The sequence below is a fragment of the Malaclemys terrapin genome, chromosome 10 (genome assembly GCF_027887155.1).
Source record: "Malaclemys terrapin pileata isolate rMalTer1 chromosome 10, rMalTer1.hap1, whole genome shotgun sequence".
In the NCBI taxonomy this organism is placed as follows: domain Eukaryota; kingdom Metazoa; phylum Chordata; order Testudines; family Emydidae; genus Malaclemys; species Malaclemys terrapin.
The window spans coordinates 7,200,146-7,267,070 of NC_071514.1; the positions used below are offsets into that span (position 1 = coordinate 7,200,146).

General features: G+C 46.6%; 2 protein-coding genes across 3 annotated transcripts; one reads left to right on the forward strand and one right to left on the reverse strand.

Moving 5' to 3' along the window:
• Window positions 1-694: 694 nt before the first annotated feature.
• Window positions 695-16,596, forward strand: SPG21 (SPG21 abhydrolase domain containing, maspardin). Its single transcript, XM_054042292.1, has 10 exons — window positions 695-825; window positions 4,474-4,673; window positions 4,787-4,880; window positions 9,471-9,632; window positions 11,785-11,865; window positions 12,634-12,779; window positions 13,395-13,503; window positions 14,635-14,742; window positions 15,380-15,520; window positions 15,930-16,596. Exons 3-10 carry the CDS (start codon window positions 4,818-4,820, stop codon window positions 16,050-16,052), a joined length of 933 nt encoding a protein of 310 aa, XP_053898267.1. The 5' UTR covers window positions 695-825; window positions 4,474-4,673; window positions 4,787-4,817; the 3' UTR covers window positions 16,053-16,596.
• Window positions 16,597-16,893: 297 nt separating this feature from the next.
• On the reverse strand, window positions 16,894-51,472 carry ANKDD1A (ankyrin repeat and death domain containing 1A). 2 transcript variants are annotated; one of them, XM_054042291.1, is made up of 15 exons: window positions 51,225-51,472; window positions 39,883-39,986; window positions 37,792-37,890; window positions 37,088-37,186; window positions 35,460-35,564; window positions 33,907-34,005; window positions 32,592-32,690; window positions 30,294-30,392; window positions 28,553-28,651; window positions 27,194-27,292; window positions 25,723-25,821; window positions 23,074-23,169; window positions 20,771-20,972; window positions 18,577-18,708; window positions 16,894-18,098 (listed from the first exon to the last, which is right to left on the reverse strand). In XM_054042291.1, the coding sequence occupies exons 1-15, from the start codon at window positions 51,256-51,258 to the stop codon at window positions 18,037-18,039; spliced, it is 1,527 nt and encodes a 508-aa protein (XP_053898266.1). In that variant the 5' UTR covers window positions 51,259-51,472; the 3' UTR covers window positions 16,894-18,036. The 2 variants fall into 2 exon arrangements, with proteins under 2 accessions (XP_053898266.1, XP_053898265.1); XM_054042290.1 differs by lacking the exon at window positions 51,225-51,472 and having other exon boundaries at window positions 39,883-40,083.
• Between the last annotated feature and the right edge of the window lie 15,453 nt (window positions 51,473-66,925).

The following is a 66,925-nucleotide window of genomic DNA, read 5'->3' on the forward strand; positions in this document are numbered from 1 at the left end:
CCCCAGCTCTTGGAGTCATGTTTATTATGTAAGAATCTCAACATTAAACAAGTTTCTAGCCCTTGTAAATGTGGAGAAAAACTTGAAAACTTGTCCTAAGTGCACCCTAAACAACTCCAAAACCAGAAAGGCAAAGTTCCCGCCCCCCCAATGTTCTCTTTTTATAAAACCTGGTGTTTTTTAAGCCAATCTCATAATTTGTGGGGAGGTCCTGATTTGTGATTTTTGAACTCTTGGGGTTGGCCGTACTGGTCCAGAGTAACCATGGAGGACACTCCCCAGTGTCACTGGAGCCGCAGCCCAGAACTCAGGCCCAGGTAGTACTTTGGGGTGAGAGAGGCCCAAATGGGAAGCAGGGGAGTCCCTACTTACCATAGACTATCAGGGTTGGAAGGGACCTCAGGAGGTCATCTAGTCCAACCCCCTGCTCAAAGCAGGACCAATCCCCACTTCTTTGAGTGTCTGGGTGGAGGCGTCTCCCTCACTATCAGGGTTGCCTGCCAAGCGTCAGGTTACCCGCCATACCAGTCATATGACCCCCTTGCTTATTATAGGTCACATGACCCCTGCCCCGCGGTAGTTGCCAAGAGCTCTGGTCACGTGGCGCCACTGTTCCGCCTCGGTAGCGATGGACGCCGTCAGCTGCGAACGCTCACCTGTGTGATCACGTGGTCAGCGTGTACGCTCCCTCCTCCCCCACCGGACGCAGGCGGAGCACCCGGAAACGGGCTCTTGGTCCGCGTCTCGCTGGCAGGACGCGGGAGCGAGGCTCGGCGACAGACGCCCCCTCCCCCAGCCCGCTTCAGCGTCGCGCGGGAGGAGCCGGTAAGGAGCGGGAGGGGTGCGTCCGCGCGGAGACCCCCTCTGCACAGAGCCCCCCCCCCGTCCCGCAGAGCTTTCCCCTCCCCCCCCCCGCCCGTTCTCTTTGGGGCAGAGAGCGGAGAAGCCAAGGTACTGGGATGTGCTACAGGGCTCTGACCCCCCCACCCCCTCGTGCTGGGGGAGTGAAGGGAGGGGGCTCTTGGCCCCCCTGTGCTGGGGGAGGGGAGTGAAGGGAGGGGGCTCTTGGCCCCCCTGTGCTGGGGGAGGGGAGTGAAGGGAGGGGGCTCTTGGCCCCCCTGTGCTGAGGGAGGGGAGTGAAGGGAGGGGGCCAAGAGCCCCCCCTGTGCTGGGGGAGGGGAGTGAAGGGAGGGGGCCAAGAGCCCCCCCTGTGCTGGGGGAGGGGAGTGAAGGGAGGGGGCTCTTGGCCCCCCTGTGCTGGGGGAGGGGAGTGAAGGGAGGGGGCCAAGAGCCCCCCCTGTGCTGGGGGAGGGGAGTGAAGGGAGGGGGCCAAGAGCCCCCCCTGTGCTGGGGGAGGGGAGTGAAGGGAGGGGGCCAAGAGCCCCCCCTGTGCTGGGGGAGGGGAGTGAAGGGAGGGGGCCAAGAGCCCCCCCTGTGCTGGGGGAGGGGAGTGAAGGGAGGGGGCTCTTGGGCCCCCTGTGCTGGGGGAGGGGAGTGAAGGGAGGGGAGAGGGATGGGACCTGTAATCTCATGTCCTAAAAGGTGCTGTTTTAACTCCCTGTGGTGGCACTTTTCATTTATTAGTAAGTTAAAGCGCCTGTAGCTGTTGTAACTAAACTGCCTTTATGAGCACAGTTTGTTTCAGACACACAATTTTACTGATTTGGATTTTGTGTCCATGGGAGCAGGAATAACCTGGCCGATGCAGCGAGAAACCTCAGGAGAGCAAACGTTTTGATGGGTGGGCTGAGTAACGGTTCTTACTGGTCTGTTTCTTACAGATCAAATGCAGCTTGGGGGTATAGACATCCAAACAATTGTTAACAGAATATATGCAGCTTTCCCTCTCCTGTGACAGGCTCAAAAGCAGTTCAGACCATCAGTGACTGAAAGTTACTAGAGCCGTGTTGTGAATGAGTCACAAAAAACTTATCAGACACATTTAATCTCTATTCCTGCTTATGGGATATACATCAACAGGCAACATTTTCCTACATGTATTAGTGTATTTGAATTAAAAAAAAACAAAAACTACACTTGCTTGATCCTTAACCAGTCTGAGAGTTGTTGATATTCACTACATATGAGTTGTATTGGATAGTTGATTTCCCAGCTATGTTTCATGGCATTGTTTCTGTTCTGTGACTTCAAAGAGCATGCAAGCAAGCATTAGTGGCACAAATATTTACGGGTGTGAACTTAGTATTCTGTTTCTGTGCATACTTGCATATATGTTGCTTTGAGTGTTCACAGAAAGTGAATTTCATACCATTGAAATTCATTTGCACAAACACTCTTGAGAGACAAACACAAGGGGTACAGGCATGGTCAGAACAAACTTTAAAAACAGCAAATTTAAGGGGAAATGTTTTGCGGTGGTGGTTGATTCTAGTTATCATTTGATGGATGGCTTGCATGAGTTTGAGGATCTCAGTCCAGTTACTAGTAGATAGCTGTCCACTGCACAAAACCTTCTACAAATGGCATTGATTGGGGTCTTTATTAGCAGTCTCAGGAGTGATCCCAAGGTTTGAATGGGCATGGAGACTGATATGTTTTATCAGCCCACTGAGGGGGCCCCTTCAGATCATTGTTGAGGTACATTCTCACGACAGTGAGAGTAAGGAGGAAAAGTTTGAACAGATGCTGCCTGTACCCAGGATATGGATTGAGGACCCCTGTGTCCAAAGTTGTAACTGGCACCTATCACCGTCACCTAATAATGGTACTAAAACAATAGGCAGAAGAAGAGGAAAGATGAGAACTGATTATAGCTAGAATTGATTTCTAATCCTTTTGTAGTGAACAAAATTATTCTTTAACATACCATTCCTTTTAGCAGACTACACAAATGCTTCCTGTTTAGCACTTCCTTACATGTGTTCGTTCATACAAGACCTTGCTCAGTGGGACGCTGATCCTGACTTGGGCTTCTGACTGCTACTATAATATAAATAATAAATATAGTATAAAAGGATCAAGTTCACTGTACTTTTTTGTTTGCTGTTACTATTTTTGCTGTACTTCATTGCACCATCGCATCCCATCTCTGTTTTGTATGTGAACAGGGTAAGCCATACTTCTGGCAGGTGCAGGGGATTAATAGAATGAACTATTCTTATTTTTCTAATGCACAGCTGTCCTTCCCATTCCAGTAATGTTTCACTTTGCAGTCTGTTGGGTGGAAGAGGCATTTGGCCTCTGTTATACCTTTTTGGTGCATCCAGAGTAGCATAAGTGGTAAAATATGTCGTAAACAGTAATTTAGCCAAAATTGAAATGAGACCCAACCCAGTTGGATGGGAAATCTCTGAATCTGGAAACATTTGTTGTAGAAAAAAATCTTTCATTTTCATTATACAGTACTGAAAACTGTAGGTAAGAGGCGCACATTTTTCTTTCATGTTGGGTGGGGTGGAGGGGAAATACGCCCTTCCTTCAGAGTTCACATTTCATTAAACAGCAGAAGAATGGGCATCTGAGTTCTAGAGACATGAAAGTGAATTGTAACTAATTCTTTAGTCCAGTTGCAAAATGAATTAGTTTTTAATGGATTTTATACACTGTCTAGACTAGCCCTCAGGGAAACTGACCAGAATTGGCAATTGCCTTTATTCTACTAAGAAAAATGAACAAGTGGCCATTAATTATAATTGGGTAATGATAATTAATAAAAGGAAACTTATTATGCATTCCTTATCCACTATATTCTTGTGAGCACATGAAAAGAATCACAGTAGCAGGATTTCCCTTGCAAACTAAAGTTAACAAGCAGTCAGCATATAGCTGTGAACTTAAAACATTATCTGGCATCATTTGCTGTACAAATGGAAGTTCTTAATCTACTAGTGCTATAAATGTTCCAATGAAATGTAGATCCCATGTCAGTTATGTAAGTTTCCTTACTACAAATAATTAGGATCCCATATAGACTATATAACATTCAGAATGTGCAGGCAATCTTAAGACTTACCTACATGGGGAAACTGACTGGAATAGCTCCATGTAGATACTCTGTTCTGGAATAAAAGTGATTTTATTCCAGAATAATATTCCCATATTAGAAGCACACTAATTATTCCAGAATAAAGTGATTTTTATTCTGGAATACTATCCACACTGGAAGCTATTTTGCAATAGTTACTCTGGTCAATTTCCCTGTGTGGACAGGCCCTGAAGTTTTGACTGTTCTTTACAATAGGTATCACGTAATCTGAAGAGAAGATTTTTACACGTTTTAAGATGGTTTTAAGTTAATTATACTTAAATGAGAGGTGCCGTCTGAATAGTTGACTAAATGGACTGTAGACCCATGAAACATAAGTACTTATACAGTCCATTGTCTGAACTGTGAGCGAAGTACCAGTGAATTCAAATAGAGGCCACAGTTAATAAACCGTCTTAAAAGGAATGTTAAAATATAACTTACTGTTTAAAAACATCTTAAACCCTGCAATACTATCTTCCTTTCAGGAGCTGCTACAGTGGAATGCTTTGTTATGAAAAGTTCTTATTGCACAAGACACCATCGATTCCTAATTAGAGGGTTAGTAATATTCAATCAAGAGACTGCATTTTCTGAATATCCCAAAGTGGTTATAATTAAAACTAAGGATACGTAAACACGGCACAAGTTAGAAGACTGACGAGGGAGGACGGTCAACTGAGAAGAGGTAAAAACAAACTTATCCTGAAAGAATCCTTTGTATACACAATGAGGCTTTTATGCACTGGATTAGTGTAAACCTACATTCTTAATCTGAAACATCACATGTCTGTGTTTCAGGTTTACACAACCTCAGTTTCATCTAAACATCATGGGAGAGATTAAAGTCTCTCCTGACTATAACTGGTTCAGAAGTACAGTTCCTCTTAAGAAGGTATGTATGTTTTTATCTTCTGTTTATGAAGTGGTATCTTATTTCTGAAGGGTCATGGTGTGCAGGGGTGGAAATTGCCTAAGCAATTTGTAGGTAATGGAAAATAGTCACTGGAGGTGGCAGATCTAGGTATCGACGTGGCCCCCATCACCGTGGTATTTGAGTACTCGGCAAGTACTTTTACATTCACGTAACTTTCATTGGAGGTGGTCTGTTACCTCTAGTGGGATTCATGGTGCCACCTGAGCTTTGGGAGCCTTCTGGGAAATGGTGTTTGTTGGGGGCCACAATTGCCCTCTCGTGGCAACAAACGTTTGAAGCTGAGATTAGAAAAAGGTGGTGGAGCTGAGAGGGCTGCCGTGTACCATCCTTGCTGGGGCTGCCGCTGGCTTTGCCCACTGTGCCCACCAATTCACATGCTTACACAGCAATGCTGCCTTGACTCATGAAAATACTTTTGCTGTCAGCTTCACAAATTCATCCTGGGTTCTGACCGTCAAGCTATGGGTTCTTTCCATCTCACACATTATTACAAGTAATAATGGTGCTGCAGGCCAAACTACCTCTTTGCAGTCCCATTGCCTCCAGATTATGCCCAAAATGGGTCTGCACAGATGTAATTGCACTTAATTTGTAGCCCGAGAGATAGCATAGGTGTACTGATGTCATAATTTAGCCTGCGTATTGTCATACTGGGGATTTAACGAGATGGAAAGAACGCCCGTGAGACTGTGCCACTTTCTACAGGAACTGCATTGCATGTAAGCTCTTGAGCAAGTATAACTCTCCATTTGCTGATGATTTATGCATATTTTCATTTAATCAGTCAATTTCAGGGTAATCAACGAAGGTTTTATCTGAGCCTCAAAGTACGGGCATAACTTTCTTTACTGATTGCTTACTTCAAAATAAAAAACGACAGAGTCAAAGATACCACAGTGACGAATGCGGGAAGTGGGTGAGACCTAAACAAGCCAGTCTTTGTCTCTGAAAGGGGAAAAGCTCAATTTTAATTATAGTTCATTGTGGGGGTTGTTTCTAGGAATAGGACGCTTCCCTCTTCGGCTGTGATTGTTAGCAATATGGTCAGCATGGAGGAGGCAAGGTTCCCTGATGCAGAAGGAGGGAAAACGGGGCTTGCCATCCCACTTCTTCCCTCCTCGTTGCTGCTTTGTGCTGCCACCAAATCAACGTAGTGAGCTCCCACAGTTTGTTCTTTGTGGGGTAGCAGGGGTGAGAGGCTTGGAGATACTAGGCTGCTTTTCTTGCACCCGCCACGTGTTATCACTGCCACTTCTCCCCCTTCCTGCTGAGGTCATAGATAGATGGAAGCCTGTTCCTTCTAGGAGGAGGCTTAGAGGGATGCTGAAAATTAAATCAGTTTTTAAAGATTGTCTTTCATTCTGCCTCTGATCCTAGTTTGAGTGATGCTATCTGTTTATAGCCATACTCCTTAGTACTTGTGATCAGTAAAGACCAAAGAGTGCAATGGAATAAGTACTTAGTGTGGCGTCCTGGCTAAATTCCACTGCAGATAACTATTCTGCTTACGTAAAATTCACCCTGCAGTTGCAACTGGAGAAATGGCTTTTCACTTCCTCTCCTGAAAACTACTAGTACTTCTGGTGCAGAATGGCGTCTGCCTTCCACCCCACTGGTGATTGCATTTCCAAAATGTGATAAGTCGTTCCCATAGTTAATCTGCAGTGTTACAAAGAAAAGTGCTTTATAGATAGACGTTATGACTTGCAGATGTGTGTGGTGGGGAAGAAGGTTGGTTTTGTGGGTAGAGGACAGGGCTTGGAGCCAGGAGCCCTTGTGCTATGTTTGTCATTCAGGAAGCCCTTGCAAAACTTTGTGCAAGTCATTTAAACTGCATACAGCCCAGTTTCCTGAGTGTAAAATGGGGTGGGAGTGGGGAGAATGCGGAGGATAAACTAACTCCCTACCTGAGGCTCTCAAAGCACTTTATGAAAGTAAGTGCTGTATGAGTGGAATGTTCCGTCTCTTTAAAATGTCACACCGACTATCTGTAAAACAGTATGTCTTACTATCTAAAATATTATCCTGCTCTGAGACAGTCATAGGGTGAAATTCTGGCTCTATTGACGCCAATGGGAGTTTTGCCATTTATTTCACTGGAGCCAGATTTCACCCAGAATGTAAATTCAATAATCAATCAAGTATGGTGTAACAGAACAGAAGGTGGTCCATAACCTATCTGAATCAGCTGTTAATCAGTGTGACTCAGCTGTGCAACATTTATTGCAGATCCAAACACATCACACTAAATCTACATATTATGTGGCTCTTTCTCAAATGGAACAAGTGTTTGCCATACTCTGGGTGCCGTTAATTTTCTGGCTTTGGGGAAAGTAATCTCTCTGGACCTCAGTTCCCCATCGCATGTATTGAGTCTTAATCATTTCTTTAACACTTGCTAATATCCTCAAGTGAAGTACTCAGTGTAAGGCATGTTTCATTTTCAAAATCATGAAGATATGCGCTTGTTACACAGACACACAGGGCCACGATGAGCAGATTCAATTAATAATCTTACATAGCAGAGGAGAACTTTCTTTCACGTAATGTAAAAGTAGAAATGCGAGTTCCTTAGCAGTTCCAGGGCTCTGAGAAGTCCTGGCACTAAATCCGTTCTAATTTCTTGGAAACTTTACAAAAACTACTGATGATATGATAATCACATGCTCCCTGAACCTCAAGTACAGACTTCCTTGTAAATCACAGATTTGTTGTCAGCCAGGCAGATCTTAGGATTTGTGATATGGCATTTCCGGAGTATCCATAGAGGTTGTACTGCTCTGACAATGAGAAAAAGCTTTTGGGTGCTACCAGTTCAATAAGTTGTAAATTTAAAATGGATCACAGATGCATAAACAGAGAGGTCCTGCATCTGTTGTACTGCATGGGCTTTATTTGGGGGTTTTATGGTCACTTGAGTTTATTTGGCCTGTAGTCCTGTACTACTGGTGAGTTTTGTACCTTTAAAAAAAATCCTAAATATATACAATATGCCTGAAAAGCAAACTCTGAAACTGTGAGATTGAGACTTCTCAAACTCTTATTCTTTAAAGATGCCATTTGTGCAAGATTTTCATTCTTGGGTCTTGAATTCCTAGTATAAGACAGGGAGAACACAAAGATTTGAAGGGCAGCAGTAGTGGCTGGGGTCTAAGCTAGCCACTTCCTCAGCTGGTCATGTGCCGCTCTGCTTCTCCAACGTCTCTCTCCCTTGAACATTCTAGTGAACTCCTCTTTGACAGTAAATCAGCTCTCTGTCCCATTCCAGCTTGTACTACTTTGGGTATCCTCTGAACGGTGTCCCTATCTTACAGTCAGACCTCCATTGTTTCAGATTAGTGGTCCCAATTTTCTGGGTCTGTTTAAGACAGTAGTGTTGAATAGTCACCAGACCTGCAAGTTCTTGGCCCACCTCCATCTACCTCCATATATCAAGGCCTAGGAAAACTGAGTCAGTTGCAGGGTGCGGTCCTTCCAACCCAGAACTTTGATGATGTTTCTCAGTTGGAGGAGGATGTTCTTGGTGGTGTAGATTCAGACCTTTAGCAGCCAGGGGGCTAGTCAAACCATAGAAGGAATTTTCCTCCTGGCCAAGCATGTGCCACTACTTATGGTATAGTACAGGGATTGGCAACCTTTGGCACGCAGCCCATCAGGAAAAGCCCCCGGTGGGCCAGGACGGTTTGTTTACCTGCCGCGTCCGCAGGTTTGGCCGATCGCAGCTCTCGCTGTCTGCGGTTCACCGTCCCAGGCCAATGGGGGCAGCGGGAGCGACGGCCAGCACACCCCTAGGTGCGCGCCGCTTCCCACAGCCCCCATTGGCCTGGAGCAGCAAACTGTAGCCAGTGGGAGCTGTGATCAGCCGAACCTGCGGACGCGGCAGGTAAACAAACCGGCCCGACCCGCCAGCGGCTTTCCCTGACAGGCAGCGTGCCAAAGGTTGCAGATTCCCTGGTATAGTATCTTCTACGAGTTGGTCCCGTTTGTAAACAGACTATTGGGATGCTCCCAGGATAAATTCCTACACCAATTTTCATATCTAAAATTACTCTATCCGATACAAGGGACCAGAGTGCCTGATTCAGGAAGATGCTAAGCTCAAACCGAACATTAGTTCAGCTGGGGTTATGTAACTTGTATATTGGTAAGGAAAAGCTCCCTACATAAAACAATCTCTGCAAGCTGCCATAATTCACTTCTTTCTTCTGGCACTTGCACTGGACTTCAGTTGTTCAGAACATCACAAACGTCCATAAGACAGTGACTGGTCTATTAACTAAAACCATAATGCTTAGAGGGAAAGTCTGATCAGCTTCTTTTCTATTTCACAACCTCCGTTCTGCCTCCAGATGTGTGTAGGCGGACAGCGTAAACATCACATTTATTAAACAGGCAATGGGTGAAAAGTTATTCTGAAGGGTAGCAAAGGGTGAACTTGTTTGAAAGAAAAATCTTGTCATGTTTTTCACAAACTGTGCTACTAGAAACTGAATGGGAGATATCTGGTATCAGGCTTACACAAAGTTTCACTAAATTCTCTTCTTCCAGATCATAGTAGACGATGATGACAGTAAAGTGTGGTCCCTATATGATGCAGGATCCAAGAACATCAGGTGCCCACTCATATTTCTTCCACCTGTAAGTGGAACTGCAGATGTGTTTTTCCAGCAGATTTTGGCACTGACTGGATGGGGTTACAGAGTTATTGCTGTGAGTATTCTCGATGCAACATCAAAATTCAGTGTTTGCTCTTATGTTACAGTAAATAAAACCAGAGTTTTAGGTGCATCTGGTAAAGGTCAGCTTCTAAGTTTGTTTAGCTCGTAATTTTTGGAGGAATCAAAGCAGAGAACTCCAGGGAAGGCTATACTAAGGTATATTCTGGGGTATGTAACATGCAAAACTGGGCCTAGACCAAACCTGTGTTCACTATGTGAGTATGTGAAACATACAAAAATGTATATTAGATTTATACCGAGTGGATTCGTTCTGTGATATTTTTTTCTTTACTCCATGAACACCAGGAGTTGGAGTTTGCTGATGTCTCATTCATAGGGTTTTACCAAATTCACAGTCCATTTTGGTCCTAGGACTTTAGAAATCGTTAATTTCATGATTTCAGCTATCTAAATCTGAAACTTCAAGTTGTTGTAATTGTAGGGGCCCTGTGCCAAAAAGGAGTTGGGGGGGGGGTGGCAAGGTTATTTTAGGGGGGTTGCGGTACAGCTGCCCTTACTTTTGTGCTGCTGCTGACAGCAATGCTGCCTTCAGAGCTGGGCAGCTGGAGTGTGGCGGCTGCTGGCTGGGAGCCCAGTTCTGAAGGTAGAGCCGGCAGCAGCAGTGCAGAAGTAAGGATGGCATGGTATGGTATTGCCACCCTTCTGTGCTTCTGCTGGTGGGGTGCTGCCTTCAGAGCTGGGTGCTCAGCCAATAGCCACCCAGCTCTGAAGGCAGTGCAGAAGTAAGGGTGGCAATACTGCAATCCCCCTAAAATAACCTTACAACTCCCCATAACCCCCTTTTGGGTCAGGACCCCCAATTTGAGAAACGCTGGTCTCCGTGAAATCTGTATTGTATAAGGTAAAAGCGCAAACAAAAGACCAGATTTCACCGGGGGTAGGGTGGGGGGGTGGGGAGGGAGAGCATATTTCACAGTCTGTGATGTGTTTTTCATGGCCGTGAATTTGGTAGAGCCCGACCCGTTCATTTCTCTTGGGGTTCTGTACAAGAGGAATTCTAAGTTTGCAGTTGACACTCTTTCCAGTGCAACAACTTCCCATGGCCTTGATTTGTCTTCAGAGAGGAGCTAACAGAGATCCAACTGATTCAGCTTGATATTGGTCAGGAATATAACCATGGTAGTTGGCTTCTCTGAAAGGCCAACGTGATGTGATGTAACTTTGGTCAAGGTACAGCCAGACTACCCCACTTATCCACATCATTTTAAGAAGCATTACCTGGTGTCTAAAAATTTAACTGAATGGGTAATTTAACCTAAAGGCTCCAGTATGAGTGAGCTGTCCTCATGTAGTTATGGGTCACTGCCCAACTTCAGGCCTTTACTGCCTTTGTTTTTCCTTGGCCACTTCTGGCCCTGTTCCCCTTTCTATGTCTGCTTCCATCAGAGTTTGCTCCTTTCACCTTCCATCCTTCCAGTGGAACAAAGCTGATAGTGTTTTATAAATTCTACCCATTTAAAAAAAAAAAGTCTTCCTATTGGATCAGACATTGATCAATCTGGTTTCCCTCCAGCAGTGACCAGTATCTGTTGTTTCAGAAGGAAACCTTTCAGCTCTGCTTCCTGTTCCTAAGCCAGTTGATCAGTGGATGAGGGGTTGCCATCCTTTATCTTCAGAAGTTGAGTTTACTGAAAAGGCATACAACTTGATTACCCCCTTGCCTAGCTAGCCTGGCTGAAAATATTAAGTCACAAGGTTTTTTTTTTTTTTTTTTTTTTTTTAGAAGGACTTAGTTGTAGTGTTTGTCTTGATGCCTCTCTACTGCTGGGAATTCCACGGGGAGGATCTAAATTTTTTAGCAGAAGCCTTATTTATGCAAATAGTAGTGTAGCTTTAAGTAGTGTACATCTTTACTAGATAATGATTTTATTTCTGATGATTTTTATGGTATGGGATCCCTAGAAACAACATTAGTCTATTGTACAACACAATGAGAATTTTGCACATCATCCAATGTTGAATGTCTTAGCTGCATCTGTTTGGCCAGGTTTTAATATACAAGGCTTTAAATATTTTTTAAGCAGAAAGCCCAAAGGTGCTTCTGGAGATACGAAAGAGCAGCTGCTTAAAGAACAGCTTCATTTAATTACTCATTACACTTTCATTTTACTTTATTACTCTAGTTGCAGTATCCAGTGTATTGGGACCACCTTGAGTTCTGCGACGGATTCCGAAAACTACTAGACCACCTACAACTGGATAAAGTTAGTGCCCTGAGATTGACAAATAACGTGGTGTTACTATAAAAATGTTAGGTAAAAAAGCCTAGAGTTTATTAAGAACTAACATGCAGAAAATGTCCATGCTATGATGCAGGCTTATTAAAAACAAGAAATTCAAAATTGAAGCAAACACTATCCAAAAACTGTCCTGCTTTGATTTCATTAGTCACTGCTTTCAGGAATTGTTTAAAAAAAAAAAAAATTGCATGTGTGTTTTTATTAATTTCAGTTTTGTAGTTAATTAATGACTTAGGTCTTTGGGGCAAAGACAGTCTTTTTATTCTGTTTGTACAGTACATGGCACAATGGGTGCTAGGATAATACAGATAAACAATACTAATAGTAAGTAATGGTAGCAAAAGACATATCACAACATCTTCAATCTTGAATTAAAATAGCTATTGAAGAGAGGTTAAAATAATTGTTCATACTATATTGATTTTGGCATGATAAATATACTAAAGTCCTGATTTGAATTTTTGAGACACCTACATTGCCCGTGTCTTTTTATTTTCAGTCTTTAAAGTATCTTTCTTTTTAAAATTACAACATCTGAGAGGTGTTTTAGTATTTTTATTATTTTTTTTGTTGAAAATAAATTTTGAACTTCAGTTATTTCTAAATAAACTTTCATCTTATGTCAATACACGGAAAGGAATAACATTGTAATGTTATGTTTTTATAATATGTTATGCATGGATATTCAGGATAGATTTAAGTTGTTACATAACTTGTTTGGTTTTAAATTAGGTTCACCTTTTTGGCGCTTCTTTGGGAGGCTTTTTGGCTCAAAAATTTGCTGAGTATACACACAAATCCCCCAGAGTTCAGTCTCTGATCCTGTGTAATGCTTTCAGTGACACTTCCATCTTTAACCAGACATGGACTGCGAACAGGTGAGAAATATTGATAAAATGTAATGTCCGTCTTTGAGCGTTATTACATTTTATAGTAAAATGTCAGTTTTAGACAAATGTAGTTTCAAAAACAGATTACTTGCTGGTAATCTGAGCAAGCAATGGAAAAACAGGTGGCAAAATACTTTAAAAAGCCATGTTACAAGGAAGGTGCACACTTTCACAATCAGGATTTTGAAACCTGGAATTTTAACATTGGAGAGAAGTTTTTGTTTTTTGTCTTAAACTTTTATGACTGATATAATCAGACTTGGGAAAGACTGAGTCAAGACTAGATCTTTGTTTTGCCTAGCGGATATATTAAGCTCAAATGAAACCAGTGTGGTGAAGAATACTTTTAAAATACACTCTCGCAGGATAGAGTCAGTAACTTTCAGTGTATTATATTCCTATACACACAGTTCTCTAGCTGTTATTTTAAAAGCTTATGTAATGATTGCCCTAGTGAAGTCCTGCACAAACCACTTGATTTGAAATTAAACTCAAATGTTTTTTGGGGGGGGGAAGAGAGGAGAAACCAGAAGACACAACCTTTTAATTTTTGGAGGTCTTCAAACTTGAAGAGATTCATGTGATCTCATGTTTATATTTCAGCTTTTGGCTAATGCCTGCATTTATGCTGAAGAAAATTGTTCTTGGAAACTTTGCTTCTGGTCCTGTAGATCCTGTAATGGCAGATGGAATTGATTTCATGGTTGATAGGGTAAGTGAGTCTTGGATGTCTAATTCTGGTAACTTTGAGCATGTTTAACCTTGCTTCTAAAGATAGCATACTGTATATGCCGTAGGTACATTGCTGCCATCTTTACTTACCTAATATAAAAGATAAACAATAAGTGGCAGACCCTGAGCTAGTGTTACTTTGCATAGCTCTATTGACTTCAATGGAGCTATGACAGTTTACAGCAGCTAAGGATCTGCCTCGTTTGTCTCTGTTCCTTAAGGAACACTTAATATTTTCAGGTTTCAGAGTAGCAGCCGTGTTAGTCTGTATCTGCAAAAAGAACAGGAGTACTTGTGGCACCTTAGAGACTAACACATTTATTTGAGCATAAGCTTTTGTGGGCTACAGCATCCGATGAGATGGGCTGTAGCCCACGAGAGCTTATGCTCAAATAAATGTTAGTCTCTAAGATGCCACAAGTACTCCTGTTGTTTTTGATATTTTCAAGATGCCGTGCAAACAGTGTTACTAGCCTAGCTAGCTGTGGTTAAGTTCAAGCTCCATTAAAGAGAAAAAGGCTAATGTATATGGAGTGTATTGACTCCCTGGCGTCCTCTAGAGAAGCAGTACCTGGGACACTGGAGGTCCTACAGGACGTCTGTCATTATGTAGTGGAGGATGCGATGAAGTCTGCCTCTCATGCCTGGAAGGGGATACTGTAGAGATGTAAAACTGCAATTTAAGCCCTTCTTAGGGAAGTAGTGGTCAGGGCTCTTTTAAAAAAACGACCAGTAGCCACCGTATTTCTTTGCAGGGGTGTGATGATGGGGGAGGAGAGGTGGCCACCCACCCCCAGACCAGATGATGGAGGGGCAGCCAGAACAAATGAGTGGCATTGTGACCCCCATACACCAGGGGGCAAAGTCATTTGTTCAAATTTGGCCTGGCCACCCTCCTCCATGTCCCCCATCACGATGGACCAAATCTGAGTGAGTGTTGTGGCAACCTTGTGCATGGGGTTGCAGTGCCACTCAAATTTGGGGCAACTGGACACTAACCTAAGTCCTGCTCCTTAGCAAAATTTGGGTTGTGCCCATTTCTTCAGCTATGTTACCATAAACCTCCCCAAGTGAAACTGAATTCATAGCCTTTATTTCCATGTATTGACAGCTGGAAAGCCTGGGCCAGAGTGAGTTAGCATCGAGACTTACCCTCAACTGCCAGAACTCCTATGTGGAACCTCATAAAATTCGAGACATTCCTGTAACTATTATGGACGTAAGTGTTTTTTCTTTCTTCCTTTTAGCCTATTGCTTCACCTGGCTGGATTGAGTAGGGTTTGGCTATTCCATGAGCAACTGTAATACTTGATCACCTTTGTAGAACAAAACGTGGAAGATCTAATTTCATGTTAGGTATTGCTTTCTACTCATTATGCAACACTATGAATTAACTGTAAACTGTCACTGGGGTATCGTGCACAGTACAGTCTGAGCTCATGGCCCTATAAACTAGGACAGCATAACTTCCATTTTCTGGATTATGATATGCCTATAAAATGTTAGGTGCTCTTAAAGATACAATTGTTCTCTGTCCCTATTAACTTCAGTGTCACGTTGAGGTCAAACTGTAATAACTGAGGCAGATGAGAACAATATAGGAAATCACTCCTAAGCTTATTACTGGAGGGCAAAGCCTCGCACCTGTCAAATAAGCATAAAAAAATGTGTAATTTATTTTATACAGTAAGACCGTGGGCTTTATTCTTGGAGGTGGATTTCACTGTTGGGCAAATCTCACATCACAAAGAAGCTAGAAAGCAGTGAGGTGATTGTTAGAATCATTCTAGTATGCTATGGTAAATAGCTACAAAAAACGTGATTGGCTTTAGCGTTACTCTGTGATTGTTTTCAAGGTGTTTGACCAGAGTGCACTTTCAACTGAAGCGAAAGAAGAAATGTACAAACTGTACCCCAATGCCAGAAGAGCTCACCTTAAAACAGGAGGCAATTTCCCTTATCTCTGCAGAAGCGCTGAAGTCAATGTCTATATCCAAGTAAGCCTCTGAAATTCAAACCTTTCCTAGCCACGGGTTTAGAAATGTCCCAGCAGAGTCCCGTCTTTCTCATACCCTCATCTGCTGCTGTTCCCTAACCTTTGGGAGCTGCAGACACTGAACCCAATTGGTGCAGGAGGGTCGGGGCTACACAGCAGCCACACTTGTTGGTCCTGGGTTTGAGGTTGGCTTTCATGTGCCTGATATCGCTGCACTCCCCCCGAGCTCTTGTGTTCCGTGTAGGTGGAGCAAATGTTAGTGTATGAACTAATGCTATGTTTTGACTGAACTATAATGGGGACTGGTTCCTGGATTTCACTGGTAGGGGAGGCGTGCTGCTTTCCTCTTACCTGGTACCTTACCCATCATTCTGTATTGCTGCTAAAGAGTTCCTTTTCATGTCCAACAGATACACTTACTGCAGTTCCATGGTACACGATATGCAGCCATTGATCCTTCTATGGTTAGTGCAGAAGAACTAGAAGTCCAGAAAATCAAGCTTCACAGCAGCAGTGAACAAGAGCAGCAGTAGCTTTCTCTCAATCAGTTAAAGCAGTGAACCAATCTGGTTGTCTTCCTGTATATAATCCGCTGTTTCCAATCTGCCTTTTTTTACGTTAGCCGGTTATCACTGTGCAACTCCAACAGGGTTGATATTATTCAGCGTAATGCAACCAAGAACGGTAATCTACAGCAGTGTAACAGGATACTTTGGTTTAAGTTTGTCTTTGAATGTAAGGAAGTACCTTTGAGAAGACTCCAGTTTTAAAGAATTGAGATACATTTTGCTACCAAAGTCTTCACCACTACGTTCTTAAAACAGAACCCCATTTCTTTTTTATATTTTTATTTAGCTGTATATATTGCACATGCAGGTTGTGTACTTAAAAGCTCATTTATAATTTTGTTGAATATTTGGATTAAAAAATGCTGAAGTGCCAATGTTGACATCACTTATTTGCTTCATAAGTTGTGTTGCAAGTTAGTTACTTTATTTCTACCTGAAATATAAAGCATTACAGTTTTTAACTTGCTAGCTGTAACAATGGTTTTCAATAAAACTTCAATTTCAACAAGTGGCTTTTTTCTAATTGACTACATAGAATTACTGTAGCTTAACGTGATCTTTCAGAGCTGCATGTGGATGTAAATAGCATCAAAGTGCAGTGCTACCATCAGAAAAGGTGTGTTGAAGGATGTTAAATTCTGCTTAGATTTGTTTTAAGGGTGTTTATTGAACAGTAAAACCGCTTGAATCATAGTGAATTCCAATTTAATTGGGTTGGATAAGAGTGTTTTCAGCATGTGGATGTGAATTTTAAAAAGCATTTTATAAAACACAGATTGAACTAAGAAAGAAATCACCCATCACCTTACAGGAAAAATATTCTAGTTTATTGGAGAACAGATTTGATTTCCCCCTTAAACACTGTAAAAAATACAAAACTTCACATGACAAATTTCTGAGTGTTTAAGAAAAGTGTGCTCTTTGTGAGGGTTGGTATAAATAACAGGTGACTACCTCTTCCGTACTGAAATCGAGTAAACCACGTATTGGCACTCAAGGCTAGGCTACCTGTGTGGCGATAACATGTTAGCCTGTATGCTGACATTTTCCCCTTTAGGGAATATACAGATGTTTATGCGCCAAGGAGGAGAACTGACTCTTCAAATCCCTCTTGCTTTTGAGTTGTGCACTTTTAGAGCACAAAAAGGTAGAGGTGGTTCATCTATATAAGGTAAAATGAATTGGAAAAGTATTGATGCTAACAAAACTGTATTGTGTATTTGTGTGAAGATGGCTCAAATCTATAGTATGACTTTAACCTTGGAAAGCGCAAATAACAGCCATTCAATTGCACAGGACTATGGAATTTGTAGCCTTTCAAATGCCAGCTAATGGGAAACTGTCGAGGCTTTGGGATCCAAAATCTGATCCCTTCTTTAATACAGTCCAGGTAACACCCCCTGCCCCACCCCCCAACAAATGTAACGACACCAGCAGCTAAACAATTGAGCATTCCTCCCACAATAAACCACAGGTGCCATGGACAAAAACTGAAGATGTTTGGGTAAAGAACACATCTGACTACATCTTAAATAGAAAGGTTCTCCACTCTGTAACTTATAAGACAATTTAAAAAAATTATACATACAAAAAATGAGATGTAAACAAATTACAGTAAGAAAATATCAGAGTCCTGATTGAAATGTAGTCACAGTATCACAAATGAGACTTTTCACTTAGCTTGTATTATACTCACCAGCATCTCTGCAACAGCAAATAAACCCCACACTTGGATAAAGATGTTTTACCATTATTAGCATGTGCTGACGTGTCTCGTAGTTTACCTGATCTCAAGTGGAAGCAGCAGAAGTTGCCACTTGTCATGACAAGAAGCCCTTAAGTTTTATGGCCACTTTTTGGTGAATAGTTCAATGCTTCAGGTTCAATCACTGTAGTTCTAGGAAAAAGTCAGCGGAGGCAACATCGTACAGTCATTTCCCCTTCGTTGTTACATTGCTGTACACTTCCTTGCAGAAGTGGATTCTTCATTTGCCTTTTTCCTAATGCTTTCTGTAAAACAAACATCATAGGTGTGTTTCCTCTCACCCATTAGGGGAAGCGGAATGAAAAATATCACTTGAACCTTTGTGCTGAGTGGCAGCTTGACCTCAGCGCTGATTTTTGTTTTACTCTGAGGGGTGTCTACTCAGTCTGGTTTTTTAATCCTAGTTACTTAACAAAGGAGGCTCTACATGCCTGGCTGTGGGTATTTTTGCTCTAGTAAAGGATTCTGATGAATGGGAGGTACAAAGTGGCAGGAGAAATGGCCCAGCACTATATGGAAATATGTGTACTCCATAAAACAAGGGGGAAAAGACAACCTCCTAGGTGCTAGAGGAGTTGGAGGCTAATAGTTTAAGACTCTGTATTTAGAAAAAGGACTGGCTATACTTACGCTATGCAACAGCTACAGAAATTAAATAAAGTATTAAAAGGTTAATTCAAATGGTGCTAAGTTTGTATTAAGAGGAAAGTGATGGATTGTTACCTGCTAAGTCTCTTCTACAAATCCCCACCAGGCCTTCGTATAGTCCTTTGATTGGATTTTCTCCTGCCATGATCATACCATGAAGCCAAATAAGCAACATTCTGTGGCCATGCTCCCTGTAGCTTTTAGTACCTGGTAAGAATGATACATGGATGAAACTCGATTTCAATCTGTAGACTGCATCAGATTCTGACTTGATACACCTGGAACTCCCTTCAACTGTGGTGGGAATTGAGCGAATGGATGTGAGGGTAAATTTGGCCCTATTTGCTGCCCAACCACACTTTTTTTTTTTTTTAATTGAAGCAATCTGATCTGGAAATTAAACCTGCTCTTTAAACAGCAACTCCAACTTCTTAAACCATTTGGACTCACAGCTGCCTGCACTCACACCAGGTAGGATATCTCCATATATTACATCTCCTAGAACTGGAAGGGACCCTGAAAGGTCATTGAGTCCAGCCCCCTGCCTTCACTAGCAGGACCAAGTACTGATTTTGCTCCAGATCCTTAAGTGGCCCCCTCAAGGATTGAACTCACAACCCTGGGTTTAGCAGGCCAATGCTCAAACCTCTGAGCTATCCCTCCCGCAAGTAGCACACTGGTTCTGCTTTTGGCAGGGACAGAATGGGTTGGTGCTACAGTAGCTTTGAATCAGTTTGCATTTTGTAGGTGTAAGTATTTCATGTTCTGCTGTTTTGCTGAATAACTTTCTCAGGTCCTTAAAAACAGAGCCCCATCTCCCCCTTTCTGCACTGTTCTATGTCTGGCTCTACAGGAGGACAAACATCTTCCTAACTGCTTCCCTGGTGGTATTCCCTGCTCTCCTGGAAGGACAGAGCTCAAAAGCTGCACCGGTATTTAGAAGGTTTCTAAGAGAGAACAAAGTTGCAGGAAAGATAATGGTCTCTATTCCAATCTATTGGTCTAATGAGCTATCTAGGCACACTAAGGGTTATTAAGGGTTACTAAGTCCTCCAAATGCTCTTACTGTTGGGACAAATGTATGTCTATTTTGATGGGACATGCTTACATCTCATCTGAAAATATCTCAGCAGTGACATTCCCGTAACCTTCATAGTGTGAATTTCAAAGCACCTCTGTCTTAATCCACAACTGCAGCTCCCTGACAAAACAGGAGTAGGGAACAAGCCATAGACATCAGGGGAAAGTGAATGAAATCATGGTTAGCTGAAAGGATTGGGTCAAAATAGGTTGACTTCAACAAGAAATCTGGCCTCTTAAAAGCCTTGGTACCACATCCAAAGTAATATCAAAGATTTAATGGAATAGGCTGCCCAAAAAAAAGGTGTGTGTGGGGGGGGGGGGCTTCATGTAACTTAGTTATGGCAACCCAGGTCCTTGAACTGGAAGTTTTCTGAAAGCCACCTGCAAGTAAATGACTGAATTTGGCAGAGGATGTTTCATGCAAACTTATGACTCTTTGGGCTCTTCCATGCTTCCACTTCGAGCTGTGATTTGCAAACAGGGATCTTTCCAAGCTCAGAATGCAGGCTGTCCTGACGTACCCTTCTAACTGCCCCCATGGTGCTCTGTGTGCTGAGCCAAAAGGGGAAAGCACTGCCCGTTCCCCAGGAGGGCAGGTGTACGGTCCTGAGTTTCTCTTTGGTGGCTCTCCAAATGCTCTTCTCTAGATTTGCTCCTAATTGCCAGAGGGACAAGCGAAGGGCAAACCGGCCCAGTGGGGCCAGGGTCTTTGGTGGAAGTTGACTCCCCATAAGACCAGGGCACTGGTAATAAAATCTCACTGGTTAAAGTCCGTGGTCTCCCTGTGCAGAAGAATAAGGAACGTTCATCCGCTTGCCTGAAAATGCCCACTCAGTAGGAAGGTGTTCAGACCTGTCTCGCTTTGTCAGTTACAGCAATCAAGTTTCCCTTTAGGGACAAGACCTCCTAGGCTTGGGGTTTCTCTATAGCAGCCAGGGAGAGGCAGCAGACCCCTTGTTTAGGAGCTGTGGATTTTCCTACTAGCCAGTTTCAGGTGAGGACACATTTTTCCTATTTATTTTATAAAGCATTTCAAATGCAATCTTGTGGCTGCTCCATCTGAACCAGGTGGCTTCCTTAGCATGTGGCCCAGTGCCACTGCTGGAGAATTATCTACTAGCAATATATAGATTAAAGTAAAAGGATGGAAATGCTTGGCATAAATGAGACGTCATCTGATTTATACCTGCCCACTGCTGCTCAATGGCTCTGATATGTGCATCAGTGAATTTCCAGTAGTATGCAAGCTTCTTCCATTCGTTGGGTTTGAGGTATTTAGTAGCTAATCTCCACATCACTGAGCGAATGTGCTGCGTTTCCAGCCTGTGATCTTGTTTAAAGGTTAAGTGTTTTGCCACCCAGGAGTCGGAGTCACTGCTGAGATTGTCCTATGATGTTAAAATAGGAGTTTCAGTGCGAGGCTTCACATTTCTTTTAGGTTGAGAGAAAAAACACCCCCCCAAAACATCACAACCCTGAACAATGAATCCCTGAACAATGAGCTATGTCCTCTGTTCGCATTCCCCGATTATAGGCTATCAGGTTCCACTTGCTGACGTTCTGATGACAACAGGAAACTAACACTGGATTGTTAGCAGTAGCACTAGCATAATCCCTAGGAACGCCCATGGGCTCTTCCAGTAATAGACCTACCATGCTTTTGTTTGTAATGGCCGGTCTGTAATATCCCCCAGCCTTGCCACTGGGGCAGTTTAAGTTCATTCTGACATAGCACGTTTCTATTTTACTAACTGTCCTTTTCATCCTGGCCCAATTAAATACATCTTGTTAATGGCATCCTGGCTACAGAAGCCCATGTAGGTAACAATTTGCATTTCTACAGAGCCTTCTGTCTGACGCTCTTGAATAACATGCTTCAGTAACATGAGAGAAAGCTCTCAACCACCTGCGATGTAGGCAAGTAGTATGAGGAAATGGAGAGGGTAAATGACTGCCCAAGGCCACACAGGCAGCCTGTCTAAGGGCCTGGAATAGAATCCGATAGCCTGGCTCTAGGCCTTCACTGCAAGACCATCCTCCAAGAACTCCTGCTGGGATTTCCAAGAGTGCCTAAACAGGTTAGGTGCTTGGGATGGTGATCTGGGGAACCTATTTACAACTGAAGAACTCTGGCTGATAATACCGTGTTGCTACAAAAGCTGCGGTATCAGGAATGCCCCTCTGTCGGTGTGTATCTGCCATGCTGATAAGCCTACCTCCCAGACCAGGGACACTGCTGGGCCATTAGAACTCAGCTATGGTCTACTCAGAGTGAAGCACCTTGAGCCAATGGGTTTGTTTGAGTTGGGAAAAGATACTTCCTCCTCGGGTCTGAAGGAAGCAGGGGAGTGGAGAGAGCTGAAATTCTCCAGCTTGGAGACAGGGCTGACAAAGCAGACAGTTATAACTCATGGGGGGTGGAGGGGAGACTCACAGAGAGAGAGAGACAGGAAGTTTTGGGCAGGTAGAAGGAAGGTGACGGACCGGCCAAGGGAGAAGTGAGGTGCGGGAGAAGGCTCTGTGTTTCTGAACCCAAGCCATACGCTGCACCAGGAAGACACTGGATGACCCCATCTCCCAGAAGACTTTGGAATGGTGGGGAAACTGAGGCAAGAAGGTGCTAAGTTTGCCGATTTGGGTTGGATGTAGTTTTGGAGGTTTCATCACATGACAATCTTTAATTGAAGATTCATCTTTAATTCCTGGAGACTCCAGAACATTCCTGGTAGGATTTATTTTTTTTAGAACTGTGTGTGCCTCGTGCTATTAAAGAAAGAGCAATCCTGTGCAGAGTGTCTGTACGTTATCTGCTACACCTAGCACATGTCCCTGCGAGCAGTAAATTAGAGCCAGAATGCTCACGCAGCAGGAGTTTTGGGAGAAGGTGTTACGCTATGAGCATATCTTGGGGGTTAGCATTGGTTCCAGAGACTAAGCAGTTGGACTGTGAGGTCTCGGCTCTTAGGAGGGGCTGCTGAATAGATGATCCCGAGAGCGTGCCTAGGGACCCCAAGATAGGAACAGCGCCTGGGATCTATTCAGACTCCAGAGGCTTAAAACATGAGGGGGGATTCACTGGTGGGATCCCCTCACAGCAGTCTGGTGAGTGGCCAAGAGGGGGCGCTTGACTGGAGTTGTGACAGTGTCTAACTCCCTTTGACTTTCAATGGGGGCTAGACGCATAACCTGCTTAAGTGCTTTATAAACTCCCACTGATCTTTAGCTAACTAAATATCTGTGAAAATCCGGCCTCCCTTCCTCCCAGTGCAGCCAGGATATTTAACAGCAGGGACTCCTATATTAATAAGCAAAGTCTGTGGTACAGTTGTGGGCTGCTTTGTTGTTGGTTTTTTAAGTGGACGATGAAAACAGAGCGCTCTTTGCCGTGGGATCAGCTGCATTTCTCTTCCCCTCATACCGATAAGCACAGAGAACTGTCTCGTATAAAGGATGTTTTTAAGGATACTCGGCTCAGTGTATGCTGCCTACCTTCTCCCATTTGTAAAACCGATCCGCTTTGATAATCATGTCCGCCAAGTTGATATGGTTCCCCCGGGCAGCTACATCCAGGGATGTTTTTCCTTGCTGAAATTAAGAAGGAAAAAAAAAATGGTGTCCAAAATGTATATTCGCCATTTCTCTATTTTCGAGACTAATCTGACCCCTCCCCCCGTCATCACAGTCTTTGAGCACCTCCCAGTCTTTAATGTACTTTTGTGGTAGGGATTATGCTATTATCCCCAGTTTACGGAAGGGAAACTGAGGCCCAGAAAGACAAAAGTGACGTCTAAGAGGATACAGAAGAAGTCTGGGGTGGAGCTGGGACTTGAACCCAGGTCCTAGCCCAGCACCTTAACCATTGGACCATCCTTCCATTTCATCCATCTGCAGTGATTGGATCGTCCATCATATGTGGGAGCTGAAACACCGCAATTACTACTGGTGATAGACAAATGTGATCCGCCATTACTTTATTCCCAGCTCTTTAAGAGATTAAAGCATAATTATTTTTACCTGTTGTTACAGGAGCAGGGTTTACAGAAGCCACATTAAGGGGATCAGCAATCATTGATATAGGCAAGGTGGATTTGGGTGCATTGCAAGCCTAGTGCCTGCAGGGGGTGCTAGAGGGAGTCTCAAAATGGCACATGCTGCACCACTGAGCACTAAATGCATGGGGCAGGTTCTAGCCACTCCCCCAACCCAGCCGGTCATCTGTCCCTTTAGATGCTGAATGCCACTCACTGCTCGCCGTCTCTTCTGCTCTGGGAGCTGTGGTAGCTTTGCTAATTGCCTTGTGCCCCGCCCAGAACCAGGTTCCCTATGCCTCTCTACGACAGCAACCATGCCCTCTCTGCGTGCCCTCTCCCCACTGCATCAGGCAGGAGCAACCACAACTTGGCTCTAAATGTCTCTGATCTCACCACTTAGAGAACAGGGGCTTCAAAGCACATCCACGGAGTACCGAACGCTTGCACCCGTGTCTCCGAGGGCACAACTCAGTACTACATGTTAAGTCTGAGACGAACTACGGCCCTTTGTCCAACAGATTCACCGAGGTGTATGGATCTGAACTGATCCGTGTAATCCCACAAATTTCTGCAGTACGTGTATGAACAGAAACCATCTCCTAGAAAACGACACAGGTCAGTTTGACTATTAATGTATGACCAGTGTATTGTATGAACTGTGCATAGATAGAGAGGAATGGGACTGGAATACATATCTGTCTATCTTATCTATCTATCTGTTATCAGAAATAAATGCAGCATACCAGGAGAGGAATTCTGTGTTGGGACTGGCTTTTTGGTAATGAAGAGTTCTCACTTTGTACTGGGGATAAAATGTCTTCAATTTAGCAAGCATGTTTTCCCTGTGCAGTGTCTTCCTCTTGTTCAGTGGTTCTCACCCAGGAGTACGTGTACCCCTGGGGGGACACAGAGGTCATCCAGGGGGTACATCAACTCATCTAGATATTTGCCTAGTTTTACAACAGGCTACATAAAAAGCACTAGCGAAGTCAGTACCAATTCAAATTTCATACAGACAAGGACTTGTTTACACTGCTCTATCTACAATACGCTGAAATGCAAGTACACTATTTATATTCCAATTGATTTATTTTATAATTCTATGGTAAAAATGAGAACGTCAGCGATGTTTCAGTAACGGTGAGCGGTGACACTTTTGTATTTTTATGTCTGATTTTGGAAGCAAGTCGTTTTTAAGTTTGGGGGGACACAAGACAAATCAGACTCCTGAAAGGGGGACAGTCGTCTGGAAAGGTTGAGAGCCACTGCTCTCCTTCTAAGAGCTGCCCGATGGTGGCAACAACAAACATTTATTTTGGTTCAGTACCTAAGGCTAAGTCATTGGATTTAGTTTTGGTTTATAAAACGTGCTGCGGTTTAACTTCATAGCAAATTGTAGCTCTGATACTAACCTGTGGCTGAATGCGCTTGAGTTTTTCCCCCACAAATGCAAATATGCCCAGCTACACTCTCAGAACAAAGAGCAGAATTTGCCAGGTGCTCTTAAAATTCTTTTAGTTAATTGGAGTTCTGGGGTTTCTTTTTTCTCCCCAGCAAGCAGAGCACTGACTGCTGGGTATTTCAGATCTACACACACTGGATCTTTTATTTTTTTACCCATTAAAATGTTTCTTTGCACTATAATCCCTATAATTTGTTATTTATGATCGCTACAGAATAACACTGTTCGGTTAGTATAAGTGAAAATATATGGCAATAGCATAGGGTCACCAGATAGCAACTGTGAAAAAGCGGGACAGGGGGTGGGGGGTATATATAGGCGCCTATATAAGAAAAAGTACCAAAAAATGGGACTGTCCCTTTCAAAACGAGACATCTGGTCACCCTACAGTAGCAGGAGTTGGGTCTGAGAACTCTGCATAGCAAAGAGTGAACTACCCTGTACTTTTCTAAGAATCATTCACATCCCCTTCAAAATTGAACACTCCCCCCCCCCCCCAATAAAAAAGCATTATTTTAACTGTTTATTCCTTGAAAATGTTTGTATGTTAATAACACTGTCAGTTTTACTCATGGGCTGAGATCAAACAAAACATGTCTTTCCTCCAAATCCCCACGCATCTATCCCATCCCTAAGGCTGTTTACCTTATCAATTAACTTCAAGTTAACTCCTGCTATGAGAATCATCTCAGCTATGTCTTGTCTCCCGTGTTCTGCAGCGATATGGAGTGGTGTCTGCTGCCTCTGTGTAAAAAGAAAGCAGAAGCAAGTTGAAATACCTGGGAGGAAATGCTGGCCAGGAATGATTGGAAGAAATATGGCCATTTATAACAATACATGACAGAACAAGAAGCAATGGTCTCAAGTTGCAGTGGGGATGGGCTAGGTTGGATATTAGGAAACACTATTTCACTAGGAGGGTGGTGAAGCACTGGAATGGGTTACCTAGGGAGGTGGTAGAATCTCCATCCTTAGAGGTTTTAAGGCCAAGCTTGAGAAAGCCCTGGCTGGGATGATTTAGTTGGGGTTGGTCCTGCTTTGAGCAGGGGGTTGGACTAGATGACCTCCTGAGGTCTCTTCCAACCCTAATATTCTATGATTCTACTGCGAGACAATGCTAAGTGTGTACAGAGGAGCACGTTCTGTTCTCCCTCATGCCCATTCAATGTCAATGGAACTCTCCCATCAACTGGAATGGGCCCACAGTGAACTGCTAGAGCCATTCAGAAATAACAATGGCCTGGTCTGGTACCAGCACTAGGAAGTCCTCGACGGTACATATTTCAGCCTAAAGATGGATGAACTTGTTGTATTACACAAAGCACCTTTGGGACTATTGGAAGGAAATTTTTTAAACCCTGTGAATCAAGCAGAGATGCCCAGGAAATGGAGAATCTGCTCTAAGTGCCGTCCATAGGCAATGACCACAGCAGCAACAAAACACCTTGGCCAACTGGAGCCAGCGCCAATAGTCATTACATTCTATGGCACGTAAGGCCACAGGTCAATATGGATATCATTGTTGTAATTTTTTTCTTTCATACTCAAGGACTTCTGGAAAATCCCAGGAAATTTAAAAGAAACCAAACAAAATAATGTGGCAATTTGACGCAGGCATGAAGCAAGCAAGCGTGCATTGAGATAACTGCAAGAGTAGAATGAACAATAACTAAAATCAAATGCTAGGTTATACAGCTCTTTTTGTGTTACAGACTCGTCATTAGTGAGACCACAATTTTGACTGAGAGCCAACCAAATCCATCCTTACCCCCCATTTTCAGTCATTCTGAACTGTCTCAAAATATCCTTCTGTGCTGAAATTCTCTCTCTTTGTGTACAGCTCAGAGGTGAGGGGTTGACTCGGTAAACTTTGTGTAGCAATCACCCAAAGAACTCAACAGGAATTCCAAGCACAGAGAGCACTTGCGGGGTCGGGCCCTGCGTTTGCTTGGAAAATGTGAACAATTCAGCCATTTTCACGTTTCAAGAGCTGAACGTCCACGTTTTCCACATTTAAAAGCGTTGTTCTTTCCCCCACCCCTGCTCAGAACTGGCTGATTTAAAACCTCGGTTAATGTGGTTCACGGCTCAGAGATGGAAGGGTTCCCAGCCTTACGTTATCCGGGATGTCCAGGTTGCACTCTGTGTCGATGAGGAGTTTAACGATGGCTGGGAAGTTCTGCAGCACTGCAATGTGCACAGCTGATGCATTTTGCTGCGGGAAGAAGGTGCATTACTTGCATATGAGGGGGAAAAGGCATTGGGGTGTCTAGCTCACACACAATGTAAGGATCCAAGGATGCAGGTCTACATCCTGGGGCCGTGGGGGCCATGGCTTGCTGACACTCATTTGTCAGCACTAAGGGAGATGGGCAAAGCACCATCTTGTTAAACCTGGAAAGTCAATCAGAGCCCCCAAGGCCTGCAGCTGCCCGTTTGGCTCATACCTGCTACCTATGCCAGGAAGTGAGCCACGTGGGCTGTTTGAGCAGCTGTGCAGACGTTGGCCCCTGCTCTTGCCTGCCTCCTGCAATCCTGATCCAGCCCTGTTCCTGACCTGCTCCTCACTCCTAGCTCCCGCCTTGCTCCTGCTCCATGTCTGATCCTTGTCACTCTCCAATTCCTGCCCTTTCACCTTGCTCCTGACCATTGGCTACCAATCCTGGCTCTGCCCCCTGGCTCTGACTTCTGGCTCAACCCTTGGCTCTGGCATTTGGTATCTGACCCCAGCTCCGATCCTTACCTTTGATTACTGGTCCTGATTCTGGCTCAACCCCCTAGCTCTGGGACTTGGCAGTTGACTCTGGCTCTTACCCCCACTTCCATTTTCTGACCTGGATGCCTGCTCTGCCCACTAGGCCAGACAGCCCACGTCCCAATTCCTAACAGCAAGGGCATCTTGGCCAGAACACAATGGCTACTTCTGAAACTTAACTTCCATTCACGCAGCCTTTGGCTTAAACGTATAAACCACAGCCAGGATTGTTCCAGGTTCTACAAGGGAATGATGTACGGCGAGGCTTAGCCTTCTTCCTGCTGAAGTCCCTGGGAACAAGCTTGCAGCTACTGTTGTCATATGAAACACAACCAGCAACTGAACTCTGCTTTCTTGGAACCCAGCTCTCCTGACAATGGCTGGCGATAGTCTATGCACAGGTGCACACAGACTGAGGGAGCAGTTTTCTACCCAATTCTAGCTCCCCGACATGAAGGGACCCTCCATATGGTAAGCACTCCATAATTGAGCTGCCAAGGAGCATTCTCAGGCAGGGCCCAGGATCAGAGGACATGTTCTCCCCCACACAAATCTTGCCTTGGCTGAATGGAGTGCTGTGATTAGCCACAATACGGGCTCGCAGCAATACTTACTTTTGCAGTGTTGAATTGAGCCCTGTATTTTTTTGCCAAGCCGAAAGAAAGCTGGAATTCGGCGCTATCTGTTCATCAATGATTCAAGCTATTTAATATGACTTACATGATTAACTGCATCTATGTAGATTCCTGCATCAATAAGGACCCTGGCCATGTCTTCATAGCCATGGAGAGCTGCATAATGAAGGCAGGTCATCGCTTTCTGAGAAAGACAGCAACACGGCCGATATTAGTCGGGACCTTTTATCAAGCCAAAGGACATATTTCCAGCGGGGCCTCTGCTCATTCTGCTTCCCAGTGATCCCAGTTGTTTTAGAGGCCACCCCAAGAGTTCTCCCTGCATTCCTTCCTCTGGGGAGAAGGGGGGAAATCAGTGCACACAGTTAAGGACACGACAATACTAGGATGATAGATTTCAACTGGCTAGCTCCACAACCAAAGCCATAACCACTTTCACATGGGAATGCAACTATTTGGTTGAATGGCCTCGATTGCTCATGCCCTGCAGTGAAATCAGGAGTTGGGGAGGTACAAGGCATGGAGGACTGACCCGTTCAGAGGGAATCTTCTCTAAGATACAAAATTCAGATGAGTTTCGCCATCTCCCAATTGCCCCCTTATCCTTCAGAAAACCCTAATGATCTTTCGCTGGGTGTTGTTTTTTCCCTGTAATAGTCTCATATCTCTCTGTCCTGATGGGCTGTCCTCTTCTCTCAGACAGTGCGTGTTTTCAGAGGGAAGACGATACCTGTTCAATCAGCCTGATGCTACAGCACTATTGGGGTATGTCTTCACTAGCCACCAGATCGGCGGGTAGTGATCGATCTATTGGGGATCGATTTATCGCGTCTAGTGTAGATGCGATAAATCGATCCCCGGTCACTCTGCCATCGACTGCAGAACTCCACCGCGGTGAAAGGCGGAAGCGGAGTCGACGAGGGAGTGGCGGCCGTTGATCCCGCGCCGTGAGGACGGGAGGTAAGTCGAACTAAGATACGTTGACTTCAGGTATGCTATTCTCATAGCTGAAGTTGCGTATCTTAGGTCGATCCCCCACCCCAGTGTAGACCAGGCCTTAGATTCCATCCCCATGAAGGGAACTTCAGTTTAATTGGTGGTGAACAATTCTCCCACCCTGGGCCAGACTTTACATGACAAAAAGATGGCTTGCTTGCTCCCTTTGGCCTGGCACGGAAGAAGTGCCTGATCTGTTGGCTGGTTCCCAGCTGCACTGTCCCTTGAGAAGGCAGATTACCACACACTGCCCCAAATTTGACCCGGCGATGTCGATTTCAGCGCTAATCCCCTCATCAGGGAGGAGTACAGAAATTGATTTTAAGAGTCCTTCGAGTCGACAAAAATGGCTTCGTCGTTTGGCGGGTGCAGGGTTAAATCGATCTAACGCTGCTAATTCGACCTGAACTCGTAGTGTAGACCAGAGCTAAGAGAATTCCTGTGGAGGTAGGGCGTCCACTGTAGCAAACCAGTCAGTCTGTGTTTGGTGACAGAATAACAGGCAGCCAATGACCCACCAAAGCTGGGACTGAAAGTGAGATCTTACTACAAATTCCAGAGTACGTGTAGACAAAATACCATAACGGCAACTGCCTGCGCCGGGACCTTCTGGGCAAAGCGGCTCACATTCAAGTGTTTGAGGCCTAGCCTTTGGGCAAATGGCTTTTCCACTCTGCACTGATACTTTATTAACCGAAGTGGCATTCCAGAAGGTGAATGGAGATGAGCCCTGCATGTGCACTGCGGCTGTGCCAGCCACACAGTTGCTACAAGTAGCACAAACGTGAAGTGCTCAGAGACAGAATAATCTTCAGACTGTTCCTGCTCACCTGGGTTTGGGCATTAACGTCACAACCAGCTTCCAAGAGGAGTTTCACGCAGTTGTAGTGGCCTCCCTCCGCAGCCAAGTGCAGAGCAGTCAGACCTTCCTGGAAACACAGCAGAACAAGCTTGACATGGGCATGCTAGTTTAGGCTATGAGAGCCTTTAATAAAGCAAGTGTCACTCTCTGTTTCATAGGGAAGGACAAGCCACAGCTGTGCGGTAGGAGAGTCCATTCATTAACTTGGTCTTCTTTGGCAGCTCGTCTTACGAATCACTGATATGTTAAAATCATGGTTCTAAGGACCAGGGATTCATTCTCACTCCAGACTACAGTTAGGAAAAGGAAGGAAATTAACACACACACACTAACAATAGAGCGAAGGCCTCACTCCGTACAGACTGCAGTGGGAGTTTTGCGTGCAGCTTGGCACTCTGAATGTTCTGATCCGTCGTATCTAATACACTGTTCTTTAACCCATCTGCCCCAGGGTCTGCAAGCAAAGTGATTTTACCCACACATACTAGCTAGTGCAATTCTACCGAGGCACAAAAGAGTGAGTTTGAAAAGGACTCCATCCCTAACCCTGTAATTTACTAGCTTTGATTAATTAAGGTCACAATCTTAATGTGATTTAAAGATATTTTTGTGCATCAACAAGAACACACTATAATAAAATAATTAAAACATATACTCCCAGGGAGTATCAAATCCCAGGAAGTATCAAATGTCACTTTACCAGAATCTTATTTACTTTGCAAAGAGAGCGTTAAATAGGATATAAGAGGAACCCTGATAAACTTAACTAGTAGTGTGCCCTGCAATTGCTAAGGACTTTACTGAGCCAGTATTTGCTATCCAGGGTTTTAACTATGTTTAGGTCTTCTGATTTTAGGTTTTAACCGACAAAATGCCCCCAATACTGATTTCTTTTTTGTTTTTGTTTATCCAATAAAGAGCAGAAATGCTTCCTTGTATAGGGGTACCATATTTAAGGTTTTAAAAAAGAGGACACTCCACGGGGCCCTGGCCCCGCCCCTTCCCCGCCCCATCCCCAAAGTCCCCGCCCCAACTCCGCCCCCTCCCCTGAGCGCCCCGCATTCCCCCTCCTCCCTCCCAGCCACGCGAAACCGCTGCCCGAGCGCTACCAGCTTCACGGTTTGCCGGGCAACCCCCTGACCTCCAGACCCGCTGCGCCCCCAGCCGGGCGCTTCCCCTCCCGGGCTCCAGCTGCGCTGGGGAAACGCCCGGCCAGGGGCGCAGCGGCTCTGGGGGCTGCCCGGCAAACCGTGAAGCCGGTAGCGCTCGGGCAGCTCGGCTCTTCAGCTACACAGAGCTGAGGTGTCTGGGGGGAGCAGCAGCAGCCACCGCCGCAGCGGGGAATCCACCTGCAGCTCGCAGCCTGCCGGAGCCGCTCAGGTAAGCAGGGGACTGGAGCAGGGATGACGGCCTTTTCCCGGACATGTTCGCCTTTTTGGCAATTCCCCCCGGACGGGGATTTGAGGACCAAAAAGCCAGACATGTCCAGGAAAATCCGAACGTATGGTAACCCTTGTAGCTAAGGGCTTGTCTACATGGAGCAGTAACGCGGACTATGGGAGCATGATTTCTGAAGCACCCTAATGTGTTGCACATTAATTGGTCCATGTAGACCCTGCTGGCGTGCACTAAAGGTTCCCTAACATGCTTTAACATAGTGCTGTTTGAAACAGTACTATGTCATTGCACTAGGGAACACTACAAAGAGATTACTCATTACTCTGTATATACAAAGAGAAAGCCCTGAATCTCCCCTGATTTTTGGACATTACATAAAAATCAAAAATTGCTAAGAAAATAAACACCCAAAATGAAATGCATAAATCTCAAAAAACCAGAAAGCCTTAACTATGTTCCAATCTCAGACTCTTCCGTTGTTCAGCTGTAGAGAGAAAGATCTCAGATAGAAGGGTGATTTGTTCAGTGACTAAGGCAACATTGTTTCAGCAAGATTTATTTTAAAACAAAATTCATTAGCTGTTGAGACATCCCGAATATGCAGGGGTGAGAAGATAAATAAGTGTCACAATGAGGGATTTTGGTCTTGGCTGTTGGTCCAACAGGTATTTTGTCTTTCACCGATATTCTGTATACATGCCCAGCACTTTGGATCAGTGCATTTTAAATAAAACCAGATAGTTACATAAACTTGTTCTAGATACAGTCCCCATCAGTCCTGGCCAGTAGGGTTGGTTAAATCAGCTGGTGTGGGAGATCACCTCTAAGGATGAAAGGGACGCTCTGGTCTGGTTTGTTTTGCACTCACCATATTCTTTTCTTCTAGATCCAGTCCAATTTCTACAATCTTCTGCAGCACCGTGGGGTGCCCATTTTTAGCAGCTAAATGTAGGGCTGTGTTCTTTTCCTGCAAATAAACATTGCTTTGTGTGTAAATAAACTGCATGATCGAATACTCAGACAAAGCAACTCTCTGCAAACCAATATTTAGGGTGATTTAGTCTGACCGCAAACCCTGTAGTCAGTGTCTTATGTGTTAATCATCATTTAAGAAAAAAAAGATCAAATTCTGATAAAGATGCTTTAGTACATCAAAGGGAGGTCTAGGAGACTGTTCTCTGTATGTATATATATCTCCTCACTATATGTTCCATTCTATGCGTCCGATGAAGTGGGCTGTAGCCCAAGAAAGCTTATGTTAATTATTACTGTTATGGAACACATGTATCAGTCCCCCATTGCTGTAGGATCTTGTTATCACTGTAGTGTCAGTAATGCTTCAGATTCCGCACTACAGAATGATGGCGCATGGGTCTCATGGACCTTCTCTGAATGGGGCAAATGTCTTCTGTCTCCTTTATCTGTCTAGTTACTGAGACACCTCCCATCACCATAATACAGGAGCGCCCCTAATGTTCAGAAAATGGTAGGAGCATGTACGTTCCTTGATCTAGATGACTGAACTGATGATCCTTTCATCTGTCATTCCTCTCAGTCTGGGCCCAAGGATAGAAATCCCAGTGTCCTTCTCCCCAGTAGGGGCCTACTGTCTACCCGCGACAAGCCAATGGGACGGCTTTTTCCGGTAGTCAGGTTGCAGCTTCATCGCAATGTATCTTAGAGTTATGACATCCAGAAAGCTCAGGGAAGAGTGTCAACCCTGTCCTTGCCCCACTACGGTGGTGTACTTGGAGGGCAAACAGACGGGAGGAAATTTCCTTGGCAAGACACTGCAGACCACTGTGCGACCAGCTGATGAGCTTATGCTCACAACCCACCTGTGCTAGATTTCAGCCAGCCCCCCAGCTCCATATCCCATTAACAGTCCCTTGAACCATCTATGACAGGTTTCAGAGTAACAGCCGTGTTAGTCTGTATCCGCAAAAAGAAGAACAGGAGTACTTGTGGCACCTTAGAGACTAACAAATTTATTAGAGCATAAGCTTTCGTGGACTACAGCCCACTTCTATGCATCCGAAGAAGTGGGCTGTAGTCCACGAAAGCTTATGCTCTAATAAATTTGTTAGTCTCTAAGGTGCCACAAGTACTCCTGTTCTTCTTTGAACCATCTAGTCCACGTTTACATTTCTCTGGCCCTGTTCAACGGCTTTTGGTTTCCATACCTTGTCTTTAACACTGTGACTACAACCTGACCCAATCAAGAACTCCACCACTTCTAACCTCCCGTGCTCTGCAGCCAGATGAAACGCCGTCTTGTCCATCTTTAGGTAAAAGAAAAAAGAAAGAAAGAAGAAATGTGGAAAACTGGGAAAGCACAAACACCATGATTTTTGCTAAAGGCCCAAAAATAATGTCTTTGTGAATACTCCCATCCTGACAGGCTGGTTGTATTTCAACCCCCAGGTATTAGTGCTGTACTTCAAAGGTAATAGTATAAACCACCAAGAGCAAAACGTTTTTTGTTTTAAATTTGGAGGTGATCCTATAGAAACAAGCTGATCTGAACCACCCCCGGGTACGAACAGTTTGGTGTACTTTGGTTTCATCTGGCACAATAAAATGGCAAGTTAATCTCAGTATTTATTTTACAGGAAGAGGGGAAAGTAAAAGGTTTATCACCAGGAAACTACAGTTTAAAAAAGAGAAAAGGAAAACGATCTGCAGCATCAGTTATCTGGTGAGTCATTTATTTTAATAAAGGTTTCGGCTAAAGGTAATTTGCATGTTCGACCCACTTTTTCTGAGCAGCAAAGTGAATGGATCACTGCAGGAAGTGTGTGGTAAGGGAAGAAAGAGCTGCTCTTGACATCAGTGAGGATTCTGCGTGCAGGAAGGCGGAATGTGGGGCTGGAGTTCTGCCTTGTGAATGCAAGTGCTTTCTTTATTAACAGATTGAAAAAGAGGCCTGCCGCTTGAACGCATCGGCAGCAATCAATCAGTAAAAGACCTGTGGGAGATATAATAATAAGAAAAGGAAACTATTACCCAGTCCCCACTGCATCAGCTATGTTAGGGGAGCAGGCTTCAATTAATGGAACCTGGATTGAAACTCCAAGGGACTAGTGTGGGAGAGAGGGCGTTAGCTGAGGACTCTTGGCTGTAGAATTCTCTACTGACTGGAGCCAGAGTCAAATCACCATGGAGATGGGACGGAAGATTCACCTCCTGCTGCAGGCCTTTGCTTGAGAACCAGAGGTTGGAGTGTGATACCCTTAATATTAATAATCCCTAGCTCCTACATAGCACTTTTCATCCATAGATCTCCAAGCACTTCACAAATGAGGTCAGTATCATTATCCTCATTTTACAGATGAGGAAACTGAGGCTCAGAGAGGGAAGTGACTTGCCCAGGGTCACCCAACAAACTAGTGGCAGATCTGGGAATTGAAGCCTGGTCTTCTCACTTGCCCATGTTGACTAGTACCTTACTCCATGAGTGGTGTCATTGACTTTACTAGCTGTACAGTGTTGTTAAAGCGAGGTGCTATTTAACATGAGTAAAGGTATCAAGAATCTGGGTGTGAACGAGGAGTCAACCCTGCTATGTTCTTCTTAAAGCCGCAACCCAGATTTGCCCTCTGTGTGCATCTGAGCGCAAAATCTGGCCCCGAGGACTTGATCCTGCTCCTGTTGAAGTCCATGGGAATGTTCCCATTAATGCCAATGGAGCAAGATCAGGCCCTAGGAAACTGAAAGTGGTCCAGCATCTTGCTACCTTGTCTGTCTTATCCACATGCACGTCCTCCAGGTCCTCCATAATGAACTCCATCACCTTGATGTGACCTCTCTGAGCTGCACAGTGCAGCAGGTTCCTGCCATTCTGCAGAGGGAAGAAACCATACTTGTTTACTGAATCAGCCGCTAAATTGTTTGATTTTTTTTTTAAACAGCTTGTTTAGTGGTTCTGAAACTGGGGCTGCCGCTTGTGTAGGGAAAGCCCCTGGAGGGCCAGGCCGGTTTGTTTACCTGCCGGGTCCGCAGGTTCGGCCGATCGCGGCTCCCACTGGCCGCGGTTCGCTGCTCCAGGCCAATGGGGGCTGCGGGAAGCGGCGGCCAGCAAATCCCTTGTCCCGAGCCGCTTCCTGCAGCCCCCATTGGCCTGGAGCAGCGAACCGCGGCCAGTGGGAGCCGGGATTCGCCGAACTTGCGGACCCGGCAGGTAAACAAACTGGCCCAGCCCACCAGGGGCTTTCCCTACGCAAGCGGCAACCCCAGTTTGAGAACCACTGAGCTTGTTCCGGTTAGAAAACCCATCTGGCACCTAGGTCAGCTTGTGCTGTAGATGGCTGCTCACTGCTTCTAAGAACCGATGTGCTCTGGCCCAACGGAGGTTGATTTTTAAACAGACCTACTGCTGATTTCTTAGTACAGTAGAACCTCAGAGTTATGAACGCCAGAGTTACAAACTGACCAGTCAACCACACACCTCCTTCGGAACCGGAAGTGTTAAATGAAAACTACTAAAAAAAGTAAAAGGAAAGCAGCATTTTTCTTCTGCATAGTAAAGCTTCAAAGCTGTATTAAGTCAATGTTCAGTTGTAAACTTTTGAAAGAACAACCAGAATGTTTTGTTCAGTTAGGAACATTTCAGAGTTACGAACAACCTCCATTCTCCAGATGTTTGTAACTCGACCTCTTACAGACGTTCCTGCGTGTCACACCCTCATTACCAGAGCAGCCAGCGTGTGCAAACACCATAACCGTGACATAATGTAGCATGAATTCATTTTATAACACTCCTCTGGGAAGTGACCTTCCTTCACAGCTGGCTTGAGTCTGGGTATGGGGGAATGCGGCAGCAGCGATACGACACTCGATCACGTCTCTCAAAAGCAGTGATACAGCACAGAATACGGACTGTCATATTCCCCTGGGTTTGCTACACATATTCGACCGCTGAGAGATCTGGAGGAATTTATTGCCCATGGCAGGGAGGAAGGGCTGTAGTTCGATTTAAGCCCATGGATATATTCTTCTTATAATATTACAGAAATGAACTATAAGATCCGAACACCCACGGAGAGCAATGGAATCATGTAAGAGGAGTAATGCCACTAGAACTATGAGACAGATGCTTCAGAAGACACTGGTATGGGTACAAGTACCACGCTCTGTGCGGACGCTCAAAAGCAACAGTTTCCTCTGTGCAGACAGCCCCGCAGTGCTTCCAAGGGTCAGGTTTTCTAGGCATTTCCTGGTTCCTGCTTTCTCAGCACTCCCAGGTTTTCCCCGCTGTAATCACACACAGCAGACGAGTTTGAAATTCCCCCTCGCCTCTCTCTCTCCCTGTCACCTACTGGCAATGAATAGCTGGCGTCAGGACGCATGAGGAAGCTGCCTCACCTTATTGACACAGTTGATCTTGGCACCGGCGTTCACGAGGATCTGAAGAACGCGCAGATGGCCAAACCAAGCAGAGAGGAGGAGTGCGTTCATTCCAAACTGTGCCAAAGGAAACAGAGCCATTTCCACCCTTCTGGTGATAGCCCGTCCCTTCCCTGCCCCGCCCGCTCCCCCAAACATTGCAGCGGGTCATCGGTCTTCAGAATGTCAAAGGAAATTTGAATGGAGGTAAAAAATAAATAAACAAAGTGTTTCAGTGTTTCCCCATTTTCTGGCCCAGCTCCCTGTCTCCTCACCAGGACCCCGGCTCTGGGTGCAAGCTGCATCAGTGACTGGTAAGCAGCCTTTTGCCTCTAGGCTGGCATCTCATATCCACTGACAGAAAGTTATTCCCGTCTGCTGGCTTGATTTGCTGGGCTCCATTCACTATCTAGCAGACGAGTCCCATAAACCACCAACTGAGCTGGTCCTCCCAGGCAGCCTGGTTCACAGCCTCAGCAGAGAGGTGAAGGATTTCATGGACCTTCTCACCCCTAGTGCTTTGAGACACAGTCAGAAGGAAGCTTGCATGGCTGATGCCCATGCTGCCTCCAAGCCTGATCCCTTGCCTTCTCCCAGCACTACATTAAATGTAGGACAAATCCCCCGGCCCCAACCTCTGCAGACAACCTACAACAGGCTGCAAAGGAGAGTCACACTCATACACTGTCTTTGTCGTCCACCGGGACTTCGTGCTCCAGCAGCAGCCGCACGGCTTGCTCGTTCCCGGCTCCAGCGGCCCAGTGCAGAGCAGTCCTGTCTGTCTGGAAAGGAGGAAAGGGAACGGGAAGGTGGATACAAGCACAGGGTGAAATCCCACTGTAGCGGAGTCAATGGCAATACTCCTATTGCCTCCAAGGGGCCAGGATTTCACCCACGGTGCGTATTCACTCACCACAATGCATCTTGCACCATATGGTACTGTAATGAAACCGAGGACGAAGGGCAAGTGGACACCCGGGATTTTGCAGGTTCAGGGCCAGACCCTGGAATCTAAATGCAGGCAAAGCTCCCATTGCAATGCAAGGACTGTAGGATCGAGCCACTGGGGTCTTTGGGCCAATATAGCTCTATAGTGTGAGGAATCTAAGTCTTTGTTTTAAAAACAAGAGTGAGTTGGAAGTAAGCAGGGGGGAGGGATAGCTCAGTGGTTTGAGCATTGGCCTGGTAAACCCAGGGTTGTGAGTTCAATCCTCAAGGGGGCTATTTAGGGATCTAGGGCAAAAATGTGTCTGGGGATTGGTCCTGCTTTGAGCAGGGGGTTGGCCTGGATGACCTCCTAAGGTCCCTTCCAACCCTGATATTCTATGATTCAAGTAGGACTAATGGTAAATGCATGAGATCTCTCTGAAGGGAAACAAAGTTAGGGACAATCTCAACCTATGGGCTTCAGGGATAATTTTCCAAAGCATTTCTGTAAATATTTGGGAGGGACCCATTTGTTCATGCAGAGCCCCAATGGGTTCTCGTGCTCTGGAATGGGGGCCTGGGCACATATTGGAAAAGCCCACCCATAAAAGGAGTGGTACCGTCCAAAGAACAAGGTGCTCAGATTCTGCACTGAGGAGAGCTATGGCAGAACCTGAATAGAGGGATGGATGGAACAAATCTTTAAGTATGGCCACAAGTCTGAATTCGTTGTGCACGCAAATTTCCCACAACTCTGCTGACCAGTGCAGGGGGAGTCCTGAGTACGTGAGGAGTGTGGGATCAAAGCCTGTCTTTGTAGCTGCAACATACTCTGTGCATCATCACCCAGGGAGACTGAAGCAACCTTCACTAGTAGTAAACCTCCTGAGACTCGACGTCATTTTTAGTTATAGCCCCTCAGAATCACCCTAATCAACTCCTCTCATTCCACAGTGTTCACAGCTTTCAAATCCTTTTAGGCCGTGTGCCGTGGGTGTTTGCGCCATACATGCTGTGAAAGGGTTAATATGGGCCCAAGAGGCCAATTAACCAGGCTGGGTGCTCCTGGAGGATGGGCCAGGCCTAATTAGAGATAAAGTCCAGCTGGGTGAGAGGGGAACTGGTTTTTTCCCCACCAGTTGGCAGGGGGGAGACCAAGATGTGAAGTGAGGTGGAGTGGAGAGTTTCCTCTCTCTGGGAAGCAGCCTGAACAATGCTGAGAGGAGCAGACAGGCTACTCCAGGGGGTGAGCCGGAGCCTGAGTGGGGCCAGGGGCCCTGAGGAGCTGTAGCCTGCCTGAACCCTTGAGTGAGGGGGGAGTGTGCCAGCCCCTGTGCCCACAGGGTTCACCAAGGCACAGAAGCCTGTAGCTAGACAGGGGGTTGGCACAGAGCAGCAGCAGCACGTCTGTGACAAGATGGCTGTCAACTGAGCCTAGCCAGGCTAAAGGTTTGGTTCTGTTTACATGTGTTAGACTTCGGGGAAGGACTCTGTGACCCCAGAAGGGGCCGTTCTTTGCAAAGTGCTGTGGCCGGAGAGCTAGGACACTGTTATGGCTGCAGTAGGCCAAAGGACAGCGGGGGAAACTGAGGCAAAGATGCTCCAGCCAGGAGGGGTCGCGCTGGGGCAGCAACTTTGATACAGGGTGCAACTCTCTGGATTTCAATGCATTGAAGAATGTGCTCTACCATTGACTACTTGGCCCTGGGTTGGTGCTTTTACACTTTGCCCAGAGGAGCAACTAATGAGGAGAGTAACGTTCTTTTGTGTCTGGAGACACAGTTTGGATGTTAACTGGCTGCAGCTCCGAGGGTCCCCTCTGCAGCTAGAAAGCAAAAGGCACCTACATTGTTTTTGGCTTTGACGTTAACCCTTGTCCTGATGAGCTCTTGCATCCTGGCTATGTCGTTCCGCTTTGCTGCATCGTGGAATTCTTTTTCTGAATGAAGCACTGAAGCACGAGAAAAGACAAGACAGGCAATATGGTAAGTGGTGGTGTTGAGCAGAAGCAAGAAGTAATTGCCGTTCCTGCTGAACGTTTCCTGCATCTCACTCACTCATTATAAATGGGCATTAGGAAGGATAATTCACTGGCTAGGTGTCTACCTCTCCTATTGCCTGCTGAAGTCCCAGCCCTCCAGACTTCAGTGTGTGCACAATGCTGCTCCCTGCCGTCCCACATGTACAGAAGCATGAATGCGGCACCCCAGTCCTCTTCCAGCTCCACCGGCTTCTCATCCATTTCAGGAGCCAGACTGAAATTGCCTTCCTGGTTTCAAAACCTGCCTCACGGGCTTGCTCTTGCCTATCTTGTCTCTCCAGTTCCCTTTGGCTCCCACTATCAGTTAGCACTGGCCTCCTCTGTCCCTCCACACAGTCTCCTCCCTGTAGGCGCAAGGGCCTTCTCCTCTGCAGTTTCTGCCATGAAGAACACATCTCCTGTTCTTTGCAAACCTCAGCTGCAAACACATCCATTCTTTCTTTCCCACACATCCCAATCTTGCTCTCCCTCGGCTGTTGTTTGTTCCGTCACTCTGTAATTGTCTTACTACCTTCATTTTGCTGCTGGGGAAACTGAGGCACAGAAAGCTCATGTGATTTGCCCAAGGTCACCTCAGCAGGTCAGCGGTAGAGATGGAAATAAGCCTCCTCCCCTCTTCATCCCCAGTCCCGTATCTCCGCTATAACCCCACGCTTCCTTTTCTAGGAAATGCCACTAATAACACATTAGTTAAGGTTAACCGACACTTCCCATTAGAAGACCCTGTTTCTAATTGCTTATAACTTTGCCAAACTTTTAAGAGTTTAGTCTGAAATATATTGGGGAAAGTTTCAGCAAGAACAGTCCAGCTGCTCTGAGAATGAGATTGGGGGCAAAAATACAGCGTTTTGCCCACGTTCAAAAAATTCTTACAATCATTTGATTGAGAACCTCTAGCGCCTCCATGCTTTGGAGCAGGGGCTTGGAATTTGGCAGGGGGTCACCCTGTTGTCAGGGATGTGCCTTTGAATGTGATCATGTACAGGAACTCCTCACATAACGTTGTAGTTATGTTCCTGAAAAATGCGACTTTAAGCAAAACGATGTTAAGCGAATCCAATTTCCCCATAAGAATTAATGTAAATGAGGCGGTTAGGTTCCAGGGAAATTTTTTTCACCAGACAAAAGACTGTATATATATATGTATATATATATATATATACACACACACACACGCAGTATAAGTTTTAAACAAACAATTTAATACTGGTACACAGTCAGGGCTGGCTCCAGGGTTCTTGGCAAGCTGGTGCCTGGAGCCAGTCCTGTACACAGTGATGATGATTGTGAAGCTTGGTTGAGGTGGAGGAGTCAGAGGGTGGGATATTTCCCAGGGAATGCCTTACCGCTAAATGAACTAGCAATTGACTGAGCCCTCAAGGGTTAATTCTCACAACACTCTACAAGGAAGTGGAAAGGAGGGAGGGCAGACAGAGACACACACACCCTATACATAGAATGATTCCGCCGACGTGCACAGGCAGAAATTGTGGAAAAACAACATTGCTTGCCTCATAACCTAAGTCGTGCAGAACGCAATGCAACCCACAGCCTCAGAAACCACCCTGACATTATCATCAAAGAGGCTGATAAAGGAGGTGCTGTTGTCATCATGAACAGGTCTGACTACCAGAAGGAGGCTGCCAGAAAACTCTCCAATACCAAATTCTACAGGCCACTTTCCTCAGATCCCACTGAGGAATACACTAGGAAACTGCACCATCTACTCAGGACACTCCCTACGCTAACACAGGAACAAATCAACATACCCTTAGAGCCCCGACCGGGGTTATTCTATCTACTACCCAAGATCCACAAACCTGGAAATCCTGGACGCCCCATCATCTCGGGCATTGGCACTCTCACTGAAGGACTGTCTGGATATGTGGACTCCCTACTCAGATCCTACGCCACCAGCACTCCCAGCTATCTCCGTGACACCACTGATTTCCTGAGAAAACTACAATGCATTGGTGACCTCCCAGAAAACACCATCCTAGCCACCATGGATGTAGAGGCTCTCTACACAAACATCCCACACACAGATGGAATACAAGCTGTCAGGAACAGTAACCCTGATGATGACACAGCACAGCTTGTTGCTGAGCTCTGTGACTTTATCCTCACTCACAATTATTTCAAATTTGGTGACAATATATACCTCCAGACCAGTGGCACCGCTATGGGCACCCGCATGGCCCCACAATATACCAACATTTTTATGGCTGACCTGGAACAACGCTTCCTCAGCTCTCGTCCTCTCACGCCCCTTCTCTACCTACGCTACATTGATGACATCTTCATCATCTGGACCCATGGGAAGGAGACCCTGGAAGAATTCCACCATGATTTCAACAGCTTCCACCCCACCATTAACCTCAGCCTGGACCAATCTACACGGGAGGTCCACTTCCTAGACACCCATCCTGGACAATGATCCCTCACTTTCACAGACCTTGGGAGGCAGGCCAGCCCTCGCCCACAGACAACCCGCCAACCTTAAGCATATTCTCACCAGCAACCACGCACCGCACCATAACAACTCTAACTCAGGAACCAACCCATGCAACAAACCTCGATGCCAACTCTGCCCACATATCTATACCAGCAACACCATCACAGAACCTAACCAGATCAGCTACAACATCACCGGCTCATTCACCTGCACGTCCACCAATGTTATATATGCCATCATGTGCCAGCAATGCCCCTCTGCTACATCGGCCAAACTGGACAGTCACTACGCAAGAGGATAAATGGACACAAGTCAGATATCAGGAATGGCTAGGGTTACCATTCGTCTGGATTCTGCCGGACATGTCCAGCTTTTTTGAGTTAAAAATAGCGTCTGGGGGGAATTTGTAAATGTCCGGACTTCCCCCCCATGCAGAACGCGCGCAGCTGACAGGGCAGCCGGCCGTATCGTGCCACTCGCACGGGGCTCCGGCAGCCAGAGCCCTTCCTCCATTTCCCGCTCCTCTCCCCTGCAACTTGAGACCACTCCCCTCCTCTCTCTCCCTCCCCCTCCCTCCCTGCATTCGCAGATCGCCGGCCGGCCTTTCGCCTCGGGCCTCCGGCAGTCTGGAGCTCCGACCCTGCTCCCCTCCCCCTGCTGCCGAGCGCGCTGCTCTGCAGCACAGTAAGGGGGCCGGGGGTCAGAGAAGCAGCAGGGAGGTTCTGGAGGGGGCAGTCAAGAGACAGGGAGCAGGGGGAGGGTTGGATGGGTCAGGAATTCGGGGGTGGGGCTGTCTGGGGGTTTGGGGTGTAAGGTTTTGGGCAGTCAGAGTACAGGTGAGGGGGGGGTCTCAGGAGGGGGCTGTCAGGGGGCAGGAGTGGGGAGAGGGATCGGAGCGGTCAGGGGACAGGGAGCAGAGGGGTTTAGATGGGTTGGGAGTTCTGGGGGGGGCTGTCAGGGGGTGGGGAGTGGTTGGATGGGGCGTGGGAGTCCCTGGTGTCTGTCTGGGGGTGGGGGTGTGGATAAGGGTTGGGGCAGTCAGGGGACAGGTAAGGGGTAGGGTCCTAGGGGGCCAGTTAGGATGGGGGGAAGGTCTCAGGAGGGGGCAGTCAGGGGACAAGGAGTGGGGGGGGGGTTGGGTGTTCTGAGGGGGCGGGAAGTGGGAGGGAGTGGAAGGGGCAGGGGCGGGGCTAGGGCAGGACGGGGACGGGGCTCGGGCGGGGCTCCTCCCATCATCTTTTTTAATTGTTGAAATATGGTAACCCTAGGAATGGCAATATACAAAAACCTGTAGGAGAACACTTCAACCTCCCTGGCCACACAATAGCAGATGTAAAGGTAGCCATCTTACAGCAAAAAAACTTCAGGACCAGACTCCAAAGAGAAACTGCTGAGCTCCAGTTCATTTGCAAATTTGACACCATCAGATCGGGATTAAACAGACTGTGAATGGCTTTCCAACTACAGAAGCAGTTTCTCCACCCTTGGTATTCATACCTCAACTGCTAGCAGAGGACCTCACCCTCCCTGATTGAACTAACCTCGTTATCTCCATACTGATTTATACCTGCCTCTGGAAATTTCCATTACTTGCATCAGAAGAAGTGAGGTTCTTACCCACGAAAGCTTATGCTCCCAATACTTCTGTTAGTCTCAAAGGTGCCACAGGACCCTCTGTTGCTTTTTACAGATTCAGACTAACACGGCTACCCCTCTGATACTTGACACCCTGTGTGTCAGAGAAAAAATGCGCATTTCCCCTTTAAATAGCTGACCCCAGGCTTAAGTACACTGCCTTGTTAATTACATCAGCTTGCTGAGACCTGAGACCGCAGCTACTGCCTAGAAGCTCCCTTCCTCCCTCCTGTGTCCCCCCTGCTTTATGGAAGATGGGGTAAGCAGGGTGCAGGAGCGGGGGGAGGGGGAGACACCCTGACATTAGCCCCTCTCTTCCCCCCTCCCCCCGTATAGCAAGCAGGAGTCTCTGGGAGCAGCTCCAAGGCAGAGGGCAGGAGCAGCACATGGCAGTGGGGCGAGGGACAGCTGCTGTACAGGGAACTTAGGGGACTGGGGTCTGGGGAGCTGATAGAGGGAGCTGATGGGAGGCTGCTGGTCCACCCTGGTTCCAACCACCCACCAGCTAGCTGCAACGGGCTGCTCTTCCTGCAAGCAGCGGACAAAACAGGCGGCTGCCAAGTGACTTAGAAGGGAGCATTTCACAACTTTAAACGAGCCTGTTCCCTAATTGATCAGCAACTTAACATCGAAACAACGTTAACCGGGATGACTTTAAGTGAGGAGTTCCTGTAGTTAAAGACTGTATCATAGGCACATGTAGGGGCTGAATTAAGGTTGCACGGGCAACCTTAATACTGGCGTATCCTAACCTCTGAGTGCTTGACTTCGCAACCTTGACGTTCTTTTAATGTAGTTTTCAGATGTAATTAAAATAGAAAGCGACTGCTTTTTATTGACACCTGGGCTCCTTTAGACTGCTGTAAAGAGGTCTTAAAGTGAGTGTAAATTTCAGTTATGTTCACTCTAAGGCCTCTTTATATGGCCAGATCAAAGTTAAGGGGCCTTAGGATTAATAAGAATCTGGCCCCTTGTCTTAATTAAACAGTAACTGCTTTAGGGCGAACATGAGTCAGCAGCATGGCATTGTACAGAGAGGTTCCTTATGTATCTCCTAGCATGGGCAGGGACTAGTTTTTAAATCTGTTAATAGACTATGGTTATTGCGAACGTCACTTCTGCTAAGAATAACTGCACTAATCCTGCAGCGCTAGGAGCGAGTTAAGTGGCTTTACTTTTCAGACGGGGCACTGGGTTAACACATCACACCGGTTCCCTGCTTTGTGGAATAACACACCGGTTGCCTGCTAACTAATGACATCAAACCCCAGTTCTGGATTCTGCCTCTTTCCAGAGTGTTTGACAGAGACGCTCTACAGCTGGATTTGTATCGAGGAAACATTTGGGGCCGTTTTGCAGAGGGTTTTTTTTCCCTTGATCAGATTCTGTCTCTGCCCCTGCTCTTCCAATGGAACTCCTCTGACAAGTTACTAATTCAGACACTAAACCCGTTTCAGCAGATTGTGGTCCAGCTTGGCCGCTCTGCACTGTTCTTTTGCCCCTTAATAGTACAGTGAAAACGCTTAGTATAGAGTGATGGTCTCAACGGCCCACCTTGCCATCCTTCTGCTATTCGGGATTCACAGTTTTCTGGGGGCTGCTTTTTTCACTTCAGATGCAGATGTTGCCTCGTGAACTTCCTCGTCAGAGGCCAGATCATCCCCTCTGACATTGATGGACAAGGAATCCACCTCAAATCTATTGTACAGCAGCCTCCCCTCAAAACCCCCCTTCCCTGAACTCTGCACTGTTCGAGTCCCGCTAGCTGGCTGAGCAGGAATGGGACTGAGCCATGAGCATCAGCTTCCACTCTGTACCTCCTCCCACCTGGACAGGGGGAACAAGTTCTGGGCTCAAGTTTTCACGTGTTCCATCTCCAGACCTGGACCATTGTTCCAAATGGGTTTAATCTTGAATTTGGGACTAGGTTTTCCATCACAATTAGTGTGATGTTACCATTTTCTTCCCTGTCTTTCCACCTACTTTCCCCTGTCTTCTTACAATGGACAGCGGACTCAGGACATGCATGTCAGCAAGAAGAAAAGAGGAAGATGAAGGATGTGGTAGGCCAGTATTTGCCCATCCAAGAATCCACCCAAGGAAGTGTGAATTCTCTGATGCATCTGCACAGCACAAGGACCATGTAACTAACTCAGTGTCCAGCTTAACTTTTGGGAAGATCTGTGTTGACAGACCTGGCGAAAGGTTGGGTTTTCTAACGTTTCTGTTAGTCAAATCAAGCATGGTCAGGTTTTAACCGGCTCTTGAGTCTTCATGTGGTTCGTGAATTATACCTCTTTGCTCCTAGAATGTGCCTCATTCTGGCTTTCAAATACAAATGGGGATTTCTAGTCCTTGCTTTACCTTTGACGGCAATGACCACCTTTCTAATTCTCTGAATGGTATTGTCCAAAGAATAATAGGAGGTTAGACAATCCTGCATAGTCCCAACAGCGAGCCCTGAAGTGATAGTCAAGGGAGAATCCTAGACAATAGTTAGAATAAACACACAAGTGAGGGATCCCAGAAGCCCTTACTCAGGTAAATTATCCTTACGCTCCTAGGCAATCCTACTGACTGCCATGGAATTACCTCTGTCCTAGGACTTCTCAGGCATGACCTGCTTTGAATAACTGGGCATCACATTTGGAAATAGAAAAATCTAATTTATACCTTGCTCATAACTAACTGTCAAGGCACGCTCCTTAGTTGTTGGGAATGTCAGAATTTCAGATGGACAATGTCATTTATGATTCATTCTAGTCAACATTTGTTCAGGCGTCACCTAGAAACTCATCCCCAGCTCTTAATACCAGCAAGTTTCCTTGTCTTGTCATTTACAGCACTATATCTGTGGATGGATAATAGTTCTTGGATTCCTGCTTTTATTGCATCCATTAAACAATTGGCTATAGCTGTCTGTGGTATAACAGAAAAGGTAAGAGAACAGATGTTGTCAAACACTACAGATAAGCAATATTTGTATTCGTCAACTACCATATGTCACTATTACATGTGTAATAGAGTATGTAGTTTAATGCCTTATAGAAAGCTATGATCAACCTTACAACGAATGCAATAAAAACAGGAGTCTGGGGAAATGTACATGCCATTATATAATGAAACCAATAGCAACAAAACAGCAAGAAATCTCTAGCCAGTGTATCTGTAGGTTAACAGGGTTACCTTCATCCTCCCAGACCCTTCCCATTTATTTATTAAAGCAACTTGTCTTACATTAGATTATAAACACTTTGGGGCAGGGGTGATGTCGTCTGATACATTTGTACAGCACTTAACTAGTGGGGTCCTGATCGGCGCTTTTGGGCATTACTGCAATACAAGCAATAAACAGTAACCGGCCAGTTTCAGTGTTACAAACTAATACTCAGTGTCTGACAGCATGTGAGGGTAAAGTTTGAGAGATTTCCAAGTCACACATGAGAGAGACAGACAGTGCCCTACCAGCGAAACGGCTACAAACGTGTCAGAAATTGGTTCAAATCAATTTAGCATACGAAGCACTTCAGCTTTCTAGTTTTGCTTATTTTGGGGCACGACAAAAGCCTTTTTTTATGAAGCAGCGTGACCTTCAGAGCTCTGCTTTTGGGGATGTAACGTGGACGAATCATACTCTGTGTAAGGAGCTTGTCCTCTAACCCCATCTCGCTTAACTGACCGTCAAGCCAAAGAGATGCACAGCAGGGCAGATGGCGGAACCGGATGGATGGTTTTGACAAATCTGCTGCATGGCTGAGCGCTGGGGATTTTAAAGGCAGATGATAATGGTAGCTGGGCCGGCTCTCGGCACCAGCGTTCCAAGCATGTGCTTGGGGTGGCACTTCGTAAGGGGCGGCATTCCGGCCCTTTGGGGGCTCTTTGGGGCAGCAAAAAACCTGGAGCCGGCCCTGAATGGTAGAAATATTGGGCCGAATCCTCAATTTCTGTAAATGGATGTAGCTCCATTGACTTCACTTCTGTTTTACATCAGCAGAGGGTGCATAGTGAATGCTAACACAATCGAACTGCAAGAGAGCTTCAGCTTTAAAAATGTCCCCATGCTAACTATATATACACATTCATATATATAGTGTATTTTATATTATATATACAGTCTGTGCGTACATCTATATATATGGTGTGTGTGTATATATATTCTCTTTCTCTAGATTATATTATAAACCTTGCCAAGATTTTAAATCAACAGAGCCACGATTAACACAAAGCTGAATGTGGAACAGTAGTATCCCGGAGGGGATGGCCCTGCTGCTCCCACTGAAGACAAGGGGAGTCTCGGCACTGGCTTCAGTCGTCATAGAAGCAGGATTATCCCTACCCTGTTAGATCAGGTATGTCAATGAGGCAGTTGTTTCCATACCACATGGGCATTTCACCAAAGTGGCAATACCAGCATTACTTGGAAAGATGGGGGTAGCTTACATGAATTGTTAATGCTGCTGATTACACATAGAGTGCCCTGCTGCAGATGTTCATTTCTGTATATCAGCGTAAATTCTACTGCACCCCAGAATTCAGTAACTCGGGAATATGAATTCTGTTATCCCAAACTATGCTCAAAATAATCTGAACAATTTAACATCAGTGCACTTGCACAAAGCTTATTGGGCAAGAGATTTTGAAAAACAGCACAGGAAAGTTGTGGGCAAACGTTAAAATAACGATCTTTGTTTTATTTAAATCAATGGAACACAAAGAAGATCATTTATTGCTGTTACTGCAGCCTTGCAGTGTTATCATCACTCCATGCTGGGCTTAGAGGGATCATAAATTAGGATGTGATGACAATAGGATGACGATTGTTATTAAATATACCATCACAGAAGTGCATGATGCTTTACAGAAAATAAAAAACAGAAAAGATCCCTGTCCAGATTTTACAAAGCCTCTGTATGAATGGAATTTTCTGAGGTTTCTTTCGTTCAAACCATCACCTGCTTTGGTTGGTTTGGAGACCTAAGACCCAAAAGCTGACACTGACTATAAATAAAAATGAAAACTGACCAGTTTCGTTTCAGTAGCCAAACTGAGAGAAATGCAAAAGTAAGGAAATCAAAAAAATTGTGCAAAGTAAATTAGATGCTTAAAATTCTGTTTCAATCGTCTAATATGTTAGTAATACGAGTGAGGAAAATTTAAAACTATAGTCCGAATCACACTTGCCTTACTGTTCATGCATTGAGAATGATCTCAAAACCAATCCAATTCCATATAAAAGATGTATGCAATTCCCACTTGCTACAGTGGGGTGAATTAAGATTTGAGTTTCATTGCTTCCAAATTTCCTATCTAATGGTTTGTGGCTTTCAGCCAGACCCTGAGTGTAACTTGGAGTGTCACCTTTATTTATAATGCATGGAACACGCAGTATCTACAAGGTGCTCTACAGAGCCCATAAGAATGGGCCTGTTTTTCTAACGTTTCCTGTAAAAATAAAATATTAAAAAAATAACATCCCTGATTTCACCCAGTGGGCCAAATTGCCGTCACTCACCCCAGTGTACAGTAAAGCTAGAGCTAAACTCTTGACTCTAAAGGAAATAGTGCAGATTTATGCTGACGTAACTGAGGGCAGAATTTGGTCCAGAACTGTCTGAAGAGCCATTCTGAAAGAGCATCCAAAATAGAAACTGCAGGGAAACTCCTGCTCTGTAAAACTCATCCTAAATCCCTAGGGACTTCAACACGCAAACCTGACTTACCTGGGACACATTCAAATACTATAGAAAACCCTCAAGAATGGATTGACAAATTATGACAATTCACTTCCATTTTTTACAGTCTAATGACAAACAGGAACATAATAATAATAAATAAAAATGGTACCACTCGCACAGTAATCCCTGGTCTTATTTTCATGTTCATTCATTTATGAATGAAACCCAAAGGGCAGGTTTCTTAAATAATTTCCAGAGTCTCAACTTTGGCAAAGTTCCCTTTCCCACCTAAAAGCTAACAATAGTTTGCATAGGAGTAAAAGAGTCCATCCTCTTCCAAATGGGTTTTATTTTAAAAATATTTGCCTTTCCTGTTAATGATGGGTTCCCCCCGACCCCATTTGATTTCACCTGTGTGTGCGTGTCAGCTGAGTGTGTCTGAGTGATCCTGCTGAGTGTGTGTGAATGAGTGTGTGAGCTGGCTGAGTTCATCTCTGTTTGTGAATATGAGTGTGAGCTTGCTAAGTGTGCATGTGTGTCTGTGTGAGCTTGCTGAGTGTTTGTGTGAGCTTGCTAAGCGTGTGTGAGTGAATATGATTGTGTACTCTTGCTGAATGTGTCTCTCTCTGTATCTGTGTAGGCTTTCTGAGTGTGTCTGTCTGTGTACATGAGTGTGTGCGCTTGCTGAGTGTGTCTGTGTGAGCTTGCTGAGTGTGACAGTGTGTATGTATTTGTGTGAGCTTGCTGAGTGTCTGAGCGTGAATGAATATGAGAGAGTGAACATGAGTGTGTTTGTGTGTGAACATGAGTTTGTGCTCTTGCTGAGTGTGTGTCTCTGTGTGGGCTTGCTGAGTGTGTCAGCGGGTATGTGTTTCTCTCTGTGAGCTTGCTGAGTGTCTGTGCGTGAATGAATGTGTGTGTACTCTTGCTGAGTGTGTCTGTGTGACCCTGAGTGTGAGCTGGCTGAGGGTGTCTCTATATCTGTGTGCTCTTGCTGAGTGTGTCAATGTGTGAACATGTGTGTGCTCTTGCTGAGTGTGTCTCTGCATCTGTGTGCTCTTGCTGAGTGTGTGTGTATTTTATAAACGTGTGTGAGCTGGCTGAAGGTGTCTGTGTGTGAACACGAGTGTGAGCTGGCTGAGGGTGTCTGTGTGTGAACATGAGTGTGTGAGCTCGCTGAGTGTGTCTCTGTATCTGTGTGCTCTTGCTGAGGGTGTCTGTGTGTGAACACGAGTGTGAGCTGGCTGAGTGTGCATGTGCGTGTCCGCACGTACGCTCCATGGAGCCATGCCCCGTTTCCCATCCCACCGCCCCGGCGCCCACCCCCGTCCCGCCGGCAGAGCAGCCCCGGGACGCCGGGCGGCAGAGGCGGGTCCCACTCACAGATCTCCTCCTCGGACACCAGCCCGTCCTCCATGCTGCAGCCGCCGGAGCGCCCGGGCTGGGCTCCTCAGCGCCGCGGCATCGCTCGCTCGCTCGGGTCCCAGCTGCCCCCGGCCCGGCGGGGATCCGCGCCCCGGCTCCGGCGAGCCCTCAAGCCCCCGGCATGATCCGGGTCCGCCGCGCCGCGCCGCTCGCTGCTGCTGCTGCTGCACGGAGCCCGGCAGCTGCCAGCGGCTTTGTTGCTAAGATGGTGTCAAATGACATTCCCCAGCCGTGCCGCCTGCGCGCCCCCGGGCTCCTCCCCAGCCAGAGCCGGAGAGACGCCCCCAAACCCCCCACCCGCTGCACCGCCCTCGGGAGCAGAGCCCCCCACTGCTGCTTCAGTGCGGGGTGGCTGGGAAGTGGCCCAATCATGGGTCACCCTCCTCCTCCCGCCGGGAGGAAATCAAATCAGGAACCCCAAGCAGGCGGACTAGAGTGACTAGACGGACACCCCTGGAGAGCTTCGCCCTGTCCAACAAGGCCTGTGCCCAGCCACGCCCGCGTGGAAGGATTAGTTTTTTACTGGTAAATGTTGGTAACCGTTGTTTTCCCCGTGCCCAAAACGGGAGGGAAAATATTTCCATTCATAATAATTGCGATGTACAGACAGAAAAAGGCTGGGTCTGTCCGGAACTTATTGGCATTTGATTTGAGGACATGTACTATGGGCTGGTCGACACGACCGCTTAAAAAGTTACCAGGGCCGATGAGAGGTGGGGCCCGGCGGTCCGGAAGGGGGCCCGACTTCCCCGGCTTCATCGGCCTGTTTAGCCGGTCCACCCTTGCTACGGGGCCCAAAAATTTTTTTTCACCGGGGCCCGAACCCGCTCTCGGCGGCCCTGAAAGTTACGTTGCTCGGGGGTGTGAAAAAACCACCCCCCGTTGCGACATAAGTTACATTGACTTAAAGCGGTGTCCACACTGCGATATGCCAGTGGGAGACACTCTCCTGCCAACGTCATTTCCGCCTCTCGTTGAGTAATTACTTAGACGGGAGCGCGCTCTCCCGTCAACATGATGCGTCTTCACCAGACAGGCTACATCGGCTCCGCTTTAGCGCGATCATGAAGACAAGCGCTTTGTCTGTTTTGCCGTGGGATGTTGGCGATTAGGTGTTTTAAGGATTATACACATCAACGTCTACCTGTCGGGAAAGAATTGTTGCCTGACAGCTTCCTCATTATTTCCCGCAACTGTGACAATGTAAATCAACAAACATGCTTAAAAATAAACACCCCGATTTTCTGTCAAAATGATAAAGAAATAAAAATCGGATTCTGCCAAGCATACTCATATGCTTTCTCTTTCGTGTCTGAGCCTGCTGTCAGAGCCCAGTACCCCGTTCATAGCCCCGCTGCGTCAGTTATGAATGTAAAAAAATTGCTTGAGCCCAGCACTTCTTTCATTACAAATTAAGCACTGCACTAGAACTGGGAGAACATTTTTGTCCAAAACTTTCTTTTAGTGAAAAATGTAGGTTTGGTGACTCTGAAATTTCACCAAATTGTTTCAGTCAAAAAGAAAAAAAATCAGAGACAATCAAAATGTTTGGTTAGCCTTTTTCTAAACAAAACATGTTGATTTTTTGGTTTGAAAGTTTTGGTTTCAAAGTTGTCTTTAATTTTATTTGATTTAAAAAAAAAACCACTTTAAATGGTTGAAATTGCAATGAAACCTTTCGATCTTGTTGAAATGAATCGTTTCGTTTGACCCAAAATGATTTTTTTTGACTTTCTGATTCACCAAATATTTGGAAAATTTCATGTTCAGTCCTAGAATTGCTGTGTACAGTTGCTCTTGCCACATATCATCTCAGAGGTCAATGATGGGCCAAATGACCCTGTAGGATAGGCTGCGTTGATCCTTGGAGTGCTGCAAGTACTGGTGATTCAGTAGGTAACCTCTGAATCAATACCCCTGCTTACTGTAAGGGGATACTCTGCTAACGGAGGTCATTAACGATCTACGGCACTTCTTGGAAGAACAAGGCTGTTAACCCGTGTCCTGGCCAAGTCACAGCTGGTGATTACATGCTACCTTCCTAAATTGCCTCGGCAGTTTCAGTTAGATATGGAATCTTCACTTCCTGTCCTAAACTGTTGAGCAGTGCCTGCTGTATGTTGTTAATCAATTGCCATCACAGAGGTGGCTGCATTTCAATGGGGGATTAAATCATTTCTTTGGAGGGTTTGTATAGTAGCTTGTAAAGCATTTTAGAATCCTTCAAGATCCCAAATCATCATGCCTGATTTAAATCTGGGGATTTGAATTCATCTCCCAACCCCAGTATTCAGAGGGGTTTGGATTCAAGGTCCTGCTTTTGACCCATTTCTAGTTACACCCCCCACGGCAAAATGTTGAAAAATCTGCAGCCTTGTTGCTTCCCCCAACTTTTCCCCAACGGGGGTTTTTACTGGAGGAGATCACATGACTTCCTATTCTTGCCTGTCTTCTCACAATCTCTCTTCTCCCCCATATCTTCTCTATGTTCCTTCCTCTTCTTGTCTACGAAAATTCTTATAACGGAATTCTAAAACTCAGCCACGCTGCAGTCCAGCCAGACCCTCTCTGGTGGCTGTACCATTCCTTGTCATTGCCCGGAAGATGAGCTTCAGGAAGGACATGGACTAAGGTGAGGGAAGAGTTAGGAGATGTATTTGGAAAAAGGCAAATATAGTGCCCATCTTTAAAAAAGAGAAGAAGGAGAACGTGGGGAACTACAGATCGGTCAGCTTCACCCCAGTCCCTGGAAAAATCATGGAGCAGGTCCTCAAGGAAACCATTTTGAAGCACTTGGATGAGAGGAAGGTGATCAGGAACAGTCAACATGGATTCACCAAGGGCAAGTCATGCCTGACCAACCCAATTGCCTTCTATGATGAGATAACTGGCTCTGTGGATATGGGGAAAGCAGTGGACATGATATATCTTGACTTTAGCAAAGCTTTTGATACGGTCTTACAGTATTCTTGCCAGCAAGTTAAAAAAGTATGGATCGGATGAATGGTCTATAAGGTGGATAGAAAGCTGGCTAGATTGTCGGGCTCAGCGGGTAGCTCGATGTCTAGTTGGCAGCTGGTATCAAGTGGGGTGCTCCAGAGGTCGGTCCTGGGGCCGGTTTTATTCAACATCTTCATTAATGATCTGGATGCACCCTCAGCAAGTTCACAGATGACACTAAGCTAAGGGGAGAGATAGATACACTGGAGGGTAGGGATAGTGTCCAGAGTGACCTAGACAAATTGGAGGATTAGGCCAAAAGAAATCTGATGAGGTTCAACAAGGATAAGTGCAGAGTCCTGCACTTAGGACGGAAGAATCCCATGCACTGCTACAGGCTGGGGACTGACTGGCTAAGCAGCAGGTCTGCAGAAAAGGACCTGGGGATTACAGTGGATGAGAAGCTGGATATGAGTCAGCAGCGTGCCCTTGTTGCCAAGAAGGCTAATGGCATATTGGGCTGCATTAGTAGGAGCATTGCCAGCAGACTGAAGGAAGTGATTATTCCCCTCTATTCAGCACTGGTGAGACCACATCTGGAGTATTGCATCCAGTTTTGGGCCTCCCACTATAGAAAGAATGTGGACAAATTGGAGAGAGTCCAGCGGAGGTCAACGAAAATGATCAGGGGGCTGGGGCACATGACTTATGAGGAGAGGCTGAACTGGGGAACTGGGCTTGTTTAATCTGCAGAAGAAAAGAGTGAGGGGGGATTTGATAGCAGCCTTCAACTACCTGAAGGGGGGTTCCAATGAGAATGGAGCTCGGCTGTTCTCAGTGGTGGCAGATGACAGAACAAGGAGCAATGGTCTCAAATTGCAGTGTGGGAGGTCTAGGTTGGATATTTGGAAACACTATTTCACTAGGGAGGTTGTGGAATCTCCATTCTTAGAGGTTTTTAAGGCCCAGCTTGACAAAGCTGTGGCTGGGATGATTTAGTTGGGGTTGGTCCTGCTTTGAGCAGGGGATTGCACTAGATGACTTCCTGAGGTCTCTTCATACCCTAATGTTCTATAATTCTATTATTTGTTTTTTTAAAGAGAAAATAGACTCAGTCGGCAAATTCACTCTGGTGCAGTTCCATGATTTCACTGGAGTGTCCCAACATAGCCATTTCTTTAAAACTTCAGTCAGCCAACTGAGAGACGTCGACTCTTCAGAGAACAAAGATTTACCAGAGAAGGTATTTTTAGTTTTCTGATACAAAGTCGATCACTGCAGCTTTGAAGCTCCTAGGAGGCCCATTGGTGCAGATTCATTAGTTTGTATAATATGTTTTCAGTGGTGAGTGAAGAGCTTGATTTGCTTGAACTTTTTGTCCTGGTGCTGCCATTGTGGCTCAGAACATCTCGTTCAGGGGGTTTATGTAAGATGTATCATGGTTAGGCAAGGGTAGTTTTATTGTATTTCTTCTCTGGTTTATCAGCTAACATTGGTGCCCTGCGTGTTGGGTGCTATGCAAACATTGGCTCTGATCCTCCAGAGAGCGATGCATGTGTTTAAAGCTATGTGCTAGGAGTAGACCCATTAACTTCATAACCCCAGTGTGTGGTGGGAACACAGATCTAAATCTTTGCAGGATAGGGGCTGTAGAACAGGAGATGGCCCCTGCCCTGAAGAGCTGACAATCTACAAAGACAAGGCAGGCTGAGACAAGCTGCAGATAAGAATTCAACACTGCCTGCCCCCAGCGTTCAAAATCATGTATCAGACCCCCACATCCCTCAACAATTATGAGATTGGCTTAAGAATTGAGAGATTTTATTTTTAAAATGGGGATTTTTTTATTTGCCATCCAGTTTCTGAGCCTTTTGGGGTCCTGTCTTCATGTCGAGGGCTAGAAACTTAGTTTTCTTTTTCTTTTTTAAACAAACTGAGACTCTCATATAATCATATGACTCCAAGAGCTGGGGCTTTAAGGAAAAAGTGTGGCCTAGCAGATAGAGCAATGGCCTAGACAAGGGGTAGGCAACCTTTCTGAAATGGTATGTCGAGTCTTCATTTATTCACTTTAATTTAAGGTTTCGCGTGCCGGTAATACATTTTAACGTTTTTTAGAAAGTCTCTCTCTATAAGTCTGTATTATATAACTAAACTATTGTTGTATGTAAAGTAAACAAGGTTTTCAAAATGTTTAAGAAGCTTCATTTAAAATTAAATTAAAATGCTGATCTTACGCCGCCAGCCTGCTCAGCCTGCTCAGCCTGCTGCCAGCCTGGGGTTCTGTTCACCTAGGCTGGCAGCGGGCTGAGCAGGGCCTGCGGCCGGGATGCTGACTGGCAAGGGGCTGGCAGCCGGGACTCCAGACCTGGGGGGTGGGGTTTCAAGGGTCAGGGCAGAGGGCTGGGGGGTGTGGGGGGGTGTAGGGCAGAAGGCTGGGTGTGTGTGGGGGTTCAGGGGTCAGGGCAGAGGGATGGGGGGTGTGGAGGTGCATGGCAGAAGGCTGTGTGTGGGGCGGGGGGTCAGGGCTGAGGTTCTCGGCTCGTGGGGGTGCTCCCAACCCCCTGCCCTGAGTGGCTCATGGCAGGGCTGGAAGGGATATGCCCTGTTTCACCCCCTTCCCCCAGGTCCCGTCCCTACTTCTTCTCTGCCTCCTCTATGGAGCAGTGAGGACACTGCCACTCCTCCCCCTCCCCCTCGCAAGGGCGATCAGCTGATCGGTGCAGGGAGAGGGAGGGGGAGGAGGACGGGCAGGAAAGCACCACGCTGGGGGAAGAAGCGGGGGAGGGGAAGAAGCTTGGCTGCCGCAGGACCAAGCTTCTGCCTCCTGCCCCCGCAGGGGAGAGCAGTGGGCAGGGGGGCTGAGTGGGGCTGGGTGGGGCTGGGGGACGGGACTTCGGCAGCGTGCCACTCAAAATCGGCTTGTGTGCCGTGTTTGGCACGCATGCTGTAGGTTGCCGACCCCTGGCTTAGACTCTGAAGAACTGACTTCTATTACCAGTTTTGCCACTGGCCTGCTGGTTGACTTTGGGCACATCACGTCACTGCCCCGTGCCTCAGTTTCCCCATCTGTAAAATGGGGATAATGACTCTGCCCGCCATTGTACAGCACTTTGAGATCCACTGATTAAAAGTGCCAGATAAGAGTTAGGGATTATTAGTATTGTGAGCCAGTGGGTAAAATGGTAAGAGTTGGCAACCGTGATTTTAATGTGTAAGTTACAATTTCTGCCCCGTTTCACATGCACAGAACAGTCTCCCATAGCCAATTCTCCTGTGTTGTTGGTGATCCCCCACACTGCCTTCCTACCACTCTTTCCAGCCCCCCATGGGAGACCTTCAGTCTGGAAGAGGCAAAAAACCCAAATGCTTAGAGGCTTGTGCCTGCTCACATCTCCTGGAGTAATTTTGTTTCTTATTAGGCATCATCATGAGCCCCACAGCATGAGACTGTGGAAGGGCACCCAGGCTCTGTTACATCTTCTCACCCCATGCTGGTGGTGACCCTCAACCTCTGACTAAACTACCAGAAGCTCGAAGTGGAGACAAGGGTAGATCTCCCGATAATTGCCCTGTTCTGCACATTCCCTCTGAAGTCCTGGTGTTGGCCACTGCCAGAGACAGGATAATGAGCAAGGAGGACCATGCTCTCACCTGCTGTAGTGAGGCGGTGGGATACCCCACAGACCCGTGGAGGGACGAGCCTCCCCTAGCACCAACGTGGATGGAGCCAGTGGGTCCTGTGCCCGCCCCCCAGAGGTCATGGCACAGGACAGGAAGTAGAAAAGCCCCATTGCAAAGCTCAGTGGAAAGCCAGCCACCGGAGAGGCCAGATGCCTGTGGTCTAGCTCCGGGTTGGGGAATGCCGGTAGGCCACGGCTGACCCGAGGACTGGCCGGGCCAGCTGAGCCTACCCTTCGCCAGTTACCCTGAGGAGGAACCGCGCCTACCCTTCGCCAGCTACCCCGAGGAGCAGCCGAGCCTACCACTCGCCAGCTACCCCGAGGATCTGCCGAGCCTACCGTTCACTGGTTACCTGGAGGAACCAATGGTGCTGGAAACCGCTGAGGATGCCAGCCAAACCCAGTTACCTTACGAAGGGGAGTCCAGAAGTAGCCCGGGGGCAGCCGACCCTGGCCTGGCCACAGCAGGACCAGAACCAATGTCAGTGTGTTGCGGTCAGGATCCCCACTGACAGCAGCGAGTCTTCTGCCGCTGCTAGGGCCCCGGGCTGGGATGCAGTGGAGCAGGTGGGCCTGCATCCCCCCCCTGCCACCTCACTCACGGGTGGCCATCTCCCCCTCGCACCAGACCCTCAGAAGCCTGAGTTCCTGACTGTGTGTTTGCTGCCCCGCCCTGACCTAGGGCCTGGGCTCACATTGAACTATTGTCTCAGCCCCTGCCTAAGGGCCTGAGCTCCTGACTGTGTGTTTACTGCCCCGCCCTGACCTAGGGCCAGGGCTCACATTGAACTATTGGCTCAGCCCCTGCCTAAGGGCCCGAGCGCCTGACTGTTTGTTTACTGGCCCGCCCTGACCCAGGGCTTGGGCCCAGAGCGACCTATTGCGAGGCGGTGGGATACCCACCTCGGCTGAGCCCTTCTATACCTGCTATGGCAGTACTTATGTTCTTACGCTTCTCTGAGGGGCAGATATATCAACACCGGCATGGAGGTACGCAGCAAGCCCGTTGCTGAGTCAGGTGCATCTCATTAGTGCTCACTGATCCTACAGAACAGGCCTCCCTGTAGGTGGAGAAAGAGCCTGGGACAGGAAAGCCCTGGGATTAGCGAGCTCAGGAAGCAGGGAAGGCTGCCTTCATGCTGACCTAATTTAGAGGCTAGCCTGCTTCATGTGTGGTGGTTTGGTTGGTTGGTTTTGTGGTTGCTGAGGAGGCTGACGAATGAAGCGGGTGAGCTGTGCGCTAAGGAGGCATGAGTAGGGGGTTGTGTGAGCCCAGTGATGTCTCTGGTGATATTCTGGAATTATACTGCTGCAGATCAGAATCTGGCCATGTGTCTGCAGCTGGTGAATGTCCTTATCTCTCAGCAATGCTGCACTTGTTTCCCCAAGGCTAGGCAACCGCAGGAAGGACTGGCTAAGCTGTAAAGTCTGGAGCTCCTCTCAACTGCTGAAGGCCCCTGTGTTGCCCAGAGAGTTCAGATGCTAGGGGGGAGCACAGTAAGAAATGGGTTCCTCCCATAATGTAATCTGCCATTGCCCACCCAAACCCAACAGAGCAGAGGTACTGAGAGAACTGAGATGAAGGACAGGGGGCCCATTGGAATCAATGGGAGCTTGCCACTGACTCCATTGGGACCAGGTTTCACCCCTTGTCTGAGTTCCAGAGTTCCAGTCCCATTCATATTGCTTATGTGATGAGAAATAAATCTAAAATGGGGGTGGGAAGAATCCAGGAAGGAAGAAAAGAGAAGACAAGAGAAAAGTGAGAGCTCACTAGTCACAAGGGGACAGACTTTTTAGGGTATTTAGGCACCTAACTCCCAGTGATTTCCCTGTGAGAAAGGTGCCAAGCCTTAAGGGTTCTACTCAATTCTCCTGTTACACTGGCTGGCCCTATTTGGTTTTGTCTTTAACTGTTTTTTCTATTTTAACATGAACAGGTACGGGAAGGAGCCAGGCAGCACCAGAGCTGAGATCAGAGAAGGAAAAAGAGCTGGAAGAAGTGGGGTAAGTGAAAGGAGAATCGGGCCAATGGTCCTACTTGTATGAGCAAGGACTCATCACATGGGCAAGGGGTTGTAGGATTGGGCCCTTATTACTATCCCTTGTCTGCAGGATTGAATGTATCACAATGGAGGTTCCCACTGTACCCCGGGAAGACTTTGGCGACAGTGGGTAAATTCAGCACCCTGTCTTTGAATGCCTGCCATCCAATTGGCAGCGTACGGCCCCGCTTACAGAAAATGCTGTTTCTGGTATTGGAGGAATGTATCAAGTTGATAAGATATCACTGTTGCTTCAGCAAAGCATAAAATCATCATCGGCATGGGACATTAGCATGTGATGCTGTACAAGTGAGATTGTATTGATGCAAAACACATTGTAACAATGTTATGCAGTCACAGCCCCTCCTTGTGGTACCAGAAAACACTCCAGAAATGTGTTACACAATGCTGCCTGTGGATATAAGCAGTATCTAGCATTCTAGCTAAAACTCTCCCTGACTTTGTCTTAAAGACATACTGTGTTTTACAGCAGAGGAAAAGCTCAGAATAGCTGATCAAATGGGGAGAAATGGCAGAATAACTTGACAAAGAACAGCAGAATGAGATATTGATGCTGAATACAACTTCCTCGTGGGTGAGAATTTAGTTTTCAGTGGGCCTCCAATGGCATCTATTATTGTGGCAGGAGTGGCCAGATGGTGCTGTTGCCCATGGTCCCACAGGTTATTTTTCTTGGTCTGCAAGCAGCGTGTAGTCTCCGGAGAAGTGTTGTACTGTTGTTCTGGGTTGTTTGACTTTGTGGGAGCTCTGACAAGCCCCAAGGAAGCTGACTTTCTGCCATATTCTTTCTAGAGTCAACTTTTGGGTTGGGGTTGCTCCCTGGGAACTGAGCATTGCTGTTTCTGACAGAGAGGCTTGCCCGCATGCTGTTTGTGATCTCTCCTGTTCCAGGACTAGTGTCCATAGTGTAAATGCAACATCTTGTATTAAGATTATACCCAGGCTGCACGGCACCAATTTCTTCTCCAATGGAAAGGCGACTCACAGGGTCCTGACATGCAGGGCCGGCTCTACCATTTTGGCCACCCCAAGAATGGACGGAATGCCACCCTTTAGCATGTGCCGCCTCAGGCACATGCTTCCTCCGCTGGTGCCTGGAGCCGGCCCTGCTGACATGTGCCACCACTCAGCAGTATTAATGATTGTCCTTTGTACGGTAGCTTTGGTGTGCATGGTGCAAGGGCAGCGATGAGGAGGTAGTGGATTCCCTCTTGTGCTGTAGTTGCTTTGGACTGGTGTGCTGGAGTAATATGGCTGCAAAGCAGATGTAAGGTTGGGGAATGGCCCCCGAGGCATCCCTGCAGGTGCTGAGCTGACATGGTTGGTTCTATGCCATTGTCCTCCGGACGGGGGCGGGAAGAATCATGACTGGGGTGTGTCTGTATTGTGACTGGTCCTCGCTGCCTGAGTGACCACTGGGGCTGTTGCTGCCAGGGTGTGAGTCAGTGCTACTCCAGCAGACCAGGGACGTGTGTTGCCTCTCTTCTCAGTCCCTGCACCAGGCTCAGCACCAGACACGTGGATTTCCCTCAACGTCCCTGTCGTGAGCAGTCTCCAGTCCAAATCAGCAACTCCCAATGATCACAGGCAATGGGGGTCGGGGGTGGGGCGTGGACTGCACCAACTAGAGATTAAAACACACGGAGCTGCATATGGATCATCCACATAGAGGGAAGGGTCAGGCACTCTGTGACCTTCTCCTCTCCTCCCCAGATCAAGTGCAGACCTCTCCATGGGGTATGTGTGAGGGCAGACTGGGCAGGAGGGGGCATCATTTCCTTTCTCCATCTCTATGGAGCTTTCCCATGAGCGTCCCAATGAATAGCCTGCTGAGCCCCACGTCCAGGTATAGACGCTCATGAACGTTTATACATCTATAGCATTCAGTGACCTTCCAATACTTCATTTTAAAACTTGACTGAAATCCTGAGGAGCTTGCAAGAACATACAGCCCTTCCCCAGGGGTGCTCTGTGTGCTTGGCACAGCTGGGCCCCCACTTATTTATCACCCTCTTTATTGTTCTTAAGGTCTTCACTTACGCTCCCCCCTGGATATAATCAGAAAGGTACTGCAGAATGAGTCATTTCCTGGGGCCATCTGGTGGATCTGTGTAGTAACAGCAGTACTCTCCGGATTTTCCTGCCTGCCTTGTGGAAGGCAAGGATCTGGGGTAGCCCTGGATGAAAGATTTGAGCGAAGTATTCACAGATAATTTCCCCAGCTCCGACCTGGGGCATGCTAATGGGTTTCCTGCATCAGCCCCAGGAGAGCCAACAGAGGCTGAAAGATCTTCTCCCATATTGATTCTTACTCTGATGTCCTGTGCAAATTGGGGCCTCTTTCTTTTAACTTGGGACTGGGCATTCACATATGTACAGAGCACCAGGGGGATGCAGATGCTGTCTAGACACCCTCTGTTATCCACCCTTTCACTCACCCCAGTGGAGCTTTCACCAATCCCTTTCCTGCACGGCGATGCTCTAACCTGCTGGCACTGCTGTGGTGTGGGCTGGGGAGAGCAGCAGGTGAGACGCCTGCTTGCTGGGGAGAGCTGGGTGTGCAATCTGGCATCTACCTGGTCCCAGTTGTCGTTCTACACTGTGAGCTATGGACCTGGTTCTGCATGGAGCCAAATGCCTCCTACGGCCTGTCACTGGGCACCGTCAACTCCCACTGAGTGTAATAGAATTGAGGGTGTTCAGAACTGAGTCCTATGTTGCTGACCTGGGAAACAGAAACTGGCTTGACCGGGTGGTAACTACTGCCTGCAAATTGTCTGCCTTCCTTGGTAAGAACAGCCAACGCCAGCCTGGCCACAGAGGTCAATGGGAAGCTGCCCATTGACTTAATCGAGCTTCTGTTTCCAACTAGAGCCCGAAGGTCTGGTGCTCGGCTGTCAAATGACTGTGTTCATAAGCGCTGAGTGATTTCGGACTCAGGATTCTGCTGTTTCCAGTTGCGACTGCTGCTACTTGTTGACGATTGACCTCACTGACCCCAAGAGAGAGCAAAAATGTTGGTTACCTGAGTAAACCCTCCAACTCCAAACTACCAGCAAGGCTGGGGTTCACGACGCTCCTTTGGCTTGTATCAGAGGGGTAGCCGTGTTCGTCTGGATATGTAAAAAGCGACACGTTGGCTTGTGTGATTGGAGGTAGAAAGAAAATAATGCGTGTGCCCATTTCTCGTAACAGTAAGTTTTTCAGAGGTGGGTTGTAACCAGAACTCTGCTCTTTACCTGGCCTCCATCCAAAGGAAGATTTAGGAGTTGGCACAATGGATCAATTTCAGTGGCTCCATGTACATTTCATCCTTTGTTGTACTGAATGGCAATGGAATTGGGATTTGAATGCACAGATTGTAACTTTCATTTTATCAGCATTGATCAGAGTTCCCACTTAGCAAAAGGACATGTCTGTCAGTTGGCTTCCGCTGGAAAAAAGTCTCTGGGAGTTTAGGCCATAAGCAGGCCTGTCCTTACCCATATGCAAAGTACGCTGCTGCGGAGGGCACCAGGAAATTTTGGGCACCAAATTGTCCCGAATTTCCTGGTACCCTACACAGCTGCGTGCTGCTCCAGCAACCAGCCCGATCCCCTGGCCATCTGAGCCGCCCAGGAAAGCTGCCCCCACTGCTGCTCCATCTCTTCCCCATGGCCCCCAGCCCTGCTCCGCCCCAGCCCTGCTCCCACTCCACCCCTTCCCCCAAAGTCCCTGCCCCTGCTCCGCCCCCGCCCCAGTTCAGGAGTTGAGAGACTTTAATGACCCCTTGTGACATATGGGAGAAAAGTAAGGGGACCCCTCGATCTCATTAAAGACTCATGGGAAGGGTGCCATGAGGTGAGGGAAGTACCAGTAACTGAGTATGTTCAGAAGGGAGTTAAAAGACATGATGGAAATTGTCCAAAACAACCTCCAAGACAGTGAGGCCAAACAAAAGGTGCGGTACGATAACAATACTTGTAAATGCAGTTTTGACGTAGGAGATTTGGTGAGGGTACTCAGCCCCGCGGAAAGGTTCAAAATGCAGCACTCTTGGAGGGGCTCTTTTGAGGTGGTAGAAGTGGCAAATGAGGACACATATCAAGTTAAAAAGCCCTATGATGATATTGGTTTCCCAACTGGTACACGTGAACTGGCTCAAAGCCTATCACAGTAGGGAGGCTGGGGTAAACATGATCTACTGTGTGGAAGGGGAAACTGAGGCACACGCACTCACTGATTTGATGGCTGACTGCCAAGATGGATCAACTCTTTAAAGCATTGAAATCTGTAAATAATTAACCCCAATTGAAAACGGGGAGGTGTTGTGCTACAAGGGTACGGTGAGGTGTTTTCCAACAAGCCAGGGAGAACGCCCCTGCGGTCCCATAAAATCCTCACAAAAGGGACACAACCTCCCCCCACTTCTAGGCCTTGCAAGGCGAAAGAGCAAATTCGGACAGAGATACAGAACATGTTGGACCTGGGAGTAATTAAAGAATCTGACCGCCCGTGGGCATCCCCTGTGGTCTTGGTCCCCAAAAGGGATGGCACTGTATGATTTTGTGTGGACTATAGAAAGCTTAATGCTGTTACTGTAGCAGATGCGTACCCCATGCCAAGAATTGATGATCTGCTGGATGTTCTGAGCCAAGCCAAATATCTCAGTACTTTTGATCTAACTAGAGCAGGGATTGGCAACCTTTGGCCCACAGCCCGCCAGGCTAAGCACCCTAGCGGGCTGGGACGGTTTGTTTACCTGCCACGTCCGCAGGTTCGGCCAATCGCAGCTCCCATTGGCTGCGGTTCGCTGTCCCGGGCCAATGAGGGCAGCGGGAAGTGGCGGCCAGCACATCCCTCGGCCCGCGCCGCTTCCCGCAGCCCCCATTGGCCTGGAGCAGCGAACCACGGCCATTGGGAGCCGCGATCAGCCAAACCTGCGGATGCGGCAGGTAAACAAACCGGCCGGCCCACCAGGGTACTTACCCTGGCGGGCCGTGTGCCAAAGGTTGCCAATCCCTGAACTAGAGGCTACTGGCAGATCCTTCTGGAGGAGGAGGCACAGAAAAAGTCTGCTTTCATCACTGATATAGGGCTCTATGAATTCAGTGTTACCTTTTGGTTTGGTAAACGCTGGTGCTACTTTCCAGACACTGGTCAACAAAGTGTTAAATGATTTACAGAGCTTTGCAAGGGCAGACTCAGTGGGACCCCAGCACATCAGGTGGCATCCCAGACGGAGGTCCAACCTGTCACATCCCTGTGACCAGAATGGCAATCGCTGGCTTGATCTAGTAGTCTTTGTGGAAGGCTTATTTGGACAAACTCCCAGTGAAGAACTTTTTGTTTCAGAAAGCGGATGCAGTAACCAGGGGAGCAGCCAGTTTAGACTCGATTCTGACTAACAGAGAGGAATTTGTTACAAATCTGAAGGAAACTTGAATGAAAGTGATCATGAGATTTCATGATTCCAAGGAAAGGAAGGAGTGAGAGCAGCAGAATAAGGAGCATGGCCTTCAAAAAAGCAATCTTTAACAAATTCAGAGAACCGGTAGGTAAGGTCACATGGGAAGACAATTTAAGGGATAAAGGAGTTCAGGAGAACTGGCAATATCTCAAGGAGACAATACTAAAGGCACAACAGCTAACTATCCTGATGTGAGGGAAGGATAGGAAGAATAGCAAGAGGTCAATATGGTTCTATCAGGAGCTCTTTAATGACCTAGAAATCAAACCGGAATCCTACAGAAAATGGATATATGGAAACATTGCTAAGGAGGCATAAAAAAGTATAATACAAGCATGTAGGGACAACATCAGAAAGGCTAAGGCACAAAAAGGGTTACAAGTAGAAAGGAGATATAACAACAATAGGTTATATAAATACATTAAGAGAAAGACAAAGTGTAGGTCCTCCACCTAGTGGGGAGGAGAGCTAATGACTTCAAGAAGGCTGAGGTGTTTAATGCCTGTTTGGTTTCAGTCTTCACTAAAATGGTTAATGGTGATTCTCAACACAATTAATATTAAGAGCAAGGGGGAAAGTACAGGTTAAAGAATATTTAGCTAATGTAGACGTAACAGGTTGGCATGGCTTAATGAAATTCATCTAAGGTACTTAAGGAACTAGCTGAAGCAATCTCAGAACCATTAGCAGTTATCTTTGAGAACTGATGGAGGATCGGTGAGGTCCCAGAGGACCGGAGAAGGCAAACATAGCACCTGTCTTTAAAAAAGGGAACTGTGAGGGCCTGTGGAATTATAGACCAGTCGGCTTAACTTTGCTACCTGGAAAGGTACTGGAACAAATTATTAAACAATCAATCTGTAAGCACCTAGAGGATAATAGTTATAAGGAATAGTCACCATGGATTTCTCAAGAAAAAACATGTCCCACCAGGTTGACAAGATTACTGGCCTAGAAGATTGGGGTGAGGAAGAAGCACTAGATGGGATTGTGACAGGATCCCCGGGGTGCAGCCTAGGACTGCAGGACCACTGTGCCCCCTTAACTCTCCAGTCTGGGTTGTCTGTCACAATGCTTTGCTAGTGACAAGCAGCAAACCAAATTCACGGCCAAGAAAAACATGTCATGGACCATGAAATCTGGTCTCTTGTGTGCTTTTACCTGATACTAGACAGATTTCATGGGGGAGTGGCAGCTGCTGGCTGAGGGCCCAGCTCTGCAGGCAGCAGTGCAGAAGTAAGGATGGCAATACCATACCATGGCCTCCTTACTTCTGCGCTGCTGCTGGTGGCGGCTCTGCCTTCAGAGCTGGGATCTCAGTCAGCAGCCACAACTCTCCAGCTGCCCAGCTCTGAAAACAGTGACACCACCAGCAGCAGCACAGAAGTAAGGGTAGCCGTTCCGCAATAACCTTGCAACACCCGCCCCCACCCACACAACTCCTTTTTGGGTCAGGATCCCTACAATTACAACACTGTGACAGTTCAGATTTAAATAGCTGAAATCATGAATTTATTATTT

Excerpts from the sequence above, each read along its gene's own strand:
- SPG21 (XM_054042292.1), top strand. The coding sequence starts at position 4,818 with ATGGGAGAGATTAAAGTCTCTCCTGACTATAACTGGTTCAGAAGTACA. Across the intron at positions 9,633-11,784 it reads GGGGTTACAGAGTTATTGCT|TTGCAGTATCCAGTGTATTG; the intron begins GTGAGTATTCTC and ends TTATTACTCTAG. Across the intron at positions 14,743-15,379 it reads TTCCTGTAACTATTATGGAC|GTGTTTGACCAGAGTGCACT; the intron begins GTAAGTGTTTTT and ends ATTGTTTTCAAG.
- ANKDD1A (XM_054042290.1), bottom strand. The coding sequence starts at position 40,083 with ATGCAGGAAACGTTCAGCAGGAACGGCAATTACTTCTTGCTTCTGCTC. Across the intron at positions 35,565-37,087 it reads AGATCAACTGTGTCAATAAG|AATGGCAGGAACCTGCTGCA; the intron begins GTGAGGCAGCTT and ends TTCCCTCTGCAG. Across the intron at positions 20,973-23,073 it reads GGTTTTACAAATGGGAGAAG|GACAATCTCAGCAGTGACTC; the intron begins GTAGGCAGCATA and ends TTAACATCATAG.